Source organism: Mauremys mutica, chromosome 7 (assembly GCF_020497125.1).
Source record: "Mauremys mutica isolate MM-2020 ecotype Southern chromosome 7, ASM2049712v1, whole genome shotgun sequence".
NCBI lineage: Eukaryota > Metazoa > Chordata > Testudines > Geoemydidae > Mauremys > Mauremys mutica.
The window spans coordinates 81,045,262-81,117,350 of record NC_059078.1 but is presented as its reverse complement, the minus strand read 5'-3'; the positions used below and the strand labels follow the sequence as shown (position 1 = coordinate 81,117,350).

Sequence of the window (72,089 nt, the reverse complement as noted above, 5' to 3'; positions counted from 1 at the left end):
ATGTGTGTGTGTGTGTGTGTGATACAGTAGAAGGTGAATAGAGCTGGGAATGAACTAGAGGGTAGTGTTGTATATTGAGGACTGTGTTAGAATTGCAAGTCATTGCTGTAAGAGTGTGTGTGGGGGGGAGGGGGGAATTCCTGATCCTGTTTTCAGGCTAGGGGGCTCTGTAGGGAAGCATGGGATCTGGGCCTCTTGCAAAGAGCCATCTTAGAACACAGTGGAGTGAGTTGTGCTTCTCTGCCTTAGGGAGCAGCCTGCTTTGTGTGTCCCTGTTTTTGGTTCTTGTGTGTTATCATTCTGGATTCTAAGAATAACAGTAGTGTTATCTTGTGACCTTAGCAAAAGAGTCATTTATGTTTTGTTTTTTAAAATCTAACTTCCTTGTTTGTATGCCGTGAACATAAAATCTTACTGCATTATAGGTGAAACCGTGTTATATAGAACTTGCTTTGATCCACCGGAGTGCACAGCCTCCCTTCCCCTCCCCCGCCCCGGAGCACTGCTTTACCAAAATTCATGTTATATCGGGTCACGTTATATCGGGGTAGAGGTGTACTTCAAAATTTCATTTATTAGCTAAAAATGGCCTGGTGATTTAACTTTCTGATCTAATTCTTCACCCTGGCTGATGACCTGTCTTGTATTTATCTGATCTAACTTAGCTGTATTTGCAGGAGTGAAACCAAAGTATAGTGTTTGAAGTCAGTGGAACCATTCACAGTAAGTTAGCACTGTGCTTGTTAGCAAGAACTGGCAATAGGGAACTTTCCATTGACTTCAATGGCCATTGATCTGACTTCTGGTTATAACTTTGGGACAAGGATTGTCTCAGTCTATTATGTTTGTACAGCATTGCACATATTTATGATGCTACACATATTACTTAATTGCAGTAAGCAGTGTAGTTGTAGTTGACCTGAAGAAGAGCTCTGTGTGGCTCAAAAGCTTGTCTCTCTCACCCACAGAAGATGGTCCAATAAAAGATATGACCTCCCCCACCTTGTCTCTTTAATTGCAGTAAGTTATTCACTGTTGTTCTCCCAGATGCTGTGTTGTAATCACTGTTAAGAAGGACCTGGTACTCTTAGTAGTGTAGTATGCTCAGCAACAGTGATTAACCATCATGATATTGAGCATAGGGAGCATTAGAAATTATTGGCAAAGATATATCTTCATATGAAATCTGTTTGGGTGAGGGAACCTCAGGGACACTGATTTTCAACAAAATTCTCTAGAAAGGGGATCTCGATTATAGCAGTGGTATTTTGGCAGTGGGGGACAAGGGAGGCACCTCTGATTGCTAAAACACCCTTCCTTAGTTTTTTCCCTGTGTTATTTAGACCTTTGTCTTTCAGCTATGTAAAATCTTAACTATTCCATGGGGATTTTCATGTGCTATATTTCAGAGTTGTTCCATGTGCAGTGATGACTTCATCTCAGATTAGCCAAGATAAACACTTCTAGCAATTTCATGGCATTTAAAATCACATTTCTTGATAGTTTCCAGATTTTCAGGGGCTGTCCTATATCCCTGTGTGAATCTGGTAATAAGCATTATAGAAAATACTACCTTTCTGCTCTGCTATCATCTCACTGAGTTAGCTGAGAGAGACATTTTTCTAATTTGAACTTTTATTAAGACAATTCAGCTGAAATGGCTTCATCACACAGTGCTTGAAAACCTAAGAATACTTAGGTATTAACAGAATCTAGGGCCTAATCCAATCCTGTTTTAAAGTCAAGGAAAAATTCCCTTCCACTGACTTCAATGAGTAGTGGATCAGGCCCTTAGTTAGCATTCTGTAAGACTGGAATTTTCAAAGAACCTAAACCCCATTGAAATGTAGCCTGCTTTGAAAACTGTAGTCTGAGCATTTATTGCAGTTGTAGATTGACTGCATAGCCACCCCCTCGCCCCACCAAAAAAAAACCCCATATTAAAACACACATTTCAGAATAAAGCAAACACATTTTGTTTCATGGGCACAGTAATAAAAAAGGTGATTGGCTATATTTAGGAATATAGGAATAATAAATGCTAAATATATTGAATAATTTAAAGGGCCAAGATTTTAATAGACTGCTATAATGAAAGGGATTTGCTGGTGCTTAGCACTTTTGAAAATTAAGCCAGATAAACATTTAAATAAGGACTCAGAAGCCTAAACTGTAGGGTCCCATTTTTGACAATTGTGACCAGAATGATATCCTATGCACTGTAAATCTTTTTGTATAATTTTGAGAACAATTGCTACTGAATAAGTAGGATGAAAAATCCATCTGATACTGAGCACATTAGTGTAATTTATGTATTCATAAAATTGATAAGACACTTTCTCTAAAAATCTTTAAAGTAAAGGTAATAATGGAGCCAGTCAGCAATTTGCCACTTACAATTAATCACTCTCCCCATATTCACAATATTCAATTTTGTTCTTACTAGTCAAGAGAGTAATGATTAATTGATAAAAGTTTAGAAAGTGCACTAATAGGTGCTCCTAATTGCAAAGTCTCTGGGATAATTCTGTCTGAACTACTCTATGCTAATTTGTACAGCATTAGTCATAACAATCTGTGATTTTACTTTTAAAGCTACTTTTTCCTACAGTCACCATAATCTAATTAAGAATTTTAACTAGTTACTTGTATGCAGGACAAGTTATTTCTATGCAGTGAATTATAAATTTGTTAGCCTGATTAACATACAAGATTAAAGAGATGATGCTTAAAAACACAGTTGACAATTAAAAGCATTGGTTCTTTATAAAGATCCTGTTAATTGGCTTACAATGGTAGAGCTCCATTTAAAAAAGTTGTTAAATAAAACACATTTCATATACTTCCAAATCCATCTTTAGTTTGGATTCCTTTGTTCCTATTTTCTGAAATGACAATTTCCTTAATATTAAATCAACCAGGTGTCCGGTGGCACCTTAAAGAGTAACAGATTTATTTGGGCATAAGCTTTCTCTTGGTATTGACACCTCTTCATCAATCATTGGGAGCGGACTACATCCACTCTGACTGAATTGGCCTTGTCAACACTGGTTCTCCACTTGTAAGGTAACTCCCTTCTCTTCATGTATAATAATGCCTGCATCCATAATTTTCACTCCATGCATCTGAAGAAGTGGGTTTTTTACCCATGAAAGCTTATGCCCAAATAAATCTGTTAGTCTTTAAGGTGCCACCGGATTCCTTGTTGTTTCTGTGCATACAGACTAACACAGCTACCCCCGGATACTTAGTATTAAATGTTTCCATAGATATTTCTCAATTAGAACTTGATCCAAAGCCCACTGAAGTCAATAGAAAGTCTTCTACTAACTTTAATTGGCCATTGGGTCTGACCATTATTTTATATGAGGATTTTAAATATTTATTCTCCAACAAAGACCCAATCCTGCAGTCCTTGTGCACATAAATGTCCAAATGAATGTTGAAGGTATGTAAGATTTGTCATGTCCACCTGTCAGTAGCCTTTATGCCTTCTCATCTGCAAGTTCCATACCCTGTCCACTTTCAAGTGCCTCCTAAAATCCTACTTCTGCGGAACTGCCTATAGTGAAGCTTGCTGATCTACTCAGAAAATCCCTTTTATAGAACCCTTTCCCTGACCGCTGTCTAGTTGTCAGTTTGTCATAAGCTTCGTGGGGCAGAGACTATTCCTCTTTCCACACAAAGTGCCTAGCACATTACAGGTGCTATCACAAACAACAACAGACTTTTAATTTTATTTTTAAAGGAAGGAAGTAGCCCTAATTACAAAGAACAAATAGTAATAACCACAACAACATCATATCATTACATCTGGAAAAGAGAGAATTTTCTACAAGACAATTAAATGCCTGATCCAATACCCATTGAAATTAATGGAAATTTTTCTATTGACTGCCAGGGGCATTGGATCAGGCCCTATCTTGCTGAAAGATGAGTCTGAACAGTTAGTAAGTCAAAGATGTTTAGATGTTTTCTTTCTGCACTTCCTAATTCCTGGTGTCACTGCTTTTCCTTCATAGACTTTTTGTGGTTGCATGCTGTAGATTGACAGCAAGAAGTGCTGGGGACCTGAGCCCTGTGAAAGTTGTCCATGCAGCTGCCAGCCCCAGAACTGAGGCCTAGCTGGTCAGATAACCCAGAAGTAGAATTAGAACTGAACCAAAGATTAATCTCTCATCTTTAGCTCATAAGGAGTGAGAGACCATCTCAGTTGTGATCAGTGGAGACACCTGAGCTGGAACTCCCTCAGTTTATTGAGAAGCTGCCACCATCAAGGAGTTCTTGGTGAGGGACCTTCAACTTTGCACTTCTCTGCTTCTGTTTCTTCTGGTGCATGGCTTCTAACAGAAGAAACATTAATTATATGTTGGGTAAGTGATCTAGCCACAATCGCAGCATGTTCATCTGGAGACATCAAGCTCATCCATCCCCATCAATGTAATAAAGAAGGCAGTCCATAACCACATGGCATCCTGTTTGTTTTGGAGCTCCCTGGGGACTGGACAGATCACTCAAGAAGCCCGAACAGTTAAGATGTAAATTAAACTGCCTGTAATCACAACCTATCCAGTTGTAACAAAGAAGGATCTTTGTTCATATGATGGTTCTGAGGTGCATGCAAGGGCTGATCTGGGGATAATAGGAGATGCAGTTGTCTATGCTGCCCCACTCCAGCAGAACAGGGGTTAAAAGCAGCCCTGGAGAAGGTTGCAGTGGGGGAAAAGCTAGGCTGATTGGGGAAGCAGCCACAGTTGGGGCCATGCCCAATCAGGCCACAGCTGGCCCTATAAAAGGGCTGTGAGCAAGGAGCTCAAGAGGCATCTCTCTCTAGCTTTGGAGGGAGATGGACCTAGCTGCCTGAAGGAGCAAAGGGTACCATGGACAGAGCAGTGCAGGCTGAGCTGGGGAGCTCAGGCCTGGCGACCTCCCAGGCTGCAGCCTGACAGGAAGGCTAGGGAGGTACTGAGCTGCAGGGAAAGGCAGCAGGTCCAAATCCCCCTTGCCAATGATGAGTGGCCATTACACTGCAGTCTGCCCCAGTGAAGGGAGGCTAGATGATGACTGGCAGTAGCCACTGAGGTGAGGTGGACTTAGAGGGTTGGGCATTCCCCTGGGAGGGAAGACCCAGAGAGTGGGGGTCCTGATGGGTCAGAACCCCAGGGTAAGGGGCACTAGTGTCCGGGAGGGACACGGTGCCTGAGGCAGGTGAGACACCTGCTGGCAAAGGGCACTCCAAAGGCTGGAAAGAGCTAATTCCCGAGATGACCAGCAGGAGGCCCATGCCAGTGAGTCTCACAACACTACATAGTGCGATATACAACAAACTCATCTGAAGCCCAGGTGTGACAGTCACATCTGACTATGTGAACTTATGTATTCCATTTCGATTTTTATGTATTCCATTTCAGTATATTTATACCCTTATGGTCATCCTTCACTGCATCATACCTCTTATGTTAAGAGGAGGAGAACTGGCACAGATATTGACCATCAATCATTGGTGAAACTTGCCTTAGCAGGGCACTGAAGACTCCCTGGAAGGACTAATGATTTGCTAATGACTCTTATCAGCTCCATCCCCGCTCTGAGACAAAGGGGGTTATGCACCTGAATGCAGCATGGCTACTGACTGCTCACAATGGAACTCATAACCAAAAGTATACTTATAAGCAGGAAGGCTTCTGCATGTGGTCAAGCAGAAAGAGACCAGAACCAGAAAACAAGATGAGGCAGGAGAGGAGGGGGTGCAGAAGAATCCTTGACTTCCTGCAAAACAGAAAGACCCAAAGGACTCTCAAGAGGGTGAGGAAACTGAGGCAATATCTTGCATGCATGTGTTTATTTTTTCGATAGATCTGTAGATCTCTTGTGCTTTCACAGAGTAAAGCATGTGAGTGTTTAGAATTTCCTTTACAGAGTCAGTGTGTTACTTATTTACACAGTCCTGTAGCCCTCCCTCACCCCCAAAGGGAAGTACTAAATCCGAGGGTCCACAACTTCCATGGAAATCTGAGAGCCTGCAGCAGCTACCAGGGTGGTTCAGGAGAGCCAGTGCTAGCTTCAGGGCCTAAGCAATTGGACTATGACACCCCTCTTAGCAGTGGGGACTCTCAGACACTGGGTCTGTATGTGGAGTGTGTGCCTAAAGGCTTGGAGCCAGAGAGACCGTGCCTAAACACTGCCCAGCCCCAGCAAGCCAACCATACGTAGGACCCAAAGTTTGGGTCTGGAACAGCAGCCTTGTGAATGTCCAGGGGAGAGGGAGCTCATCAGACTTGTATCACCACAATAAACCTTTACACAGAGACTACAATGTTGAGAACTTTTTTAAAATACTAATTTAAGGTCCAATTGCTCTATTCTATGTAGGTTCTTATGCCACACATATCACTGCAGTATCTGAGCACTGTTCAGTACTACATTATGCAATGTGACTAACATCTGTATTAGTTCTCTGGTTTCAACCTCTCCCCAAAGGGAGAAACACATGCAGTGGAATGTTTTGCTTTGGTAGGGATTTTTTTAAAAAAATGTATATGCTATGATTTGTTTGGTGGAGAAGACCAGGTCAAAAAAGTGTGCCTTACACTTGGAGCAGAAGGTGGTGAGGTTTGGGATGGTCTTTAGTTCTTGGGGGAGTTCTTTCCACAGCTTCAGACTGGCCCACAGACAGCTGTGTCTTCTGCATAGATTAGCTATATCCTTAAGGTAGAAAGCTCCACTGTTCCTCAGATGTTGACCATGATCTTCATCCGAGTGCTTTAAGCAATCTTTTACTTATCCTGGGCCCAGGCCAGTGAGTGCTTAGCAAATAAGGACAAAGACCTTGAGCTTGATTCAGTGTTCTGTGGGAAGACAGCATAAAGAGTAGAAGATAGTTTGATGTGCTCACAGTAGCCCATGTTGCCGAGGAGAGTTGCTGCAACATTCTATTGTAGTTGCAGTTTCCTAAGCAATGAAGGCTGCATGTCTATGTATATTATGTTGCTCTAGTACAGCTGAGAGGTGATGGAGGTGTGAATAACTGAGACCAGGTCACTGTCCGCCAGGACAGATGGAGTTTCCTAGTCAGCCAGAGAGAGGTGGTAGAAATCTTTATTCACAGATTCGTCTATATGAGAGCTTGGCACCAGAGCAAGATCCAGGAGCACTCCTAAATTGTGGCCTGAATAGAGTAATCATGGGTGTGCACGTTCAACCAAAAGAGACTCCATCATGGCTGCAAACTCTTCAAAAAGCTTTTCTCTACCCACCAGCATCACCATTCTTCATCCATGATCTGATTTTGCCTAAACACAGGGCCATGTTGGTGGCAGTAGTATAGTCATATGCGGTGAAGTAGAGCTGTGTCTTATCTGCATATTTCTGGCACTTAAGTCCATGTCATCTGGCCAGTTCACCTGGTAGCTGCATGTAGATGCTAAAAAAGACCAGAGAGGGCACTGATCTTTGCGGGACTCCACAACTGAGGGGTTTAGTGGTGCAGGTGCAATTTCCCATTATTAGTCATTGGGTACATTCCTCCAAAAAGGACTCAAACAATTTTAACACATTATCCTGGACCCCTGCCACCTCTCTAGTGAGACTGCAGGATCTCATGATGAATAGTGTCAAATGCTGCAAAGTTGCAGCAGGAGGAGATTGGATGCCTGTCATCTATCCATTGATAGCAGGAGATCATTTATCAGTGCCACTAAAGCAGTTTCAGTCCCATGTCCCAGCACAATCTGAATTCAGGCCAGGTCTAGAATATTAGCCTCAGTTAGATGGCCACAAGTTAGCTTCTCTATAAGCTTGCTCAGCAATGGGAGGTACAACACTAGGCTCAGGCTGAGTTCTCTGGGACTACTCATGTGAGTGTGGATCATATGATCATGTCAACATAATTATTCATTATGCTGCATTATCATGAGATCTCATTGCTATAAAAAGTCATGTCATAACAGGATATCAATGTCAAAACCAGAAAAGATATCTCTTTTGATATCCAAAAGATAACTGCCTGTGGCACAGTATTGTTCTGGGCTGCTCTAACATCTGTTCTGCTAACAGATGTTAAAGCTGTATCCGGACACTTTTCTGCCATTTTCTGCCATGCTAGACGGATATAAAGGATTTCCTGGCCTACAGCTGTTCATGGTGGTTTGTGAGGTTTGTATGTCAATTTGTGTTTGGCATAAACTTTAGTTTCCTTCCTTGATTGTGCACCAGCTCTGAAACCATGTCATATTAAACATTCATGCCTGTGTTTCAATTTACTGAATATGCTAGGTTTTGTTTTACCAGCATGTCAATATTTGAAATGCCAGAGTTTCAAAACATGGCCTCCATTTGCAGCTTTGCACATACAAATGTTTGAGCATTTTTTAGCACTGTCATCTACACATGCAGATGACTGACTCCATCACTTGTGCAAACAAGTAATAGATTTGGTTGATGTAAAGATTATACCAGTCCAAGCTTTGGATGCTGCTCAAAAAGTCTGCATGCCAGTGTTGCGTTCACTCAGAGCCATGCATGCACAAATGCAAGGTATGTTGAAGATTCACTGAAAATTTGGTCCTTGAAGTCAATGAACAGTAAGTTAGACACCAGTTCTGAAGTCACTATAGGTGTGTCAGCAACACAACCTTTATTAAGAAATGTTCATTTTCTGATACTATTAATTCTTGGCAAAAGAAAAAAACAGACATACAAACTATACTCGGCTTGTCTTTGTAGCTAATAGGTATTTCATATTTTGCTCTTTTCCATATGCACATGAACCCTCTTTTATAGCTGCATCCACTGCATGCAAACTCAATAGTGAAAGAAGTACTAAAATACCTTTAAGCACCTCCATTGAAACATCTTTTCTAACCTCTCTGGCACAACCATATTTATAGCAATAATAGTTGCCAGTTTTCACATCTAATTATTTTGAATTATGATATTAACCATATTCCATAAAGTGTCCCTTACTTAATCTGCTTTACTGGGACTCTTAATAAATATAATAAACATTTATTTTATTTTATATAAATAAATATATATATGCTAAATAGAGCCAAGAGTAGTGCAAGCAGGTATAGAAGAAGATTCCCCACCTAGTTCCACTGGTGAGAGATGGGTGAAGGGAAATGTCATGTGTGGTAGTGAGGAAAAGATCAAAGAAATGCTAGTAATTTAGGGAGAGATGCTTCTTCATGGCAAGGTGGGGTAGTGGGAAAGGGTAGACTTGAGGGATGATGGAAATCTGAGGCATGTCAGACAAGTAAGAAACAGAAAAAGAACCTGCAAACCCTCTCTGCCCACTCTGAACTGTAAGCTTATCACTTCCTATTGACTTCCTTGAGCTGAATGTCTACCAAAAAAAAAAAAAAGAGAGATTTTCTTAAGAGAAACCTCTCTGCTTCTATCTTCTCGACTCTGTCCTATCTGCCTCCATCTGTAACCTATTTAAGGTTCTCTCTACACAGAAGTTTTAAATTGGATCAAATCAAGTTAATGTGGTTTAAAAATTGTTGCATATACATGACACAATCCATCACTGCACACTAATGTCACATTTATCACAAACTCTGGAGAACTCTTGCAAAGTGGACTAGTTTGGCTTCAAATTGAATTAGTTTGTTCTATTATTCATGTGGACACAATTCTGTGTACCAGTTCTTGCATGCTTCCAAGGACTATCCCACAGTGCTTTGCGAGTCAACAATTACTGACCTCTTCTGCTCTGGTGTCAAGTTCCCAGAATGACATCTCTGACCTTTAAAAGATGGCACTGTGCTAGCTTTTACCAATTTGCTCCTAGATCCCAGTTAATTGTTCTTGTCAGACAACTGTGAATAGCACATCAGAAGCCCCACAACATGCCTCGAGTGGCGACTTGGAACCACTAGGACCCTGGATCTTATTGCCGTCTGGGGAGAAGTGTTGGTTCAGGAAGTTCTTGTGACCAGCCACTAGAATAAAGACCTTTTTGTGGATATTGCAAAGCAGATTTCTGCAAGGGGTCACCAAGCAATACCAGATAAAGAGCAAACAGCCTATAGCAGCGTGGCTTGCCCCGAAGGGCTGGAAGGCCTGGGTCCAGCCATCCCTGATTACTGAGGAACCACTCTGGAGAGGAACCAGGTGATTTCCATTATAAGAGCAACAGAAATCTGCAGAGAAGCCAAGAAGCTCAGGTAGCTGTGTCAAAGATGGCAAAGAGTGAGGAAAGGCTCCTGCAGTACATCAAAGTTTCAGAGTAATGGCACTTATATCCACCCTTCTGCAGTCCCTTCATGGCACCCACTTAAAGGTTTCCAGCTCCCAGCTGGCACTCCTCTTGGGCAGAGACCTGCATCCCTTCTCCTCCTGATTGGAGGTTTTAAGGATTCCACACTCCCTGGAATATACTGTGATATCTCCAGCAAGCCAAACTGCCTAAGCAGGCAGCATCTGTACTTTGCTTTGTCTCCAAAAGCTCTGACCCATGTATTGCCCACAGTTCTAAGTTACTATACAGCTTCTTAGAATAAATGTGCGTGCTTAATGCAGAAGCATTACACAGAAAACATAAAAATAAAAGAACTTACTCACATGCTAAAAGCTTACCAAAGGTCACTCATCTGTCTATGGCACCCTAGGAGGTCAAGTCCTTTCAACCCTTCTGGAATGATTGGGGGCCCCCCTTGAAGGTCCTGTCCATTTGGGCCTGACTCAGTTTAAACTCAGGCTATTTATCCAAAAATCCTTTCTTTGTCTATTGGTCTCTGGAGAATCCAGTTTGAAATAGTATGAGACTCTCCAGGTGGTGGTAGTATTTCTCTGGAGGTGTTACAACTTGCCTGAATTTGCCTAATTACCCCACACTGTTCTTAATTCCTGGAGGAATTGTGGTTAGCCCTCCCCCATGGAGGAGAACACAATCCTACATAAACCATTCACTTAAATCAATGTACCCCAACCAGACTGCATGGGGTTGCAATATCTTTCACATCTCCCCACTAGAGAGGTTACCTACAACCACAGACCACAATGGTACATAAATATTGGACTCCAGGAGGGGGATGTTTTTATTACATAGTGGACTGTTGCGGTGTTATTGAGCAACCAAGAAGGGAAACAGAGACAGGGTGCTGCAACTGTTTTGTCTACAGTTTTCAGGACCACACCACGAAGCACATTTTCCTTTCCCACCCCCCTCATCTGTCCTAACCAGTGAACCCTCCCCCACCCACTCTGCTGTCTCAAAATGGCAGCTGTCAGCATGGCACAGCTGCAGGCTCTACCACACCTCCCCTCCCACAGCAGATTCAAAGAACAAAAGCATTCATTTGTGCAAAATTCAGCCCTTTGAGCCAGTGGTTACCAGAAAAGAAGTTTGATTAGTGTTCATGGTTTACATGAGGTATACATGGACACTTGCATGGCTGGTAAAGGTACAAATAGTACTGCTCCCTGCTGGGGTACAAATGCCTTGTATCATGCATTGTAGCTGACAATCATTGCAGGACCCTGTCTATTTTTCTCTGCAAGGGAAATATAGCAGAACTGGAGACTGAGAAATTGCTGTATTTCATTTCACACATTATAGGGAATAGCTGCATATCCATACCCCTCAGCATAGTTTGCAAATCCCTTGCAGTCCAGCAGCATTTCTGGGAGGACCATCCTGGTGAATAACTTCCTTGTGCATCTGACTGGTCTGTCCTTTGCGTTTTTGAATAAGTCCGTTCTCTGCTCCTAGCCACCTGCATCAGCAGAACGTCATCGAAAGTCACGACAGCCTGAACAGGATGTAGAGGGGATTATCCACCAGGTCACTTTAACCCCCACTCCCAACTCCTCTGACACTCTAGAAGCTCCTCCGGTGCACACAAAAAATTGAAAGACCAAAACAGGAACATAATTCCATCTCTACCTGCCCCCGCAACTTTCCTAAGTGCAGACAAATCCCAGTGAACCCAGTACCTCCTGACATGCAGACTGCTTCTCTCTGAGGTTTCCCCAGGACTGGGAAGAACCCGAGGGTGGTAAAAATCACATTCATATTTAAAACAATGCTATCATGGCCTGTCTGGTATATGAACAATAAGTGATTTTGTTTGCCATATTCCCACAGCCATAGCACCTGCAATAGCCAGATTGTCAAGGACAGGGCCTCTATCTCCTGCTGAGAGGCTGGCCAACCTGAGGGCATGAAAAAGTGATAGGCACATGAGTTCCATTAATTGCACGAATATCATTTGGGAACCCATGTATGCAAAGCCGTCGATAGTTTCCTGAGCATTTCCCAGCATTATGACTAGTTAGACAGCACCTTATCAATGGCATAGCAATCTGCATGAGAACTGTCCCAACAATCCTTGCTAAATTGGTTGGCTACAGACCAGCAGCATTCTGGGATGGCCAACTTTCAGATGGCAATGGTAATCTATCCATCCAGAAAGTATGGGACACCTCGTGTTCGTACACTGTGACTTCAGCTCTGGGGTCAGTTCTACACAGGTCTCAAAAGAGGTGGCTCTCCCCATCCTGAAGTTATCTTGCCACTGCTGATCATCCCAGCTTTGCAAAACAATCCCCTCTCACTAATCCACGCTGATTTCCCAGGCCCAGAAATGGCACAAAAAGCTATGTAGCTGATCTAGGAACTGGTTCTCTAGTTCCAACAGCTTGGCATAGTCCTCTTCTTCCTCCTCATCTGCTGCTACCGCTTCAGAGTGTTCTCCTGCTGCCAGAGGAACTGCTGCTGTTGCTCTAGAACGTTCTCCTGCTTCATCTGCTTGGTGGTGCAATGCGTAAATTCCAGTTCTGCATTCGTCCAGCTTTGAGTGCTATAATACAACCCAAGCAACCTCTGTATATTCACACTTATCACCATAATGGTGCGGAGCATTGTTGGGTCAATGCTGGCCAACAGCAATTTGAAAATGGCATGAACCATAGCAAAAAGGAAATATAGGGTGTAGAGGGCAGAAACATGGGATTTTGTTCAAAATTTTTTTAACCTACCTAGCGTCCCACAGTTTAGTGAAAACCCTCCCAGGATGCACACTGCGCAGCAATGAAGCAAAGGACCATGGGATAGTTTCCAAGAACGTTACCCTTCAGTTCGCAGCAAACAGCCAGTGTGCATTCACACAATGTGAATTGAAAACGAACAGGCATTCCCTGTGTGCATGTTATTGATATGACTTGCATACTGCAAGTTACCTGACATGCCTCAAAAAGCTTCAGATTAAACCACCTGTATAGACACACCCTCTGATATTTATATGTCCCCCACTACTATAGTATCTGAGTGCCCCAATCTCTAATGTATTTAATAAATACATTAACCTTGGTGTCGTCCGTGCCTCTGCTCTCTTCTCCTTACAGCTGCTATGTCTGTAAATTGCCTGCCATCATCTCCAACATATATAGTGTTGCTTTAAATCTGCTGCTACTGAACTCCTCATCCCGATTTCCTAAATCCTGGCACCCCAGGCTTCAATATATGCTGAATGCTGCTGTCTGCCCTCTCACAATACAAAGAAACCTGATGAATGACTATCTCAGAAAACTGCACTGATACCTCATTCATTTCTGAGCCCAGTTCCCAATGGCATCCCTCTCCATGCCACCCCTACTTTTAAATACCTCCACAGCGTCTCTACAGCCTCTCTTTGGCCTTGTCTTTACCTAGTCCCCTATCAGTTCATCTAGCACTGGCCTTCTCTTGCAATCTGCCACCATATAATTACCATAGTTGGTGCTTTCTCCTCTTCAATTCCTGCAATCTGCAACAACATTTCCCAATGGATTCACCTTCAACTCAATATCATATTGTAAATCACAGCTAGAGCAGATAGCAATTTCTCTCTCCTGATGATAGTTAACTCTGCAAAATGTGGTGATAAGAGTAAAATGTTTTCTGATACAATGTATATTAATGACAGTGCAAGGTAAAATGGTATCATATTCCGGAGAGGGAGGATAATGCATTAATATGCTACTCTGAAGTTATAGTTCATAAAATTAGAAATATATTCATATACAAAGCATGAGATACATTTATCAGAAGTACCAGTATACTTCTTATAGTGTCAAATATAACAACATAACTAAGAATATAAATAATGAATAATTAGGATAACCACTGCAAAAGCTTACCATCTTTTCACTTTCTAGAAATGTATGGGGTAACTATCCACTTCACTTGTACATGAACATTCACAGACTTGTTGCTAATTATTGCTACCAAACATGCAGAAGACTAAGTTAAGAGGAAAGAAGTCATGAAATAAAGATGAGTGAAAGACCAAACATTAAGTAATATAGAAACTGGAGTGGTCCAAAACTCTGTTGCCATGATGCCATCCAGTAATACTGCAGTATCTCTACCTCAAAATGTGAGTATCCATTGTTTATTTAATAGTCTCTAAAATGTATTATATTTCCTTTGCCATGTCATCTTGCAGTTTATGTAGGAGACATTCATGCACTACTATTTCTCTCATATCTGTAAACCATTCTTTGTCTGAAGTACTGATTTAGATTTCCAGTTCCTTAACAGCATTGGTTTTATATTGAATAATGGAAAGCCATGATTTAAAAATCCTACAGTAGTTGCTTTGGTTATTAGACAAAAGTTACATCTGTGGGCAAATTACACTTAGTTTTACCAATAGTCTCCTGTTTAAAAATGAGAGCTCACTTATTTTGTGGAATCTACAGATCCAAAGAGGAAATTATCCAGCAAAAACTTGGCCTCTTTCCCTTCTCTTACTCCCCTGTCCTTCTACCACTAATTTATCACCTCCGTAAATGGGGAAAATATGGTACATGCCCTGGCAGCATGGTAATTTCTTCATTTGCCAAGTTTTTCAGCCTGTCTCCATTTAGGTCTTTCTCATTTTAAGAGACACTAATATGGCAACTATGTCGAACCTAGTATACAAAGTCTGTGGTACAGTGCGCTGTGCTTTACCTCATATAACAGCCTGTTACACCATGAAAAGGCTACAGAAACAGAACAGACTGTATCAGCGCCAACAGGTAGGCTTTCATCTTGTGGATGCTGCTTGAGTCTGACTTTGGAAACACCTTTCCTGTGAGTTTTGGCAGTTTTTAAATATATATTTTAAAGATAGCTATCTTTTTAGTTTTATTGCTGTAGTCTATATATATGTCTACACTGCACCTGGAAGCGGGCCTTGCAGCCTGAGCAGACAGACTTGTGTCAGTAGGGCTCACACTAGTACGCTAATAATAGTGTGGACATTGCAGCACTGGCTTGGGTTAGCCATCCAAGCTCAAGCCCAAGCCCACCCTACCCCCTGGGTCTGAGCCTAGATGGCTAGTCTGAGACTCCACTGGTGCTGCAATGTCCACACAGCTATCTTTAGAGTCCCACTAGCATGAATCTCACTCCCAGTGGCAGTGTAGACATACCTTCTGTGGCATTTACAGCTCTCTGTACTTGAAGCTGCAATCACTCTCTGAGGTCTTTGCAGAATTGCCAACCACAAACATTAAAAAACATCATTCATGAGTCAGGACACAAAAAAATCCTCAGACTCGCTTAAAAATCATGATTTTTTTTTAAATTTGGGGTTATTTTTATATGCTTTCTGGTTTTCAACCCTTTATGGTATGCTTGGGTTACATTTTCAGTCTTTTCTCTGCAGTCATGAGGGCTAGAAACTTTCTTTAAAAAAAAAAAGCAGATATTCTCACATAAACATTTGTCTCCAGCAGCTGTTGCTCTGGGAAAAACCACCAAATATCGTGGGAGTTGCAATAAAGTTTTGGAAAGTTGGCAATACTGTAGTTGTAGAGTTTGATGTACTGTATTTGTCTGAAGGCCGGGGTTCTGAGCATTTTAGGCTGAAACTCAGCCCTAGGTATCCCTCCATACTATCCATGCTGTCTTTGTACAGCAAACATTTTTTAATGTCATTCAGGTAGTCCTCAATCACTGAGGAAGGTGGTAGTTCTAAGTCAGTGAGCCATTTTATCTGGGAGCTTTGGAACTCTGTCCCCAAAAGGCTGGTGGAGGCAGTAGCTGATGTTGTGGGTCACGTTGGGGGAATGCATCAAAGGCTACTGGGAGTAAAGAGAAGAGGCCTTCCTCACCCTTCCTCTTTCCTCAATTGCTGTTGCTATTGATTTGCTGATGTTATTTTTAGATAGAAGTTTTATTTATATCCTAGGAGCAAAGACCATGCTTTTATCTAGTATAACTGTAATTAAGCTCTGTTTTAATAGTAATTCAATGGGCATTTATCAAAACTTCTGAAAGTGGCACCTACTGTCTTGAAATTAACAATGTTAGGCTTACCAGCAATTGCAGGCTGGTAAGCCTAACTTCAGTGCCAGGCAAACTGGTTGAAATTATAGTAAAGAACAGAATTATCAGACACATAGATGAACATAATTTATTGGGGAAGAGTCAACATGTTTTTTGTAAAGGGAAATCATGCTTCACCAATCTACTAGACTTTTTTGAGGGGGTCAACAAGCATGTGGGTTAGCATATAGTGTACTTAGATTTTCAGAAAGCCTTTGACAAGGTCCCTCACAAAAGGCTCTTAAGCAAAATAAGCTGTCATGGGATAAGAGGGAAGGTCCTCTCATGGGTCAGTAACTGGTTAAAAGATAGAAAACAAAGGGTAGGAATAAATGGTCAGTTTTCAGAATGGAGAGCGGTAAATAGTGGTTTCCCCCAGGAGTCTGTACTAGAACCAATGCTGTTCAACATATTCATAAACCATCTAGAAAAAGGGGTAAACAGCGAGGTGGCAAAATTTGTAGATGATACAAAACTATTCAAGATAGTTACATCAAAAGCAGATTGTGAAGAGTTACAAAGGGATCTCAGAAAACTGAGTGACTGAGCAACAAAATGACAGATGAAATTCAGTGTTCATAAATGCAAAGTAAAGCACATTGGAAAACATAATCCCAACTATACATACAAAATGAGGGGGTCTAAATAGCTGTTACTACTCAAGAAAGAGATTTTAGAATCAGTCTGGATAGTTCTCTGAAAACATCCACTCAATGTGCAGCAGCAGTCAAAAAAGCTAACAGAATGTTGGGAATCAGTAGGAAAGGGATAGATAAGAAGACAGAAAATATCATATTGCCTCTGTATATATCCATAGTATGCCCATATGTTGAATACTACGTGCAGATGTGGTCCTGCCATCTCAAAAAAGAGATACTGGAATTGTAAAAGGTACAGAAAAGGGAAAGAAAAATGATTAGTGGTATGGAACAGCTTCCATTTGAGGAGAGATTAATAAAACTGGGATTTTTCAGTTTAGAAATGAGATAACTAAGGGAGGATATGATAGAGGTCTATAAAATCATGACTGGTGTGGAGAAAATAAATAAGGAAGTGTTATTTACTCCTTCTCATAACACAAGAATTAGGAGTCACTAAGTGAAATTAAAAGGCAGCAGGTTTAAAACAAACAAAAGGAAGTATTTCTTCACAAAACACACAGTCAACCCATGGAACTCTTTGCCAGAGGATGTTATGAAGTCCAAGACTATAACAGAGTTCATAAAAGAACTAGATAAATTCATGGAGCATAGGTCCATCAATGGCTATTAGCCAGGATGGTGTCCCTAGCCTGTTTGCCAGAAGCTGGGAATGGGCAACAGGGGATGGATCACTTGATGATTACCTCTTCTGTTCATTCCCTCTGGGGCATCTGGCATTGGCCACTGTTGGAAGACAGGATACTGGGCTAAATGGGCCATTGGTCTGACCTAGTATGGCCGTTCTTATGTTCTAATGTTCACACAGTCTGCAGCCTAGTACCTTTATTGCAAAGGTTTTTTTTTTCACCTGATGACTTCAAAGTTATTGAACCTTCTAGGAGCCAATGGACAGTTCATCTACCACCTTCCAGAGTACAGCTTTTGACATGTTGTATGTCTCTTTAGCATCTTGAATCATAAATCCCACCCATACATTTTATATTCTACATTTGAAACAGGAAATAACTGTCCTCAAAGATGACATACAAGATTCCCCATCGATGGGTGTATTGGAGGGTGCTAATCATTCAGGATGCTAAAGAAAATGATAAGGCTTTTTGTTCACTGTCCAAAAGTAAACAGAAGCCCTTCCTGAGCAGTCATATGGAACTTGTCAAAAGAAATAGCTTTGTTAATAAAACAAAACAAAAAATTATTTGGTGAGGAGAGATTGTGGTTTTATCCACTCCTAGTCATTTTGCATAATCCTAAAGCCAGTGTCATCCTAAAATTTCTTTCCTAAGTAGTTTAGGGGCAAAGGTGCTAATCTGCCTTCATCATAATGCAATACCATAGCAGCAGAATCTTTTGCCTTCCCCATCGCTCTATTTGTATAGTCTTGACACTGGCATTTATATTACAAATGAAAAAGTCAGCAAGTAATTACACAAGTTCGGGCCATAGAATTCCATTATTTTTTGCTCAAGTGTTGGAGGTTTCCTTTTCCAAATAAGAATTTAGTGTCCAATTCAAATGTTTATTGGACTCAGCAAATTCCATAAGAATTAATAGCCAATTCATTGGGATAATTAGTCCATTTCTTACTGACTTTTCCTTAATGTGACTCTTTCTTCAGAAACACATATCCTTGACATCTGATTTCAAGACGTTTAAAGACCATTAGAAACACACTGTGACATTTTCAAGTCAACCTCTGGAAGGTATTTGTAGGGGCCTATTACACCATACAGTCTCCTTTATTAGTATCTCTTCAGTCATTTTCTACACCAGGAACAGCATAGACAGATGACTCAAATAAAGGACCAGGCAACTGTAGGCAATGAGATAAAGTATTCAAGAGGAGAAACAAATGATTATTAGCCACTCGGAAGGAGTTATCAAACCCAGAATTTGTAACGAGCACTCAGGTTTCGGTATTGCCAGACAGCTGGACAATATTTTATGCAGCAAGATTTAAAAAAATGGTTCTAAATCTCTGTGGATGTTAGTTAGATCAGGTATTAATAACTTGGGCATAGAGCATTCAGAAATTATTTCTGGCTCTCAGCCTCTCTTTTTTCTGGGAAAGAAAATGATATAGCAGATGGTTTGTTGAGAAATTACAGCCTTCGGGAGAAAGCTTCTTTGCAAAATTGCATATATTTTGCAACCAACAAAGATATGGGGATATCTGTTATTGGAAAAGTTTACAACATTATAAGAAGGCAGAATAGAAACTAGTGTGCTTAGATTCAAAGAGGATATGACAAACTATATTCTTTCTTCCATTTATCAGGTCAGTGGCAGCAAAAATTAAATCGGAGAAAGTAATTAAGCACCTTGACAGAGGCCTGGCTTTCAGACAATAATACCATGTTAATATTATATTTCTGCTGCAAATGATGAAGAATATCATTAGCAGACTCACTCTTGGATTTTTAAAATTCTGCATTCATGCAATGAGGGAAAGGACTTAAGATACGCATTTTTAGAAGTACATCTTCCTCTCAAGGGGCCAGATCTTCCATCCTTCTCTGGCCCCTGCGCACCACTCCACCAGACAAAAGGGGCCAGAAAGCCAGTTTAATTCTCCATCTGTGGATGCACTTAGTGTATGGAAATCCCTGAGTGGCATAGAGTGAACACAGGAAGCTGCTATACACTTTCCTCCCTAGCCCCTGATGTACAGATGCACACTAGGGCATAACTGGGAGAAAGAGCAGGGGTGGCCCTAGACTAGCTGCCAGCTACTGGCAGCCTAGGAAAACCATGCAATCGGCACCTTTCCACCCCCAAATTGCAAGGGCAGATCTAGGTTGAGGTTTTTGGTAAACTGGGAAACATTTTGCCCCTTTTTTCCTTTTAATGTTTTTTAAGTGGTTTTTTTTTCCAAACAGAGCCTTAATTATTCAGTTTGTCCGTCCATCTGTCCAACCAATGTTGCTGAGATCAGATAAAATAGAGACATGAATTTTTCAGAATAGATTTGTACACGACAGCTAGATGATATTTCAGTCCAATTTCAAATAAAAATGCATTAAAATTATTAATTTTTATTATTACAAATCCAAAATCATCTGTTACACTATCCTGCTTTAACTGCCATTACCACCATATCCAATATAGAAAGAAATAAGAAAACTCTTCAATGAACTTTAACCTGTATTTACAAAACATTCCGAATAAAAAACACACTGTGCTCTTAAAACATGACTTTTCTTGCTTTAAGTTTTGAAAATTCAGTCACTAGTTCTTTTAGATCCAGTTTTCCAGCTATTTCATGCTCCATTGACATTGTAGCAAGTCCAACAATACTCTCTTGCACCATTGTTGAACGCGGATATGTTTTTATCAATTTTAACTTGGAGAAGCTACGTTCCCCACTAGCTATGGAAACTGGCAAAGTTAGAAGAATGCGTAGAGCTATACAAATGTTTGGGAAACTGTTTGTGAGTTTATTTTCACAAATAAACTTCAGTACTTCTTCAGGAGTGGAATGTTTCTTAAGTCATCTTGAAAAAGCCTGTAGCTCCCTACACAAATCTGTAGCATCGATGTCTTCTGAATTTTCATGAGTCAATGCTGACTCCAGTTTTATAAAAAATGCTCTTATCTGTTTTGCTGTTTTCTTTTGCAAGCTGGAGATATCATATAGAAAGCCAAACACTGACTCTAGCTGCTGCATCTGTTGAAATCTTTTGTCAACTGAGTGAATAGCAGTATCAAGGACTGTGAAGTAGAAATTCACTTTGAACCTTTGTTTTGGGTTCTGAATGGGTGTGACTTGTCCTTCATATGAAAACTACTGTTTCTTTTGCCCAATGCAAACTGGCTCTGGTTCAAATTCTGTCAGAAAGTCTATTTCTTCAGCAAGCTAGAGAGAATCTACCAGTATTCTTTCAAACCCTTCATCACTTCTGAATTCCTCTAAAATATTTTTAGTTTGCTTCAGTTTTTGAATAGCAGAATGTATGTTCAAGTTCTTTTCCTGAAGCTGCTTACTAGTGAGGTTAATCTCGAAAAGGATATTATACCACAAAATGAGTGAAGTGACAAATCTGAACTTGGAAAGGCCATTTGCAAGAGCTTCTGCACTTAATGTGCCATATTGCCAGATGATCCAGTAAAGGTGTATCATCAGAAATTTCAATTAGGACATCATAAATGTTTCCAAGTTCATAGCAAAGAGGCTTCAAAGCATCAGTGTGACTCTCCCATCTTGTTTGACTAAGTGGTTTCACAGTTAGAGAATTCACATGGCGAGTCAGAATCTCCCAACAGCATGTTGAGCTGAGAAAAACACATAAACACGTTGCACCAGGTCAAAGAAACTGCTTGCTTCCAAACAGTATCTAGCAGCATCATTGACAACCAAATTCAAAGAATGTGCACTGCAAGGCATGAAAAAGGCTCTAGGATTGATTTCCATCATTCTCCTTTGCACACCATTGTCTTTACCCTTCATATTAATCTCATTATCATAGCTTTGGCAATATAAGTTTTCAACAGAGGACATTGTTTCAAGCTCTTATAGAATAGTTTCTGTCATAAATGCTCCAGTCGTCCCCTTCAGTGGTACTAAACCCCAAAAATGTTCCTTTATGAGCATTTCAACATTATCTTCATCTGCAGACTTTTCCATATCCACAAAACGAATGATCATCGTCACTTGTTCAACATGACTCACATCTGGTATACAGTATTACTGAAAAGTATTTTGCAGAATGGGCAGCTTCTACAATTTTCTTTTTAATGGCATTTGCTAGGATTTGAATCAGTTCATTCTGCATATTTTTTCCTAAGTAATGAACCCGTGTTTCATGATCAGTTATTTTACGTTGATGCTCCTTCATGTCTGGATCAAACAAAGCTAGGTATTCAACAAATTTTAAAACATTTCCATAACCTGGAGTGTATAATTTTTCATTTCTACTGCGGCTGCGGAATGCTAAATTGCCCACCAAGAACTCTCACTAAAGCAATCAGATGCTCTAATATTTGTTGCCAATATTCTTCTTTTTCCTTGATCACACGTACATTTTCTTCGATAGTTTTTCCTTTTTTCAATCGAATTTTGAAAACATTCCAAATGTTCTGTATTTCTTTCATGTGAAGAGAGAATTGAAGATATGTTTTTTCCAGTCCTTTGAACCATTTTCAGCAAAAGCGAAACACAGAGTCCTTTGACACTGAATATTGTAACCAGTTTCGATTAATTTCTTCCCCATTAATGAGTTTCCTATTGTAATGCTGAGCAGAGAATTTTCTTTTATTTCCATCCTTAGGGAAAGGAAATTCATGAACTTGTTCAGGTCCATGTTCCACGATAATTTGCCGCACATTGTCATCACATCTGGGCCATGAAGCTGGGTCCCCAAACTGTAACTTGTTTGTAACTTCCTCATCCTTTCTTCCTTCTACTTAATTTACTTCAATTTCTGCATGTCTCTCTGAAGGTGAATACATTTTCTCCACTTCCATATCAGTTTGATGCTGTGAGCCGCCTTCCTCTAGAAGTAAGTTTCCAACATCTTGAGTTTCCAAACTGCTTTTTTGTGGATGTGAGCTACTCTGATCTCAAAGTAATATACCTTAATTTTGATGTTCCAAACTGCTTCCATGTGGATGTGAGCTAACCTCCTCTCCAAGTATAATTCCTTCATCTGGATGCTGTGAACTGCTTCCATCTTTATTTGGATTACAGGGATGATTTTTAAGGAAGGTTCCCTGCTGTTTTGCTTGGTCCTTTTCCTCTCAGCCTTTTGTTTATGATATTCCACTCCTGAGGGTTTTCTTTTTCCTCTTTCTGCCATGGGGCATTTGAGTATTGTTATGTACTGTGCTCCTGATTGAAAGCATTATAGCGTTAAGGATGGCTGACACACCACATGGTTGGCGATTTAAACCACATTACAGCCATCCCAACATGTGTTTTCACTGCTTAAAGGTTCAATCATTAGTAACATACACTTGCTTACCTATTAAAACAGTTAATTACAGCATTTACATGGAAACAAAATGACCTTTTTCGATGTTATAACCCGACGCCAGTTGTTTGGAAAGTAATCCCCTTCCTCATGGTTACCTGCTTAGAGTGTGATGTCATCACTTTCGTAGTCTATTAAGCGTTAACGCTGTTACTTTTCTTTTATGGACATTTATTTATTACATGCGAACCAGTTATAACAAAAGAAAAGTTCATAATTACACAGCCCAATAATAACGCTAAGGTTTAATAACGCTTAAAGATACTCACATTTTGGATTTATAATGCTGAAAGACATTATTCTTTATTCTTTGGCACTAAGAAATACAATTTTCTATAGTATTCGCTCGATTCTTAACCATCTACCTGTGACGTGTGTTAAAATGACCGTTTGACATGTATAAACTCGCGATATCGCCGCTCTACGTGAATTTTCGGCTATGTGATCTTGATGTATATTCGAGTTAGGTGCCGCTAGCATTGCAGCTCTTGCCACTGGCGGATGTGTTTAATTGTTGCTGAGTTATTGCTTATCAAAATTGCAGAATGGGTCATCTTGACCCTACATCACAAATTGAAAAAAAAATGGCTAAAATATTATTTATTTTTGCAGCAAATAAAAGATTTGACATATTAATAAATTTTCAGAAATGTAGAGAAATGAATTATAATCCATATTCCCTCCATATGTGCACAGGAATTGAAATAATTACATCGTCATTATTTTATTTGTATTTTTTTTCATCTTTTTCATTTTTTTTATTTGATTTTTTTCCTCAAATTTGCTGCCCCATTTAACTTGGCACCCTAGGCGACCACCTAGTTCGCCTATATGGACAGGCTGCCCCTGAGAAACAGCATCACTGAACTCCAGCAATCCCAGACAGGAACATGGCCTGTTGGGAGCACAGGTTTAGAATAACCCAGAGGATTCTCTAAAACTATATTGGGGGTGGGGATGGCATAGAACCAGCCCCAGTATTAGAAGACAAATGGATCCTTTGGCCTGATCTGCAATCAGTGTATATTGGGCACAGCCATGGACAGAGCCCAGTGTGTGCATGTAACATTAATGGCAGATATTCTTTAGTATTGAGAGAGAATTATATTCGTTAAGGCTTTATTCTCTTTTACACTAAAGCTTCTTTCAACTGCTCTGGTAATGTAAAGGGGCTCTAGTGTAAATGAGAATATTGACCCTTAGTTTTTAGTTTACTAACTTTTTGTGGCTAATTATAATCAATAATTGTCTATATGAATCCAGTGTCTGATATATTAGGAGAGCCAACCTTTGAATCAGAATAGTTGCTACACCTCTCAGGTGCTACACTAACACTTTCAATCCCTATTATTTTATCGCCACACAATACCAAACAAAACTTTGAGTTAGAAGCAATGCAATGTACCAAGCCAAAGGACTTTGAGATTTATAAAATAGGATGAAGAAAGATACATATATCAGTGACCAGATGACCCTTTGATGACTTAGAAAGATGAAATGGCATTCCTAACCAAAGGGAATGTAAAAGATGGCCAGACTGGTATTACCGGGAGTGTACCAAAACCCCATTAAGATGGCGCAACCTCATCTTTAAAGAGCTGTGGAATTAACACTTACTAATGTGTTGTTGTAGCCATAGTTTAGCTTCTACTCAGTCAGTGGTTACAGGAATGCCCAAAAAAGGGGTCAGGGAGTTCAGGAGCAGAGTTATGACCCCAGGCTGCTCCCACCCATGATAGAAACTCTGTTTGCCCCAGGATTATTATTATTATTATTATTATTATTATTATTATTATTATTCAATTTTGTATGATTCTAGCTCTGAAATGAAGTGGGGGAGGGGAGAGAGACTCAAAATCTTGGTAAAATTCTGGGCTCTAGAGGGTTTTCCTGTTACAGATATAAAGCAGAAAGAGGAAGGATGTGTTTCGTCACAGAGGTTTAAACTACCCACATGCTTCTGTCACACTTTCTGGAATGGCTCACAACCATGAGTGCCTACCTCAGGGTAAACTGTCAGAAAACAGGACAGAGAGCCCAAACTGGTGGCATGTTCTATAATTAGATTTCACCAAGCAAGTAAGAAAAGTGAACTCCTGGATCACTATACCAGTCTAACCATGGAGTCACAGACAGTCTTGCCACCCAGCCAAACTGTATTTAGTGATAATGGTCACTGTCGCAGGGCAGAGGTATAAAACCTTTGGGTGCCCTGCTAAAGAGCTGGCTTCCCCGTTTCCCTGTAGGGTGGCCGGGTATATGGGCCAAGATCCTTAGCAGGGAGCCCAGCTGCAGGCCCTAATGAGGGCAGGCTCAGGGTGATCTGCTGAACCGAGTGGAACCAGCTGGGTTGATGACTGGGAAGGCGTATAAACCCAGGGGAAAGCTCAGAGGAGGAGGAGGGAGCCAGACAGGAAGATAGGAGGGTTGAGGCTCTGTCTCTGCTGGCTGACACAAGCCTCAAAGGACAGAAGACCCAGTGAGGGGTCAGAGCGGGGAAAGGGTTTGGGGGAATTGGGACTGTACTGCCACTGTAAATAAAAGAACATGGGTGAAGCACCTGTGAGAGGCGTTTGAGACCGTTTCTTTGACCAGCCCAAGCACAGGGCACAGGGACAAGGAGAAGGAAACTTGTGCCTCCCTGTAACAGTCACTTAAACCAATAATCACACCATATCAGGTTGCTCCTAGTCCCAAGAGACCAATCACTTACCCCAGATCAATTGGTACTCCAGATCTTACACCAAAGACAACACTGCCAATAAATTTTATAGTAAACTAACTATAGGTTTATTAGCTAAGAAAAGGAAATGAGAGTTACTGAGAGGTTAAAGCAGGTAAAATATACTAACAGGCGAGTCACCATTTGTAATTCCAAATAATGGCAGTGATGTAATAAACTTCCAGTCTCCCAAAAGTCTTTTCAAGGAACCCAGATTGTCCCTGGGGATCTTGGCTTTGCATCTAGTACACTTCCCTATAAGAGTCCAAACAGAGATTCAGGATCATTCTGTGATTTTATATATATATATATATATATATATATAGCTTCTTCACACAGAAAGCAAGCTGACAGTGCCTCTCCCGATGTGGGCTTTTCTTTTGATGATGGTGAGTAAGGAATCCACTTAGTTTTTTGACCTCTGACCATCCTACATAATGGCCACTTGCTTTGAAATTAGAATTTTCGGTTAAGGTCCTTAATTCCTTCATTAGCATTTCACAAGATTTCTTTGGTGGGTTATTTAATTACAGGGTATATACAATGTAAATGTTTGCTGTTATAATGTAACAGGAACAGAAGAGAAAACAACAAAAGTAACATTCCACTAGTTTTCATAAAGTCTAAACATCTGAATACACACTTAAACAACACTCACTTTGATCTACACTAATACACAAGTAAGTTGGCCTGGGGCCCTGATCTGACCTTGTTCTGCCAGCATCACAGCTTCCCACCAACTTTCTTCTTCTTCTTCAACGTTTAGCCAAACGGCTGGCCATAGCAATCATTCATCATTTAGTCCATTCCCCTGCAGCTGAAAGGACTTGACAGGCTGAAAGTCCAATGTTGGAACAGACTTGATCCACCCATGTAATTGAGGGTCTGCCTCTGAGCCGCCTCCACCCCTCAGTTGGAAGCAGTATGGAGAAGATGCAGCTTGAATAGATCCTGAACTTGGTTCTCATGCCAAGATTATGTTGATTCCATATTTGTCGTAAATAATCCCTGGGCAGGTGCTGCAATGCCAATCTGGTGAAAAACTCTCACATCAGAGTTGGAGAAACAGATGAGTACAGAACCCAAATAGCAAAAGCTGGAGACTGATTTTACAGTTTCATTATTCAAACAAATGGAGTTGCAGGGGGACCTGATCCTAGATTTTGCAGTTTTGTCTGTCACCACGAACCATGGAGGCCAACCTTACTGACTCCTCCTCCATTTGCTGGAGTGCCTCACGAAACTGTCGGGGCTCTGTACTAGAAGAGCAATGTCATCAGCATAGTCAAGGTCTGAGAATGAGAGATCACCAATCTTAATGTTGATGGACCTGATGGAATGCTGCATTAGGAGATCCATTGCCTGACAAAAGAGTGCAGGGGTGAAGACACAGCCTGCCTAACACCAGATACTGATTTGAAAGGTGTCGACATCCAATTCCCCAGATGTTCACAGGCAGTGGTTCCATTCTGCAGCTCACTAATCAAGCCCAGCAGAGTGGTGGGGACACCTTCACCCTTTAAGGCCTTCCATAGTGCAACTTGGTCAACTGAATCAAACGCAGCCTTAAGATTGACATACATTATGTGCAGGGGTTTCTTGAACTCGCAGTGTATCTCTGACAACCAGCAGAGGGCCAAAATGGCATTTAATGTGGAGATGTTCCTCATAAAGCCTTAATATTGGGGGCAACGCTTCTGATGCAGCAGGGGCTCCAAATGCCCTGGCAGAACATGTGCAAATACCTTCTTAGCATGGACAACAAGGTGATCAGCCTGTAGCTCTTACTTTTGCTGCACAGTCCTTTGCCCTTATAAAGTGAGATCACAATACTGTCCTTCCATGCAGTTGGCAAGGTTCCAGTTCTCCAAACCATGTGAAAAATGTCCAGAAGTGTTTCCAGGGTCAAAAGCGCATTTTTGCAGCTGTGGGGGGATGGTATCAGTATAAGCTGCATGTCCATTTTTCAGTTTCACTCATCCAGTGTTGTTGCATCAGTACAAGTATCTGGGTCTGAAACCACAGTGGCTGCCAAATTACTTTGGGCAAGCAGCAGCTGGAGGCTGTTTCAGGATACTGTGATAATGTCCCACGCAGTGTGAGAGGATGTCGTCATCTGATTTACATGGATGACGCTGTCGTTCAAGATTCCATTCATAGCAACTACCACTTGACTGCTGAGCTTGCAGATCACACGGAATGCCAGTTTTAAGTCTTCCCTGGCTAAGCTGAGTTCAACTTCATCTGCCACTTGGTTACAATATGCCTTGTGATCGTGAAGTACCAGGATGTTGAACTTTTCCTTCAGCTGATTATGAGAGCGCTTATCACTGTGCTGGCAGGCTGTGGCCTTCAATTTAAATGTCTAGAAGGCCTCCTCTGATAGCCATGGTCGACATGCAGGGTGCTTATAGACAATCATCTGCACAGGCAATTGACAGAGGATGGATGTCAACAGAGACCAGGTAACCTCGACACCATATGGAAGGTCGGCTAGAGCTGAGAATCTATTGCGGTCGTTGATACAAAACCTGTTAACAAAATCCAGTGCTCAGAGAAGTGTATTGATGTGAAATTTCATCATCATAGAGGGCTTACTTGCTTGTCAAAACATCAGTGCCATGTGGGCAACCACTACGTGGTGATCCGTGTTTGCGGTGCATTCCGTGCCACAATATACTCAGCAGGAGGTGAAGAGACACTTGTGGTCCAGTTCCTTCTGAGTGATGCCATCATGAGAGATCCAAAGCATCCAGTGTATGTGTTGTCTCTTGAATCATGATCTGAGAATGGAGAAATTCTGAGAGGTGCAGAACATGAGCAAGAGGCAGGAGTTATTGTTGCCTGAAACATAATGGCCAATTTCAGTGAGCCAATAACTGCATTTAGAGCGCCCAAGATCACAAAATTATCCTGTGGAGGAACAGTGCGTACCAGCAGGCCTGCTGACAGGGGAGGCCAAAGGGGGCAATTGCCCAGGGGCCCGAGTGATTTAAAAGGGCCCAGGGGCCCCTTGCTGCTGCCGCCAGCAGAGCACCAGGGCTAAGGCAGGCTTTCAGCCCACCCTTGCTCTGCGCTGCTCCCAGAAGAAGCCGGCATGTCCCTGCAGCCCCTGGGGAAGGGGTCTCTGCGTGCTGCCCCTGCCCTGAGCGCTGACTCTGCAGCTCCCTTTGGCTGGGAACTGCGGCCAATGGGGGCTGTGAGGGCAGTGCCTGTGGGCAGTGGCACACAAAGACCCCCTGGGCCTCCCCGCCCAGGAGCCGCTGCCAGAGGGGTGTGCCTGTTGCTTTCGGGAGCCACCCTAGGTAAGCGCCTACCCCCTGACCTCTTCCTTCACCCCAACCCCCTGCCCCAGCCCAGAGCCCACACCCAAACTCCCTCCTAGAGTCCGAACCCCTGCCTGCACCCAAACTCCCAGATCCTGCATCCCACACACACCCCACTCCAAACTCCCTCCCAGAGCCTGCACCCCTCATCTCCTCCCATACCCAAACTCCCTCCCAGAGCCCGACCTCTCACACCCCCACCCAAACTCCCTCCCAGAGCCTGCACCCCTCACCCCCTCCTGCACCCTAATCTCTTGCCTCAGCCTGGTGAAAGTGAGTGAGGTTGGACGAAAGTGAGCGACCGGGGGGTGTGTGTGGAGTGAGCAGGAGGCGGGGCCTCAGAGAAGGGGATGTGGAAGCTCTGCCCATGTGGGACGAGTGCGCCCAGCAGCACAGTTGGCAGCTCGCTGGGCACCAGCCAGCACCGTCACAGCACCGCCCAAATGTCAGGCAGACCGCGCCCATGTAGGCACGGCTTGTGTGTACGTGGGGGCCCATTGACTGTTCTGCTTTAGGGTCCAGAATTGCTGTCAGCGGACCTGCGTACTAGAGTTTCCAATTGATCGTAGAAATGATCTTTGACTAAATCAGCTGATTCCTCTGTTGGCACATAGTCTACGATGAAGCGAGGTGACCATGCTGTTGTACAAGACGTGTAATAAGTAGTCAAGAAGACATGGTCATCCAAATTATCAAGGAGGACTTGACCTTGCCTTGCAGTAATAATGCTACCCCATATAAAAGTGGTTGCGACCGTCAGTATACAGAAGTAATGAATCTTCCACCTCGTGGTGTCCATGATCTATCAACCTTGCTTCTGTTAGGCCAGCAACTGATATGCCAAGACAATCCATTTAGTGTGAGACAGCAACCTGATGACCACGCCTGTAAAAAGTTGCAACATTCCAGGTTGCAACTTTGATGGTTTGGCAGAGATCCCAGCTACGACTGGATACATTGTCACAGTATACTGCAGATGCGCCTGGCAACATCAGAGGATGCGCGTTCCCAGGGGGCTTTGGCATGAGCCCATCACATTTGCGCCAGGGGAAGACAGCACTGGCAGGGCATCTGCAGCTGAGAGTAGGACAGAGCCTTTAATCATGGTGTGAGCACTAAGTTATCGAACATGTTTCTTCACATGCAACGTTTGAGGGCTGCATGGGCTTTGAAGCCAATGGAACTATGCCAATCTACCTAAGGATCTGGCTGGGTGCCTATAGCTGGCACCGGACCCATGGCCACTAATAACTGAAAACATTCTATGATAAGCAGTTTTACCCTCCAAAGCTGCAAACAATTTTACAGTGTGTTTTAGAGCCAGGGCCAAGACAACCCCACTCCTCTCAGCTTAGTCTGTATTTCAAGAAGCTCTGGCCAGTGGGAGGCAATGGTTTCCTAAAGTCACCCACCATTTTGAGGGGAACAGTGCTGGAAAGTGCAAGTGACAGATACAGACATGAGGGAGAAAAAGGCATAGTGTTGACAGCAAAGGATGACGTGAAACACAGAGACAAAGGTATGGAAAGGGGAGGAGAAGCTGAGGGAAGATATAGGGGAGGGGAGGGTAAAGAAAAAGGGAAGTGAGTGGCAGGAAGGTGAATAGATAAGAATGGTGAATTTGAGAATTGGAGAGGAAAGAACAAGAGAGAAGAAGATCTATGAGAAAGATGGGGAGAATTTCTAATGCTGGTGAAGGAAACGGCCACTTGCTCAGAAATTAAAGGAAGGAAAACAATATATCAGAGGTGCCTCATTGCAGTAACTGTTTACTGCTGCTGAGAATGAAGAATTCCTCTCAAGTGAATTAAGAGTAACAGGTATAGAAAGCTTCTCCCCCCTCCACCTCTAGTCTGTCAAACTGCATTGGTTTTATCAGAAAGCTCCTGTTGAGCCCATCTGGTTGATGAACATTCTTATCAACTAGCAAATATAAATGACTTATGGGGATAATATTTCAATGTATAATGACACGGCTATATCTAGAATTCTTTGAAGATCTGTGTTATTAAATATTAAATATCAAAGCTGTAAATTATTGTAGCAGCTTTATATAACTAAATTAAATTCAAACAAAACCTAATTTCCTTAATCATTGACTATAATCCCCAGGAACATATGCTATTAACTCAGTTACAAATGGCACAGAAATTGTATGACTTCAGTTAAGTTATTTTATATCAAATTCTAATCCAGGGCAGAGTCTTCAGTAAATCTCCTACAGGGATTTTAATGCTTCTGCAATCATATTGGTTCTTTACTGGAGAGCTAATCTTTTTATACTCTGTTTTTTCACTCCTGTAGCCATTTCCCTCACTCTCTTACTATGCAGGTATATTCTACCATATACCGTGTTTATAGAGATTTGGCTTTTTCCACACTCATATTTGATCAGAGAGAGTCAAGATTTTTCTTACTCGAAAACTGGATTGAGTATTGGTTTTTTAACACAAAATTGAATAATTCTGCATTCATCTGAAGATATACTTGAACTATCACATGTTGGGTTTGTTTGGTTTTGATATTTTATTAGGACTGTCATAATTGTTCAGTTTGTAGCTAAATATGTGGTAAACAGGCTGATTTCCTCTTCAAGCATCTCCGTGGGAAAAAAAAATAATCACTGACTTCATGTAAACAGACAGCTTCCAGAATGGCTAAAGAATGTTGGTCAGATCATAAACAGCAATTAATTCAATGATGCAGGAAGGGTCATTAGAATTTCTGGAAGCCTATTGGCTTCTCCAGTACTCTTTATTCCAGATCAGAAGGATCAACACATTTTTAAATCGACTACAGTATATCAAGTGACAGTTGCTGATATTTACATATTGCCCAGGACAGATAATTTACTGGGCAATATGGGGCCAGACAAGAAGCTGTTCACCATTTACCTCATTATGGGGTATTGATGGGGTCCTTTGGCAGAAAGGTGACTGAAAAAGGGAAAGAACAACCTACATTATACATCAGTCTGAAAGTACTGACTTGAGAGAGAGCCTATGTCATGGTGGAGAAAGTGTGCCTTACTGTTATATGGAAGAGTTTTTGAGGTAGCAGTTGACCAAAATCCCTTAGCGTGAATGGGGCTAATACCAAATAACTGTAGTGAAGTATTGCCTTACAGTGATATTCTTTCAGGATATTTCAATACAGTGGCATATGAAATGCTAATATCAATGAGCTTTTGAAAAATAGGCACTGTAATGCTTCAACTTCATGTGATATTTGTATTTGACTGTGTGGGTACCCTGTACACAGCAAAACATTGATTCCAGTTACAGGGGCATGGAGAGAACCAATGTTATTGGTGATATTCTTACCTTGTAAAACAAAATTGCACCACAACTAACAAAAAGCATTTCTCCAAGATCTACCTACCTAGACATTCAGTTAAGCAAAACTTGAAAGTCGATATGGTAACTACTAATAATACTACAGACACTGGACAACATGACCTTTGGGTGCAAGACAAACAAAAGTATAACGATATGTGAGCTTAGCTCTGGAAAGTGTTGTGGGATGTTTGGTTGGCTGCATGGCCTCACCATGGTGAACAGGCATGCAAGTATGGACTGCAACTTTTGGTTGGTATTCAAAGCTAGTGAGGTCAATCTAGAGTTGAAATCTGTCTGATAAAGGAAAAAATGTCATCTAAAAATTAGAATCCTATTATAAACAGGCTTCTTTCCCAGCTCACTCTAAAGCAAAGTCCATATACTGTGTAAAGTCAAAACTTGCCCCTTTCTGGGCTTTTGTTAAGAAAGAAATTGACAATAAGATACAGTTCTAGCTCAAACCTTCTCCTCAGGCCTGGTAGTTTCCAGGGTTCCTATTTCAGGACTGTTCACCCTACACCACAGATCCTCTCCTACCTCCTTTATATCTAGATGAAGTAACATGCTATCTACCTCAGTGGGTCCGCAGAACCCAGTTAAATAATTCTGAGCAGGATCAACACCTGTTAACGGTTTCATGCACACACTGCCAGCCTGTTACATTCATACAGTGTCCTTGTATGGCTTCACCCTGGGCTACTTTAGAGGTTAGGTCTGTTCTTGTTAAACATCAGCTTGAGTGCATGAACTGACACCCTCCAGATTCAAAGTGGGAGTGGGGCTATATGCTAGACCATTACAGTGGTGGGCTCTTGATTGAAATTAATTTCCCTCTCAGGGCTAGTCTACACTTACCGTCCGGGTCGACGTGGTGAGTTCAACTTCTCGGAGTTCGAACTATCGCGTCTGATCTAGACGCGATAGTTCGAACTCCGGAAGCGCCGCGGTCGACTCCGGTACTCCACCACTGCAAACGGCGGTGGTGGAGTCGACGGGGGAGCCGCGGAGTTCGACCCCGCCGCGTCTGGACAGGTGAGTAGTTCGAATTAGGGTACTTCGAATTCAGCTACGCTATTCACGTAGCTGAATTTGCGTACCCTAATTCGAACCCCCTTTTTAGTGTAGACCAGGCCTAAGTCTCAGTTGTTTTTGTTGACCTCAAAGGCACTTTGCAAGGCCCATCTATTTACCCAGACGTTTCCTGAGTGGGTGCTTTAAGTAGTGGAAGTGGCTTCTTTGTTTTTCTTTAGGCAGGAGAATTTTAGTATTATTGATCTTTCCTCTCCCCTCCTCCCCCAATTCTAGATATTTGCTCCTTCTATCTGACATTTTTGTAAGGGCACCTAGCGACTGGGATGGGCACACACTATACAACTATCTAAAATAACAGGATTAACCTTTAAGAGACTTCAAGTAGCTTTTGTAAGCTATAAAGCTGTTTCTAACCAAATTGCATTCTGCCTCTCAAAACCAGATCATCTGGAGAGTCCATAAAAGACTTTTTTCTGCCACAGTAAAATCTAAGAGAAAAAGTATCCTTCAGAGCTACAAATTCCAGGGTCCTTATTTGTTGTCGCCTTCTGATTCATATGGAAAAGATGTGTTTTGGGTGGGGTTTTTTTTTTGGAGGGGGGCTGTAATCAGTGCATGCTCTGATTTCTTACACTGAAAGAATCCAGTGCTCTGAATTAAACACACACACAGACACCCATCACTGCTCTGGTAAGAGTCACAAACTGTTGCAAAAATGTTTGCTTACGTCTAGAGGAACACAGGATATGTAAAATCATTAGATAAGCTAAAGAGTCAGACCATTAGGGAGTCAAAACGTACCACAATAGACCTGAGTCTCTGCTTTGATGCTGCAGTTTTATGCCCACGTGTCTCTGTTGAAATCACTGGCGTCACATGGGTGTAAAACTGGAACACCACAATGTTTCAAGTCTAATGTTTAGCTTTCATTTGGGAAACTTTTCTTGCGTGTTATGCAGTGTAAATAAAATTATTCTCTATAACTGAGAAATTGTACTGTGTACATTAAAGCCACTTCACTTTACATACTGTTTCCATGGAAGTTCAAGGAACATGCAAAAGCAAGGAAATTCAGAGTTAACTGGCACAACATTCAGACTTTTGTGTATTTTTCTATTTCTCCCTAATGGCATGAGGTAAGGCTAGAAAGTCAGCCCAGATTTTCGCTTGAGTTCTGTATATTCTTCCTTTTGCTGCTTGGTCAGACTGAGTGCTGAAATTATTTTGCTAAAGCAACGTTTATCAGGAAAGGGGGGTTGTACAACTCCAACTACAGAAGCTGATTCAACTGGTAACTTTTCTAACATCTTTTGCCCTTTGATATAAATGAAACAACAGCAGCAAATGAAGAAAAGGGATGAAAGCAAAGGGATGAAAAAAACTCATCAGACACAAATCTCCAACTTTTCTAATCACTGACTGGAGGATTGGGGGTGGGGGGGAGGGGAGAAGGAGTCCTTTATGTGCCTGTGACTCAATGAGATCAGCCAGTGCTGTGCGGAGTCATGCATTGGACACCACTATAGTTTAAAAGCCTGGTTTTGATTTTTTTTAAAGAGTTTTCAGGAAGTCTGGGGGAGGGGCAATGCAGTTTTTTTGTTAAACTGGGCCCCTTTGTTGAGATGGAACAAGAGGAAAGGTCTATCTGCTTGTGGTGCATACACACATCAGTTATTCCCAGGGAAACTTCCCATCGCCTGTAAAAGGCACTGGGCCACCGCAGTACTGGGAGAGGGGGTGGGGGGCCAGCTGAGAATGAAGCTGCTAGTGCTGCTCAATGCCCTGGTTACACGGCTGCTCTTTGTTCTACACTCTCTGATCGGGGTTTGGAGAGTGACTGAAGTGAAGAAGGAACCCAAGTACTGGCTGCTGGCATTGCTCAATCTCCTCCTGTGCCTGGAAACTGGGCTCACCCTCAAGTTTAAGAAAGGCAAAGGCTACAAATGGTGAGCATATCCCCTTGGCTCCTTCAGGGTGTCTTTTGGCTCTTTGCATGCACACTTATTGCAGATCTGAGGCTCACGCTAGCTGGATTGCTATATTATTTCAGAGCTGAGACTCACTTTAGCTCTGCTACATAAGCTGCTCTTGCTTTGTCTTTGTCGAGATTTCAGGAATTTTTGCATCAACTGCTACAATAGGTTTGCAGATGGGATTTGGTGGGGGGGCAGTAGAGTTTTGGACAAGCCACTGCAAAATCCAAAAGAACTTTTTAAATGGGTAGTTTTGCATCAGGCTCTTTGGAAATCAAACTTTTGTCAGAGAAAGCATTGGAAACTGTGAGAGTTTCATGCAAGGCATTTTTGTTCTAGTGCTGCTGATCTAGAATGCTGAAATAGCTAGGAAGAAAAACTACATAACTCCTTTTTGCCTTTGCTACAATCTGCACAGACAGAATATCTGGGCTCTTTGAGCAACAGCTTGTCAGGTAGCAACTGTGCCAGGGCAAAAATCCTGGAGAAAGCAGGCTGCTCCATGCCATAATTCCAGCAACCTCCTCCTTCTGCTAGTCTCACTGATATCCACAGTTTTCCTGGAATATTATTCCTCATCAGTGCTGGCTGCAACAATGATTACCCTGAACTGACAATCAACAAATAAAGATGTGTACAAGCCACTGGCATGGTATGATGTAGATTCTGCTCAGTATTTCAGTTTCTAATCGGCCTGAAGTTAAATATGGAAGCTACTAAACTGAAAATGTTTCAATATAAATGAATGTGGGTGAGAGACAAAGATTCCTTAAAAACATACCACAGTTTTCCCTAGCACAAGAATTTTACATGTCTAGAAAGTGCTCATACAAACAGGATGACTTTGCTTCTGTCCACATCCCATGTGATTCATTACTCTAAGAGTGAGCCAAATCAACAGCTCTGTGTAAGCAGAGGTAAATGTTTGCATCTGCCAGTATTATTATGGATCTTCCATTTGTAGAAACTCAAGCCACATGTCCCTGAAAGTAAATAAACAGATAAAAAAAATGAAAGATAGTTTTATGATAATAAATGCTGACACCGTTGTGTGAATGAAATACGTTATAAAAGTCCAAAGTATTATTGTGAAGCAAGCCACACACTTGTCACAGTCTAAACTCAAATACCCTCATAGCACTTCCATTAGTCTTCTACCTGAATCCATACCAGGGATGTACTTTTTAAATAATGCAGTAACTGTTTAGTGATTATAGGAATCAAAATACATGTTTATTATATAGAAGTAGTGTAGGAACATCTCATTTTTGTCAACATCAGCAGTTATGCAAAGGAATATTTCACACACCTGTTTTCAGAAAATTCTAAGAATAGTATTAGCTGTGCAAATAAGTTTGCATTCAACAGAAATCAATGAAAAGTCTTGGGGAAAACAAATTGACTCAGGAGCTAGAGCAACCATGCAGAAATGTTTTTTAAAAACTGGACTCAGTCCTGCACCCTGTGACTTCACTGGGAGTAAGATCAGGCGTGATAACAAGAAAGTGTCTAGACATTTGCGGATAATGGGTAAAATTTGTATGAGCACCTAAGTGAACTCAAAGCCTAAGTCCCACTGATGTTTTTCCCTGTAAGTTCAGTTCCCTTGTGACTTGCAAATGGGCTAAACTCCTATATCACTAAGGCACTTTTGAATTTTTTACCCAACATGTTAGTCTGAAGCATATCTACAGGGAGTTGAACTGCTACTTAAAATAGATTAATGATTCTGCAAGAAGTTTAAGGAGAACATTTTTTAAAAAGTTTACAAGTTTGCTATTGTTAAAATCCCACATGACACAAACTGATACCTTCACTAGCATTTTCAACAGAGAACGGATGGAATAGACACAGAGACTGAACTACTCTCACCACTAGAAGGCATCCTTCCAGATGAAAGTCAAGGCATAATAGAGAGTTTACTGGAGGAAGCTTGCACTGCCACTAGTCATGCCCTATCTGGTCAGCGAATAAAAAAGGGGCGTTTGCCTCCAGTGCTGTCAATCTTTTAGACCTTTCCACAAAGCACTCAATTCAGCATACTTTTTTTTTTTAAATCAACTACCATAGAATATTGGGAACAACTAGCCCACCATGTTTAATGGGTATATACAAAGTATCTGCTCAGTCTTTTTTTAATTCCATATAAATTCTAATATCCTCCTCTGTCTTCTTGGTGGGGTTTCCTCTGGGACGATCACAGAAAGTCTTTGCCAAGAAAGATACCCTTGGCAAAATGTTCATTTTGACTGTGGCTCTTTTTCCCAACCAAAAAATTGTATACTTCCCCCCACACTCCAGACCTCTTCATTTGCTCAAACAAAAAGAGATCTTCAAGATCTCTTTTGAAATTTGAATTCCCAGATATCTTATAAAATGTTGCCCATTTGTACCCAAATGTTTTCTGGAGGCATGACTTTTCAGTCTGGCAAATTTAAAGCAAGCGTTTTTCTCAACTTTCTAGAAAAGCTGTTTTATATAGAATCGTAGAATATTAGGGTTAGAAGAGACCTCAGGAGGTCATCTAGTCCAACCCCTGCTCAAAGCAGGACCAACGCCAACTAAATCATACCAGCCAAGGCTTTGTCAAGCTGGGCCTTAAAAACCTCTAAGGATGGAGATTCCACCACCTCCCTAAGTAACCCGTTCCTGTGCTTCACCACCCTCCTAGTGAAATAGTGTTTCCTAATATCCAACCTAGACCTCCGCCACTGCAACTTGAGACCATTGCTTCTTGTTCTGTCATCTGCCACCAATGAGAACAGCCTAGCTCCATCTTCTATGGAACCCCCTCTTCAGGTAGTTGTAGGCTGCTATCAAATCCCCCCTCACTCTTCTCTTCTGGAGACTAAATAACCCCAGTTCCCTCAGAATGCTCCACTAATAGAAGTGATGGTGTTTGGTCAATTAGGAAACTATATATAACATTTATATCAATCTTTGCAGACATTTTTCCTAACAAAAAGCTGGTTCATATAAGGCATGCTGTGAAAAGCACCTGGATAGACAAATGACCCCAGAGAAATGCGGTTTGATTTGGAAAAGAGGACCAGTAGCTTCAGTCTTTAAGATACTGTTTCAGTGCTACTTGACACCAGTCAGGTTAAAAAATAGAGAGATTGAATGGGACTGAATGTTGGAGAAATGTTTGGTGAAACAGGAGATCTTATGCAATATGGTGGAATGTCCACTCATTAGAAAGTATTGGGATGCAGTCCATAACCATATATCACAAATTGCTGGATATTTATTACCAAGTGATCATTTGGTGATCCTTCCTAGCAGAAATAGTCACACAAAAGGAGCTGAACAATTAATCTCTCTCATCTGCTAGTAGTTGCTCACCTACTGATAGTGTCTCACTGGAAAAAAGAAATATAGTCCAACCATAGAGGGATGGTTCAAAAAAAATATGGGAGGTGATTGTTATTGAAAAAATTAACACACCAATTATATATCCAGCAAAATAGACAGAGGACAAATAGATATTTGGCTACCTTTTATTCAATAGTCAGACAAAGTACATTCACTTCCAAAAACCCCCAGCATTCATGTCCAATAACATTTGATAGACATGCCATGTCTGTTAAATATGTGTAGTCAGAGATTTCAGACAATTTAATACAAGCATTAGAAATGACATGCCATGGGTATTAATGATCACTGTGTAATACGGTAACACTTAAATAGAGAGATCTGGTGGCTATATTCCTCTATAATGTCTCATTAAACAAAAGTTCAGCGTCGTAATGATTGTTTTGAGAAGGAGGCATTAATACTGCCTAAGTAAATAAATTCCACTACACTGGATATTTTCCTTCATAGTATTTCACACAAGCATAAAACTTAGATGAGGAAAAGAATATTTGCTTATTTATTTGGATTTTTAAGAATGTAAAGAAGGATCTACCCCAGCCTCTAGATATCCCCAACATTTCTTTAAAAATCAAAATAAAAAACAGCTGGTGCTAGCTGTACCATAAACTAGCAATAACCAGCTAATATAGTCTAACTCCTGGCCATTGTAGGATCGCTTCCTAACTGGGTTCATGGAATTAGCTTTATTCTGAAAATGGTATAAGAAAAACCCTACTGATGCCTCTCTATTCATATTCTTTATGGATATTTCCATGTCAGCTAGCAGGCAGCTGCTAATCCCAATTGAATAATGGAGTTGAGCAAACAGTTCATGCACAAGTTTAGGTGCTGATCCTACAATGCATTGCACATGGAAAGAACTCTGGGCCCACTGAAATCAGTACAAATTGCAAAGCTTGGGTATGTAAAATCACCACAAACTGCTCCTGAGGTGGAAACCAGATACAAAGAATTTTGAGTTAGTTTAAACAATAAATTCATTCAAGAATTTTGCTATCAAGAACATTCTGCAAACAGGAAAAGGGAAAATTTGATGAATTGGGGCCCAACTCTGCAATACACTGCACACAGGATAACCCCTGTGCCTGCACAGAGCCCTAGTTGTACTGTGCTGAGCAGCTACATAAATGTCACAACATTGTCTGTTCTTGGACTGGATATTCCATCCCAAAAATGAGAGTCCTGCTACATGACTTTATCCTTCTAGATTAATACAACTCAATCAAACCTACAAAAATAGTCTAGAAAAACCAACATTGCCACCCATTATCCTATAGTTATTTCCTATAAGGTAAGGAAAATACCCAACAAGTTCATATATCACCATGATTTAGCAGTTGGTAAACACTCCATTCTTACTGATGCTCACTGATTATTCTGTGTAAGGAGATCGCGAATACCTTGTGACCTTCTGGCAATGGGATAGATTAGTGATCTTCCTGTAAATCTGGGAAAAATGTAAGAGGTATGGTACAATGCTTAATCATTGTTTAGGAGGAGTTCAAGGCTGACTGTTCATATATAAGTAAACTCCAGTTATTCAAGTAAGTCAGGGGACATCCAGAACCTCTTTGGATACTTAGAGTTTTAGATAAATTATATTTGGATTTGAGGGATAGAAATGAATTTCAGATCAATCAGCTTAGATAACTGGGTTTACCTGTAGTCAAAAGTATACAAATAAGATCTAGATATCAGGATTTAAATTTATGTATATACATATATGATCACTGCACATTTGGGCAGAGGTTTGTGTGACTGAACAGTTTGCATCAGTGCTTAATTTGTAATGAAAGAGGTGCCAGGGCTCAAGCAATTTTTTTTTACTTTCATAACTGACACAGCAAGCCCAGAGGTGCTGGGGCTATGAACTGCCAAGCCTAACATGCCTGGCAAGCCCTGGCACAAATTAAGCACTGGTTTGCATCATATCTGTCCACAAATTATGGTTAAACATAGTTGCTTGTTGCACTAGCACAGGCAATTTTAACAGCACACATGGAGATTAAATAATATGAAGGAGCTGGCCAAGGAACGTTTCCTCTAGGTTGCTCCTTCTAAAAAGAAAGGCAAGGTTAAAAACCCTGAGCTCAGCTGGGTAGAGACAGCATCATTAGATCAGCAGCATTAACCTGCCAACTAGAGAAAAATTTCCTGTGCTAAAATCCTACAGGAAAGATATGCAGTGTAGCAGTAGCCACGCTGGTCCCAGGATAGTAGAGAGATGAGGTGGGTGAGGTAACATCTTTTATTGAGCCAACTTCTGTTGATGAGAAAGACAAGCTTTCGAGCCACACAGAGCTCTTCTTCAGGTCTGGGAAAGGTGCTCCGAGAGTCACAGCTAAATGCAAGGTGGAGCAGGTTGTTTAGCATAAATCATTAGCATAAAGCAATCACTCTACATCTGACCTATCAATACTCATCCTCAAAGGAAACCCACACAACAGCTTCAAAAGATGAGTCTGGGAGCTTAAATTTATGAATCTGCTCAACAATAAAAATCATGGACTGAACAAAGACACTGGATTTATGGATTATTACAACAATCTCAAACCCACTAACCATAGACACCAACTTCCTTTCTACCAGGGAGGTGCTTGACTCCCTCCACCCTCCACCCCAGGCCTGCCCCACTCCACCCCTTCCTCCAAGCCCCAACCACCACCTCACCTCTTCCCACCCTGGCCCTGGCCCCATTCCACCCCTTCCCCCAAGACCCCACCCCTGCCCCTTCCCACCCCCACCCTGCCTCTTCCAACCCCCTCCCATGAGCGCGCCTTGTTTTCGCCCCCTCCCAGTGCCTCCTGCACGCTGCGAAACAACTGATTGTGGTGGGCAGGAGGTGCTGGGAGGGATGGGAAAGAGTTGATCAGCGGGGCCGCCAGCAGGCACTGCAGGAGAGGGGACGCTTAGCTGCCGATAGGTGCTAAGCACCCACTAATTTTTTTCCATGGGTGCTCCAGGGTTGGAGCACCCAGGGAGTCGGTGCTTATGCCACTATCACTCTCTTTTTGTCCTATGACTGCAGAGGTGTTAATGGACCACTCTACCTTGAATGGCCCCTTAGAATATCTGCTAACTGCCTATGCTAAACATTCTGCTCCACCTGTGTCACAGGGAGCACCTCTCCCAGATCTGAAGAAGAGCTCTATGTGGCTCGAAAGCTTGTTTCTCTCACCAACAGAAATTTCGTCCAATAAAAGATATCACCTCACCCACCTTGTCTTACAGAAAAGATAGGTAGCCATCATGTTTCTAGCTAAGATTGTCAAACATACTAGTTGTTTTCCATTTCACACCTGCTTCATGTTTCTAGGGTGGAAATTAGAATTACTTCACACTCAAAATATGACTACACTTCGATCAGTCTTCTAGCTGCATCTATACCAGGGATTAGGTTGACCTAATGACAGTGCTTGGGGCACAAAATTTTTCACAGCCCTGAGGGACGTAGCTATGATTGTCTCATTTTTAAGCGTAGACCAGGCCTTATTTTGTTCTCTTCTGAAATGATCTAACGTTAAAAAAAATGGAATCAATGACATCAGAATGGATTTGATTTAAATCATGATTTAAATCACTAGTCAGGAAGACTCCATTTAATCATGGATTTCTACATAAAAGTGCATTCTTGTTGGTTGTTATAACCTTAATACATATTCTTCACAACTCAGAGATAGATGTAGGTTTCATTTTTAGAAGGTACACACTACATTTTTAAAGTGATTTATTTTGAAAACTTTTCAGATTAGTTTTACAGCTATATCAGAAAATGAATGCTTATTTGGTTATTTTATTTACCAAAGGTAATTGAAGCAGATATTTATGAAGTTATTGGGAGGTGAACTATCTCCAGTTCAACAGGTTAATTATTAATATTTGGAGGATTTTCTTGCCAGGCTGTATTAGGAGGAGAACATCACCAGACAGACATTTAAAGGGTTTTATTTAACTAAAACAACAACGTTATGTATTCTGGATTTTTTTCTTCAACAGCAAACATATAGTATTTTAACAAAATATGCATATGATTTTTTTAATTTAGTTAAACTTTCAAGTTTTTTAAAATCAGGTTTGTTTTTGTTAAAATTGTTTTTAACTAAAATAGTTAAATAAAATTTTTTTTAAACCAAAAATTAAATTGACTATGTCAGCCGGGTCAACATGAGAAACTTAAAATATTGGCTTCTGCAGCTAACTCAGTCATCTTCACCTTCATTTTCCTGTTTGTACATAATCTGGAAAAGAAAAACAAGCTTTCCTGCTTTTTCAGGTCCCAAACGATTTCTCAATTTGGAATGAACTAGTCCAAAGGAAGAAAATATTCTTTCTACACTGGCAGAAGAAGCTATTGCTGTTAAAAGTGATAGGTTTTTCCCTTCTAGTGAGAGAATGGTATGGTAGATCTCAAATCAATGAAGGCTACACTCAGAAAGCCCTCAAGACTTCTGGAATATACTGCTCAAACAGTTTCACTTTTCTTTCTACTGCCTGTCCCTCCCTTCTCACATTTATCTCCAAACTTCTTCTCCTTGTCCAGATCTATTCCACCCCCAACAATCTTCTATTCATTGAACTTTTTGAAACTTTGCACTTTTAGAGAGAGGTAAGGGATTGACTCTGTGTACACAAATTTGCAGAGGGACAGTAGGGTTGAGGATGGTTATTTCTCACCTCTCTCTATTATTTATTTATTTTAAACCTTTTTTGCTGTTAAGAAGCATGTTATCTCTGGAGAGACAAGTCCACAGTTTGAGAACTGCAAAACTAAGCATCTCTGATGGTATCTTCTAAACTGAGCACTGAGTCCCATTGGGTAAATAGAAAGATTAACCTAAATAACCTATACAGAAGCCCTTGGAACCCCATAAGATTGGATCCCTAATCCATGAACTATTGGAACTCATTTACAAAACTTTTCTTAAACATTACATGACTATATTGTCTCATACTATAGAATTAGAATTTATAATCCCTGTTGCATGATGAGATATCTTTGAGCTATAATGCATCTTAATTAAAACAATCTTTAGATAGGTTTTTCCCTCAAAAAGCTTATAAAAAAACCCCAATTTAAATTTAAAAAAATCTGATTTTTTTTATTTTTTTTTAAAAAGTCATTGATTTTTATACATGCTGAATGACATTGAAATGAAGTAAAAAATTAAATAAATTTAAAAAACCGAGGAGTAACTGGTTAGTTTTGAGGGGAGTAGCATCAGGAGTTTGATTGAGCCATTTTATGGCAGTTCAGCAAACTGGTACTTTTCTCTGGTAGCAATCATCTCTTGCTCCAGAAAATAAGCTTGATTTTAGCCCCTACCCCAAAATCTTTAGCCTTTATAGCTGCAAAAATAACCCTTCTAACCTTCAAAATGTAAATTAGTGGAGTGATGTCTGCAGAAATCCTGAAACAATAGCTCTGCTCGCCTCAGTCAGTGTTAACTATGAAATCTAACAATGATAATTTAAGTGTGAATGTTGTTAACTATTTCACTGCTGCCCAAAGCAGCAAAGAAAAAATGGAATTGGTCATATTATGAAGATCTGCAGAATCTCATTTTGAGATGAGGGTCACAAGAGGGTAGAGCTCTGACTGTGGGTGGAGCAGCTGGACTGACTGCAAGCCAAAAACTGAGCAGCTGCAGCAAGACCACCTAAATTGCAGAGCAACAGAAGGTCAGAGGCTGTCACCACAAGATCAATTTGAGCGAAAAAGGCTGCTTTAGGGAAATAACAACAAAAGTATAGTAGAGGGGCTAATATTTCCTATTATACCTGTGAACATCTTTAATTTTGCTGTCACACCGTCATGGTGAAAAGTTAGTTAAGGCTGTTTCAAGCTGTTTCATGTGATTTCAGGATTTAGTGATCAGGAGTAATGACAACCAAATAAGTTTCCTCAGGCTTGCTCCTGCACCTGTGAAGTCAAGGGGAATTTTGTCATTGATTTTAATGGGAGTCGGATTAGATTCTTAGGGTTTGAACCAGTGCCCACGGAAGTCAGTGAAAAGACTCCCATCACTTGAAGAGGCTCTGGATCAGGCTCATTCAAAACAAGATATTAGATGGAATACTAACAACATTGGACCTGACTCCTGGTCCAAAAAATGAAGATGAAGAAAGTGTTGACTTGCATTTTATTGGGAAACCTGAGCAACAAACACAAGAACCAAAAAAGGGGGAAATGTGCATAGACGGCATGATAAAATTCCTCAGCGTCCTTGGAAAACAATGGCCAGCTCAAGAAGCTGAATGCCACAGGTGTCAGAAAGTGACACTATGAAGATGATCAAAGCAAGCAGAGGTGACACAAAGTGAAAGGGAAAGCAGAGAGATCCACAACAAACAAGGTTACAGAACTTCCAGTGTAAGTGACATGCATATCTGGCCAGTATCTTTATAAACAGTTTTAGTCCATGTTGAAGGATTCTTTGGGGAGGAAACATTTGTTTTGTTTCAGGATATTTATACCTTTGTACTTACACATGGACTCTGATCTCAAACTCCTTTTACACCTGTGTAACTCAGTGGAGTGATTCCTGATTTACACCAATGTGAGATCAGAAAGAGGGCCTTCAGCAAGAGATATTTATATACCCACTTCCACACAGAATTGAGTGGGCAAAATACATGAATTCAAAGAGAAACCTTCATTTTGTTTTTGAAAAAGGTTTTTAAACAAACCTAATCTTTGAGAAGTTGACTAGTAAACCCGTGTTAAGACATACATGTATTGATTGCATTAGGAATTCAGTGAGAATGGCAGCTGTTAAAGTGTTAGTTGCAGTTACCCCTCTCCCTTATATTCCATATGGCAGAAGTCACAAAACACTTATTAAATACAGTTCACACTGAAAAGTAACATTCTGAATGTTCCACTCAGAAAATGGTAGGATATATGTGGTGCTCATACAGTGTTGAAGCCATCTTTTCTTTTTCTTCACAGGTTTTCTCCAGCAATATTTTTATATCTGATTAGCACAGTACCATCATTATGGCTACTAGAAACTCATCGTGAAACTCAGGTATTTCTGGTGGTATTTGAACGAAATATCTGGAAACTGATTCCATTATTCATAGTCTGTCAGGTCTTATTTTTATTCTTCATTCCATTCTCTGGTGACACTCAGGGCCGGCTCCAGGCACCAGCAAAGGAAGCAGGTGCTTGGGGCAGCCAATGGAAAGGGGTGGCATGTCCAGGTCTTCGGCAGCAATTCGGTGGCGGGTCCCTCAGTCTCGCTCTTTCTCTTTGAGCTGCCGCCGAAGTGCCGCCAAAGAGGAGGAGAGGGAGCGGAGGATCCGCCGTCGAATAGCCACCGAAGAATGAAGCAGCACGATTGAGCTGCCGCCGAAGTGCCACCGATCGGCTTTATCTTTTTTTTTTTCTGCTTCGCTGCTTGGGATGGCAAAAAGGCTGGAGCCAGCCCTGATGACACTACAACTACAGCTCCAATAGTAACATCTTTTGATAATGTTGGATTGGCAGCACTTCATTAAATTTGAGACCAAACTCTTTGGTATTCTGCTGATGTGGGTGGAACTGGAAGTCTCAAGATAAATGATATACAGCCTTGCACTTCTAGGTTACTGGTCTGAACCCAGCTTAGGCTGGCAATGGCATTACCATCAGACAGCTGCTTGGTGGCTTAGGTAAAATACAATACTGGTTCCGGTCCAGTTCTTAGCAGACAGGTACCATGGTCAAGGTCGAGGCATATTTGCCCACTATTGTTAGGAAGATTACACAGACACAGTCACTGCCAACCCTGTACTCCTGATGGATGTAATTTACCCCCTGTCCCACTTTATCCCTATTTTGAGGGTTTAAGTAGAGTTAAGTGATGCATAGGCCTCCTGCTGGCCCTCTGACCAGAGATGAACTGACTTCTATGCTCTCTGATTAAATAATAGAGCCAGTCACCAGAGCTCCTACATGTGTGATGAAGCAAGGACAGGGCCTGCCTGCAACAAAGCTGGATTCTAGTCCTAGCTCTGCTGCTGATTCCCTCTGTGACTTTTGGAAAGCCACTTTTATCTATGCCTTATTTTCTCTTTTTAAAAAAGTATACTTATACTTACTCCTTTTTGGGAAACATTTTGAGATCCCTGGATTAAAGGTGTTCTGTTAAGGCTAAGTCCTCTTGTTATTCATGAGGATTATGACAACTTTCCATTTCAAGAGTGGAATCCTCAGCTGCACCAAGGAAAAGCTTCGGGTAGTTGTGAGTGGGTATGGGAAGCTGCAAATGAGTCAGCTGCAGCTTTCCAATCACTAAGCCAATTCTATGCCAGTTCCAGCCCTAGTCCATATAGTTCAGAGCAGCATTAAGGTTCCTTCCTGTCTTTGATGCACCCCATATGCCAGGTGGTGGGGGACCAGTAGAGCATAGAACAGGGCTAAATATGCCAGCTCTTAATCAGCTAATGATTCCTCAGTGCTGGATGATTGTCATCTCCCCAATTAGGACATCTTTAAGTCCCCTTAGCACTGCCAGAGTGGCACAAAGGGGTTTAGCATGGATCAGGATTTAGCCCCAAGAGTTGCATTAGAACTTCCTCAGAAGAGCCTGAGAGGATCGTTAACGGAAAGCAATAGAAAGAAAATGGATAAGTTTGATTAATCAAACACAGAGCCTCATTTTCTCCTTTGAAACATTGTTAGATCACAGAGAAGCGTTATCAAATATTCAAAATTGCATTTGCACTGAGATTGCCTGAGGCTCTTTCTAAACACAGGAGCAAGAATTTATTGTCTTCATGTTTGGCACATCTTCCTAAACATTTGTGAACAGGTAAAGTGGATATTGAGAACATTTGTAATGATTAACTCTGGGCTAAGAAACAGGCTAATTTTATAGTCAAAGGCAGTAGATTATTTCCCAGAATGATGTTACAACATGGCATACTTTGTATTTTATTGATATACTGCTGCTCTGAATTAAAGCAGTACTATATCAAGTAAATAGTTTAGCTTATTCCTGGAGAGGGATAGAGGATTCTGAAAGTACATATGACCTAATGGATTCGAACCAAGACCTCAGGGAAGGCCATCAGTCCTGTTAATAATTAGGCCAAAATGTAGCACCCAGTCACAAGTGCTACTCTTTATAATAAAATATCTTGTGCCTTTCTTAATAACAGGATCAAGACCAGGCAATTGTGCAACAACTACAGAACATTTATTGAAAACACAATAAAAAGGTTTTGTGGTAACTGAGACAATAAATACTATTAAAGATTTTGCTCTCAGATTGAATCCCTAAAAGTAAACATTAGCCCTCCCACCCCACATAGTAATTATTTAGGTCATAATGTAATGTGTACTCCCCTACCACTGAAGAGCATGGAAGTTTTGCTTCCATAAATATCACAGGAATGGGCACAAGTAATAACATACACACACACATACAATAAAATACAAGGCATTTTCAATATTTCACATTTCTGATATATATATGTGTGTGTGTGTATATATATATATGTGTGTGTGTGTGTATATATATATATATATATATCAGAAATGTGAAATATTGTGAGTGCCTTGTATTATTTAAAGCAGTGATTCTCAAACATTTTTTTTTCACAGACCACTTGAAAATTGCTGATGATCTCGGAAGACACTTAATGATCTTTCCAAATGTTGTTTGTACTGTTAGCTAACTATTGTAAAGCGCTTTGGATAAAAGTGCTATATAAAAAAAACCTTAATAATAATTAACTTTTTTTGTTCTATAAAGAAAAGCCCACAACTCATATTTTAATATCAGTAGTCCTACCTTTCTAATGCGATGGATGTGCCCTCTCTCCCCCACTGTGGCAGCCACAGAGCAGGGGCTGGGAAGGAGAGGGGGTCTCTCACCCACAGCCGCAGCCCTGGAGCTGGTGAAAGTTGCCTCTTTCTCTGGCTGCTGCAGCCCTGCACATCCCAAATTCCCCCCACCCCCTCTTCTCACCCTACTACCCCCTCCCACCTACCCTCTAGTCCCCCCAAGGCCACCACTTCACCGCACATATGCATCTTCCCCAGGGTCCAGCACCTAATTAGTGGAGCCACACCTGCGCGACTCCACTAATTAGGTGGGTGGCCCTTCATTCTCTTGTGTGCAGCCGCCCAGGTGCGCACCATAGAGGGAACTATCCGCGGACCACCTGAATGGAGCTCGTGGACCACAGTTTGAGAACCTCTGATTTAAAGCATGTTGGGATGCACTTTTTTAACAGAGGGTTATGGTATAAAGTCAGATTGAACTGTGTTGAGTAAAAAAAAATTACTGTCAGTAAAATCAGTGAATTAAATAGCAAGGTAGAAAAATGACAAATATTATAATCTGTAAAAACACAGATTTGAGACATTCCTGTTTTCTTCCTAAAGCTTAAGGTCCCAATTGAGCAAGCCACATGAGAATGTGTTTAAGTGTGGTGCTGAATAGAGAATGACTTAAGTATATGCTTAACTTTATGCACATGCTTAAATGCTTTGAATCAGGCTCACAGAGAGCTCACATGTACTCGAGCAACAGCCCAGTTAAAGATAAATTTCCATTCAGTACAAAAGAAATCATAAGTTGTGCCAACCAAATATTTATTTTAAACAACCCTAAACAGCTTAAGAAGAAACCAGAATCCATCCCATAGACAGAACTGGTGCTTTGTACTACATCTGGCAAAGTTTTGTGGATGAATAGTTTGTTTATTGCAAAACACAGCTTTGGGTTGACAAACTGTTTGCAAATTTGGGTAGAATATGGAAAATAGTTTCAGCTGAAAAAAATGAAGAGAGTGTCAAAACATTTTGTTTTAGCCTGTATGATATGAAACATTTTCACTTTTCATTTTGAAGTGATATTTCAGTAGAAGTTTAACTAGATTTATCTTTAAGAAGGGGAAAAAACATCCCAAATCTAAACAAAAGAAAAAAGTAATTCGGGGTTTTTGTTGTTGTGGCAAGAAAAAAAAATTTAAAGTTCCATTTTGAGTTAACTTGAAATGAATTTTTTATTTTGGATTTTTCAGTTTGGCCACCAAACTAAGAAAACCATTGTTTGCTCAGCTTTACTCTGTCCGTTTTAAGTATGATTTTCATGCTAGATCCAACGTAATATATCATCCTACTAATAAATTAATGTTTGTTTTTCGTCACTTGCCCTGACATTTTTGCTAGAGACAAAAGACTATATTTAAACAGGTGTCCTCTCCTTATGTCATGGGTAGGGCCCTATCAAATTCACGGCCATGAAAAATGCATCATGGACCATGAAATCTGGTCTTTTGTGTACTTTTACCCTGTACTATACGATTTCACAGGGGCAGGGGAGACCAGGATTTCTCAAATTGGGGTCCTGACCCAAAAGGGTTTGCAGGGCAGGAGGAGAGGGGGAGTTGCATGATTATTGCAGGGCGGTCATGGTATTGCCATCCTTACTTCTGCACTAGTGCACTGCCTTCACCGCTGGGCGGCCGGAGAGTGGCGGCTGCTGGCCAGGCACCCAACTCTGAAGGCAGCACAGAAGTAATGGTGGCAATACCACGACCCCCCCCCAACACACACACAATAACCTTGTGACCCCCCCCACCACCACAACCCTCTTTTGGGTCAGGACCCCTACAGTTACAACATCGTGAAATTTCAGATTTAAATATCTGAAATCATGAAATTTATGATTTTCAAAATCCTATGACCATGAAATTGACCAAAATGTACCATGAGTTTGGTAGGGTCCTAGTCATGGATCAGCTTCTCTTCACATTTAATCCTGCAGGAAAGTCATAGTGCAGAATTGGCAGCATAACATGCATTTCCATAGCAGCAGACTACGAAGGTCTCCAGCATCAACTTCATTCTTTGCAGTACAGCACCATAGGTGTGCCTGTTGCTTCAGAGGGCACAATACTGCGAGGTGCTGAGCACTCCCATGGAGTTTTCAAAACTCTCAACTCCCACAGAAGTCAATGGCAATTGAGGGTGCTTTGCCCCTTGTAGCAGTGGGTCCAGAATAGAGTTGGTCGCTCTTTGTGAAAAGTTTATTAATTGGTCCTTAAATTCCATTTGAAAACTGTTTGCAATCCCAAATGGAATTTTCTGAATTAGTCTATAGGGTTTTCACAAGCTGTAGCAATTGCTCTTTGCAGTATCAGAATCTAGAATTTGGCCTATAACTGATCATGATATGGTTTCTGTTCCTTGATTGGATCACTTAATGTTTATAAATACAGTAGAATCTCAGAGTTATGAACACCAGAGTTACGAACTGACCAGTCAACCACAGACCTCATTTGGAACTGGAAATACACAATTGGGCAGCAGCAGAGACCAAAAAAAGAAGCAGCAGCAAATATAGTACACTACTGTGTTAAATGTAAACTACTAAAATAATAAAGAGAAAGCAGCATTTTTCTTCTGCATAGTAAAGTTTCAAAGCTGTATTAATTCAATGTTCACTTGTAAACTTTTGAAAGAACTACCATAATGTTTTGTTCAGAGTTACGAACAACCTCCTTTCCCGAGGTGTTCGTAACTCTGAGGTTCGACTGTAGGAACAACATGTGAAGAAATCATAGGGATGTTGAATCTCATTTTAGGAAGAAAAAAAGTAGGAAATAAGGTAGCCCAGGAAGTTTGAGGATTTTTAAAATGTCTTCCTATCCTTTTTTGCACAATAAAGAGAATTACATGTAGCTACATATATAGACCCAATATTTAAAAATAATTTGAGTTCCTTCCTGACAGAGAAAGAAAGATGTAAGCTAGATTTATTCATTGCCTGCCAGGCTTTACATTCAATTTTCTTTTGTTATATTCCCACTAAATAACTGCATGTATATAGTGGATAGATGGGCTGGGCAAATAGCTCTGGCGCCAATGCTCCCATTTCTGCTCGTACGTACTTTGTAAAATGAACAGCTCTTCCCCAAACTTTCATGTGAACAAACACCAGTTTCATAAATATTCACAGAGAACTGAACCAGAACAAGACATGAATGTAATGGGATCAAATCAGGACTCAGACTAAATGAACATGTTAACAAATATAGTTGTCCACTATTTGCTCACATCTAGTCCAGAATAAGATATAGTCCCCACCCTAAGGAGCGCAAGTGAGGGCAGAATTCTTCAGAAGGAGAAGCCTAGCACTGAGGGAGAAAAGCTCACATTAAAACACAAATAGCTTTAGAAGCAGAAAGAGGAACTCAGATACTGACAGAGTAAGTTGCTTTTGCATGTATGTTGTCTGTTTCCGGACCCCTACCCCAATATGACAGTCCTCACCTTGCTCACCAGGCTGCAGCTTTGATGGTGCCAGGAGCAGCTGAGATACTTTCTTGAGTGGGGGGAGGGGGAGGAGCTCTCTCAAGTGGGAACAGCTGAGGCAGTGTTCCACATATTCCCTCTCCTTTTCCTCCCCACTTTCCTTCACTGTGTTGGGCTGCTGCTGCTGCTTATCCTCCTGTCACTTCCTTACTCTTTCTGCATCTGAGCCTGGGTTCTGGGCCTGTCCCACCTACTGCGCTGCATGGCATGTACATAGCAGGTTGCTGGGCTGCTACTAGCAGCCCAGGCTCCTGTACCAGATATGAACTGAGCTTCCTTCTCAGAGCTACACACCAGATGCGTTCAGCACAAAAGCAAGCTATTCCGCTGGGTAGGAAAGACAGAAAATGTGGCAAAAGACCAGCTTGGCTTAACCATGAGATCTTGCATGATCTAAAAAATAAAAAGGAGTCATATAAAAAATGGAAACTAGGACAGATTACAAAGGATGAATATAGGCAAACAACACAGGAATGCAGGGGCAAGATTAGAAGGGCAAAGGCGCAAAATGAGTTCAAACTAGCTACGGGAATAAAGGGAAACAAGAAGACTTTTTATCAATACATTAGAAGCAAGAGGAAGACCAAGGACAGGGTAGGCCCACTGCTCAGTGAGGAGGGAGAAACAGTAACAGGAAACTTGGAAATGGCAGAGATGCTTAATGACTTTGTTTCGGTCTTCACCGAGAAGTCTGAAGGAATGCCTAACATACTGAATGCTAATGGGAAGGGGGTAGGTTTAGAAGAGAAAATAAAAAAAGAACAAGTTAAAAATCACTTAGAAAAGTTAGATGCCTGCAAGTCACCTGGGCCTGATGAAATGCATCCTAGAATACGCAAGGAGCTAATAGTGGAGATATCTGAGCCTCTAGCTATTATCTTTGGAAAATCATGGGAGACGGGAGAGATTCCAGAAGACTGGAAAAGGGCAAATATAGTGCCCATCTATAAAAAGGGAAATAAAAACAACCCAGGAAACTACAGACCAGTTAGTTTAACTTCTGTGCCAGGGAAGATAATGGAGCAAGTAATTAAGGAAATCATCTGCAAACACTTGGAAGGTGGTAAGGTGATAGGGAATAGCCAGCATGGATTTGTAAAGAACAAATCGTGTCAAACCAATCTGATAGCTTTCTTTGGTAGGATAACGAGTTTTATGGATAAGGGAGAAGCGGTGGATGTGGTATACCTAGACTTTAGTAAGGCATTTGATACAGTCTCACATGATATTCTTATCGATATACTAGGCAAATACAATTTAGATGGGGCTACTATAAGGTAATATAGTTAGGTATACTATAAGGTATAAGGTGAATAACTGGCTGGATAACCGTACTCAGAGAGTAGTTATTAATGGTTCCAATCCTGCTGGACAGGTATAACAAATGGGGTTCCGCAGGGGTCTGTTTTGGAACCAGCTCTGTTCAATATCTTCATCAACAGCTTAGATATTGGCATAGAAAGTACGCTTATTAAGTTTGCAGATGATACCAAACTGGGAGGGATTGCAACTGCTTTGGAGGACAGGATCATAATTCAAAATTATCTGGACAAATTGGAGAAATGGTCTGAGGTAAACAGGATGAAGTTTAACAAAGACAAATGCAAAGTGCTCCACTTAGGAAGGAAAAATAAGTTTCACACATACAGAATGGGAAGAGACTGTCTAGGAAGGAGTACGGCAGAAAGGGTTCTAGGGGTTATAGTGGACCACAAGCTAAATATGAGTCAACAGTGTGATGCTGTTGCAAAAAAAGCAAACGTGATTTTGGGATGCATTAACAGGTGTGTTATGAGCAAGACACGAGAAGTCATTCTTCCGCTCTACTCTGCGCTGGTTAGGCCTCAACTGGAGTATTGTGTCCAGTTCTGAGCATCGCATTTCAAGAAAGATGTGGAGACATTGGAGAGGGTCCAGAGAAGAGCAACAAGAATGATTAAAGGTCTTGAGAACATGACTATGAAGGAAAGGTGAAAGAATTGGGTTTGTTTAGTTTGGAAAAGAGAAGACTGAGAGGGGACATGATAGCAGTTTTCAGGTATCTAAAAGGGTGTCATCAGGAGGGGGGAGAAAACTTGTTCACCTTAGTCTCTAAGGATAGAACAAGAAGCAATGGGCTTAAACTGCAGCAAGGGAGGTTTAGGTTGGACATTAGGAAAAAGTTCCTAACTGTCAGGGTGGTTAAACACTGGAATAAATTGCCTAGGGAGGTTGTGGAATCTCCATCTCTGGAGATATTTAAGAGTAGGTTAGATAAATGTCTATCAGGGATGGTCTAGACAGTATTTGGTCCTGCCATGAGGGCAGGGGACTGGATTCGATGACCTCTCGAGGTCCCTTCCAGTCCTAGAATCTATGAATAAGGTCCTTTAATGTTCTGCCAGGTATGGCTGAGGTTAGCTTAAAGAAGATATGTTACACACTGTGCCACCTAGCGGCTGAACAGTGTACTATAGTTCAGTATTCCACTACAATTCAGGGTGGTGCTATGGCTCTGTGATTGGCTCCCATTTGGTGACGATGCAGGGTGAAGGGATTGATGCAGCTTTCTGTCCAGATGGGGCAGCCATTGTGGGCTCCCTGTTTCAGCCCTGCCCTTAATCTACGTGCTGGATCTCTGGTGATGCTGGGGGATGATTATCAGTTTTGGAGCCTGGCAAGGATTTTTCCCACATGGCAAAATTGGCAAAGTGCTGGGTGGGTTTTTCACCCTCCACCTGGCATCCAAGAGGTCTAGGCTGGGGGGTTACATTACACTTGGTACAACTTTGGCAGTTCTAGTGCCATAGATAAATTAAAAATAGTCTAATTTGAGCTCCCTGTCATGCAGTGGGTTGCCTGGGCATTGGCCCTGAGCACAGTCATGCATAGTAGGGTTTGCCTCTATCTCTTGCATAGTTTATGGCTCCTACCCCGAGTGGGAGGGAGGAAGTGTGTTGTGACTCTGGTTTCTAGTCAGTGTTCCTTGGTAAGCTTGAGGGTGTAGAGAGGGCATAGCCTTCACACTCATCCTCAGGTTTATAGTCCCACCCGGGCCAGTGGTGCCTATTGAGATGTGTACTGAAACAACCCTCCCGGGTATTTTGGGGTCATTAACCCAATTAGACAATAGCTTTAAATAAAATGGCAGTCTCCTCATTTAACCTCATGTCTCATTGTTTTCATGTCCACAGTAATACCTCTGTCTACCTTCCTTCTCATAAGATACAAAACCTCCATGGTTCTTTTCCATCTCTCCCTGTGAAAAAAAACCTCCCCCACCCCAACCCCCACACAAATAACCCAAACAGCTAACCTAAGAGCTTTTTGCTAAATTTCCAGGTTATTGGGGAAGGGGCTCTGTTTACAGCATTTGTCCACAATTACTGCACAATGGTACCTGAGGTGCTTCACTTATGCTCCATTCTAAGTAAAGGGGAAAAGTAGAATCTCAAATACAGGTATTTGTTGGAAGCTGTTGCCTTTCTACTAGCATATAGCTCCCTAGCACTCCCTGGAAAACAGTCTGGTGCAGAAAAAGTTAGGGTGGGATTCTTACTTAGGCACCTAACTTCCATTAAAATCAATTGGAGTTAGGTGCCTACTGTTCATACCTTTGTGAATCCCACTCTTAACTCCTACACTGATGCAATGAGCATGCTAGAAAATAATCATCCAGGCCTGTCTGGCAGAAATAGGATGGGATGAAAGTCTTCAATAACTGAGGAGTTTGATTTTCTAATTAGCTTTGTTTTTGAGTAGAATGAAATGAGATGCTTAGGGATTGTTAGGAAGACAGATTTTTAAATCATATCCAATCTGCAAGAGTCACTGAATATCTGCTCCCTGCACCATAGTAGTTTCTTTAGTCACCACAGCTCCATGCAAAGAGGATTTGTTTACTGAAGTTCAGTAACTTCATGGTTTTTTGTCTTCATTACATTCTCTCAGAGCTGTATGTACTCAAAAAGTGCAAATAGGTGCTTTCTTGCTCTAAGGGGATACACAGCAGCACATGCCTTTCTTTCTTAATTAATCCTGACATTTCAGCAATCACACCAGGAGTTTCCTTGAAAGATAGAAATAAATAGCCTCTTGCCAGAAAAAATGGTCTATCTTTTCTTCCTCTGAGAGATCTAATGGAAGGAGAAATGCAACAACCAGAATAATTACAGACAGGTCCTCTGGATAAGAGAAAGTTGCCTTGAAAATAGTCCCCTCCCCCCTAAAAAGCATAGGCCACACCTGTCTTCAGATTAGAATGCAGCTGTCAGCCTTTACCCTGATTTACCTTTTAATCAAAGGGAGCCTGATGGGATATTTTTGGAACGATTGGTGGCATATTAGAGAGAGCTGCAGCATATTGTATTTATGAAGTGAAATCAAAACTCTACAAAAGTTTCCCTACCATATCAGCCATTGGTGTTGAGTCCAGTTCCAGAGTGAAATTGACCCCAGCACTAGACCCATGCACCACTTAAGTCTTCAAAATGGGGAATGCTGTGTTAGCCCCCTGAACAATGGGAGAATTTCACCATTAGTGAACAGATATTTTTCTACATACTCAATGATTTTGGGGTAAATAAAAAATTCCTAATTCAGTAAAAAGTCTTTTTTCTACCCACTGCAGACACCAGAAATCGTCTATCCCTCTAAGATAATGCTAGGTTTTGTACCCATGCATGGAAGGTGGCCATATGTTGTATCGAACTAGGTTGTAAGGTGTCATTTTCGCAGTATTTGAATGCTCTTCTGCACAATGAAACTATGGAGAATGGGGCCAAATTCTGTTTACACTGATGTAAATCTGGAGTAACACCACTGACATCAATTACATTACTACAGATGTAAAGTGGTGCAAATGAGCAGAACTGGACCAATAACCTTAAGCACACAAACCCACTAAGATCATACAAATCCTATATCAGACATATTTGATTTTGCTAAAATATACTGGCAGTTACTAGAAAATTCAACCACACACACAATATAGAAAATCTACAATATTCTGTTTTACAAAACTGGGTAGTAATTTAGGGGCTCCCTAACCGGTCCCTGCAAACTTATGTGAATTATGAAATAAATGAACTAATAGGATGTCACTATTGATAATCACAGAGAAAGCCACAGAATTCATAACCCTAAAGGGAAAATGACAGTTGTACTGAAACCCCTTCCCTTTCTAAATGATATTGCATTGGAGTTTTCTGATGCAGAAAGAGAAAATGGTCAGGCAAGGGGTGGGGGAAAGCTATCAGTGGTTGTGGCGGTAAATGGTTACCTGTCATTTTTCTCTTATTTCTAATATGTGCTTATTAAAATATGTCAATAAAAAGGCAGTTGAATAGATTCTGAACGAAAAATGTTTATTGTACAACTAGAACTCTGCTGCAGTGTCTGGATCCTACACTCATACTGCATTTACTAATCCAGCAAGTCAGAGTCAAACTTCAGAAGTAAAACTAAGTGCAGTACAATGTTGGCATTACATAGTATTTTAATACATGAATAGGTAGAACCACAGGCTCTCTCAGAGCTAGTGGGCTTGGAATTCACAGCACACCCTCACAGGAGGTTGGGCTTCAGGAGTGACATCCATTGTGGACATCCACAACATACACATGAGGCTCAAGTTCTACAAACGGGGTGAGCAAGTGGCATATTACAGTTTGCTCCCAGAGCATAATGCAAGTACGGCTAAGGCAACGGGAATGGGAAATTGGAGGATTAAATGTTGGAAGGGAAGGAAGGAGATGTCTGTCTAAGGGTATGTCCATACTACCCGCCCAGGTCGGCGGGTAGCGATCGACTTCTCGGAGTTTGATATATCGCGTCTCATCTAGACGCGATATATCGAACTCCGAACGCACTCCCGTCGACTTCGGAACTCCACCACCGCGAACGGCGGTGGCGGAGTCGACGGGGGAGCTGCGGACTTCGATCCCGCGCCGTGAGGACGGGTAAGTACTTCGAACTAAGGTACTTCGAGTTCAGCTACGCTATTCGCGTAGCTGAACTTGCGTACCTTAGTTCGAACCCCCCCCCCCCCCCCCCCGCCAGTGTAGACCAGGCCTAGGATGAAGTAGTTGGGTGAAAATTCAAGAATTCTTCTCCAGCTCCATGATGTTTTCTGAGTGTATGATGTTTTTGTTTATTGTAGTTTTGCAGTAATGAAACTGAACAAACATGGGAGAATATCAGCAACAGAGAAGACTTCAATCAATTAAAAGAGAGCACTCCCAAAAATGAGGGAGCAGATCATCACATAATTGAGTCGGTGGGATACCTTTCTCTACTCAGTGCATAGACCTTATGATAAATAGGGGCACAGAGATAAGACATCACTATTTGGGTCTATGTGGTGAACCTCCCTTGCACAGGACAGTTTTGCAAAGCGGTGTGATGGAAATCATCATTTATAAAAAGCCATTGGTGTAGATGGTGCTTGTGCTCTAAATATTGTTTCTAGGATTGGTCTGAGTCTGAAGGGATTTCTTTCCTCCCCCAAGAATGACAAAATTCAGTTCAACAATTTTGGAGTTACAGTGGAGCAAAGTATAACAGTAAGTGAACAATGAGAGAAGGGGAGAAAAAGAGATAAATCAAGAGATAAATCAACTTGGTCTGGCAGTCCATTTAGTGAGTCACACCAGCAGCATGAGATGGTTTGTTTTAATTCTGCTTGAAGAAAGAACTAGCATGATCAGTTGAATTGAAGGTGCATTCAGTGGAGATAAGTTTTTATAGCTAGACCATCTCATTTTCCTATAGTTACAGTATTTTTCTTGTTGTTTTGGTCTTTGCAATAGGCTAGAGTTTTTGTCTCCCAGCTCTCCACAGTGTGCGAGACTGTATGGACACTAGGACTCCACCAGACTTTTCTGCTGCTACTAATAATAGGGAGATGGCTTCTTCCCATTGGTGGTGAAATCACCCGTGATCAGTTGTCACAGCTGCTACTTATGTTTGTGGGAACTGCAGCAGACATACTTGAATTCACTAGCGAGACCTTGGAAGTAGAAAATGTAAGGTAAGTAATATTTCCTGAAGTACATCATTTGTATCCAAGGTTATACTGAAGACTTTCTTGTTCCATTTCAAGTTTTGTAATCTGTGTGAATTTGGGGTTGCTGCAACTGTATTATTCAGAGATATCAAGAGATGGCTACTGTCTAGGTCTTCTTTTTATCCTCTTCTGCGCCTCCATGGAGGTCACAAGTAGCCCCCATCCTCTTCATAGGAGGTTATTCATAATGAAACATGTCACATTCATCAAAAGGAAAGGACTCAAAGAACCAGGAAAATGGAGTAACTAACACACGGTGTTTAAAATATAGACAATTACAGCTACTCCAACTATTTATTACAAAGAGAGCCTCTCCTTTGGTTAGTGATTTGTTCACAAGCTAATCTTGATTGTCTTGTACATCAGATGCTTTTCAGACTGTGTGTTGTTTGCAAACAGTTTACTGTGGCTTTTCATTATCCAAGTTGCATGTTCAGTTACCTGATATGGTTTCTGCTCCCTGAGTGGGTGACTAGGTTTTAAAATAAGAGAGGAGAGAGTAATCTGCTTCCAATGTGAATTTTCAGATTAATAGTCATTAGCGTGATTTAGAAACGTCTTCAGAAATACTCAGTTATCCAATTGTCATAAAGAATGTGACTTCACAAATAATGGGAAACTGAACTTGATACTTTTGTCCCTGAAAATGTCCATACATTATTATTTTTTCACTATTCAACTAAGCTGTACCTGTAACAGAACTTATTTAACAGCAGGGAAGGCTCTCCCTACATAACAAAGATGGTTCAAGCTCAACAAAGGTGTGAAATCAGGGTAGGGTAGGGCATCTTCTCCTCGTTAAACCTCAGAACTTATTTTCATACTCTGATCACTCTTGAGTATTAACTCTGAGGTTTGGTTTAAATCACACAGCTCAAGCAGGTGGAAAATGCAGACCAACTGTAGGGATTCCCACCAGGTGCTGCCCCAGATTTCTCCAAAATTCTGCTGGAATGACACATGAGCCCACTAGATGTACTGTTGGGCTTCACATCCTTTTAAAAGTGACAGTGTTCTAAATAGTTTGGGGTTCATTTCATTAGTTACTCACTTTTTGTTTGTTTTTAGGCATAACCATGCTCTTGTTTATGCAATTCTTTGTGTATGGACTTGGAGTATGTTGCAGTTTCCACTTGATCTTGCAGGTTAGTATCAGCAAAACACGTTTTTCAGAGATGAGCATGTCTCAGGGGCTGTGCACACTTACAGCACTATGTGAATGAAAATAAATACCACCACCAAAGACTATGCTGAGGGCTTTTGGACAGCAATTCACATCACAGAGACAATGATGTGTTATTCAAAGGAAGCTCAGCATCAGCATAGAAGAATAAGCATGCTTTCTTTTGAAGGAAGATTTATTTCAAGCTGAACTGTGATCTCTTTAATATACAGTTTGTTTCTAGGCAAACTGGAATTACTGCTGACGTGTCAAATAGGAGTACATGCTGTGATTGTGTCATTATAATGGAAAAATTGACAGACCCTTAACTATAAACCATGGGGCTAGAGCCACTCCTGGAAGTAGGCTGGCTCCCACTGGGGTAGACGATGGCAAAGAGCCCCTGAGTTGGGATGTCTCTCCTTAACATGAGGCCAGCCTAGCCCATAAAGTGGATATGGCTGGCTGAGAAAAGGGTGTAGCCAGATGCTCCCCCACTCAGTAGCTCTGGTCCATAGAGCTTCTCTGGAGACCGTAAAATTATTAAGCTGTTCATCCTTGGCTTGAACCCCAAGGAACAAAGGTTGGGGGGAGGGATAGCTCAGTGGTTTGAGCATTGGCCTGCTAAACCCAGGGTTATGAATTCAATCCTTGTGGGGGCCATTTGGGGATTAGTCCTGCCTTGAGCAGAGGGTTAGACTAGATAATCTCATGAGGTCCCTTCCAACCCTAATAATCTATGATTCTAGTAGAAACATCTACCTCAAGGTGATTTTATCCTCTTGCAGAGAGGGCTTTTCTGGTATAGGGAGGCATAATGAACATCTCCCTATATCACCATCTATTATTCTGACCCCTCTTTTCTGGGAGTGTACAGTTCAGCTGCATCTCATGTATACAATCAGCTCAAGCAAGAATTATTTTCAACAAGTTTTCATATAAAATTAATAAAATGGCTCAATCAGTTTTTTCTTCTGGGACTTTTTCTTGAGGCATTTTCTTACAAAGGATATCAGGCTTATTTAAATATTAAGGTTGAGGAAATATTTCCATGTTTTAATGTTTAATTTTAACAGCTCAATGCTACAAATTGATGCAGGAGCTTTTAAGATGTGTCACATTAAGATTTGCAGATATATGGACTGCTAACAATGTATTATTTCAAAAATACATACCACTCTAGTTCAAGAAAACATTCAAATACCCTTAAAGGATCATAGCATTAATTTAAATGAAGCAAGGTGTATGCCACGTTTTTCCTTGTCATTGCTATTCTATTTTTTTCCCCTACATTTCACAGTTGAAAATTAAAGGAAAGAGTATATGTATGATCTTTAAAATATTTACCATATGTGACAATTCTAGTTAAGATAAATTTGTAACCATCACACCTCTGTGCAGCTGTTTGCGTGAGACACAAAAATTTTACTTTTACTGATGCACCACTGTGCTTTGTAACAAAGGGCTGTCAGTGCTGCACATGACATTCAGCTGCATCAAGGCAGGGTATTTCAAGATGATGCACAAGTGCATAGAAAATTCAGCAACAGCATGCAGAAACTTTTGTTTCTCTAATGAATTCAAATGAAATGCTCCACTGTTCTAAGAAGTTTGCTTTCCATTCTTGACCGAATTATTTAAATCCAAAGAGATAAACAATACAGTTCTTCTACTGAATGTGTCACGATTTGTGATAAAAAAAACAACTTGTGATTATATCCAAGTATCTACATCTTCTTTTTACCAATTAAATCTAAAAATTATGAATTCTAAACAAAGTAACCTCATTTCTGTTGTAAATTATTTATGTTAGACTACCATATTTATCATGAATGAACCCTAGATATTACCTTGCAGGTGCAATATCACTGTAAGCATTTTAAGTTAGCTAGTGGGACATTTTCATCAGGTTAAGGGAGACTCATGCATACAAGTTATATTTCCACATGATTTAGTATCCATAAAACCGGAAATAGATAGCAATGACTAGAATCATTCATACTGTTTCTAAGCACTGTACATACCTCCCATCCAGTATATCCCAACCTTAACCTGCAAGGCCTGCTGTATGAGCCATGTACCATCACTGAAAGAAGGCTACTGGTCATACCAAATTTGTATGGTGGGTGTGTGATGTCCAACAAGTACGGAATGAGACCAAACTGTTTTCAGGCCCTATTCAGCAAGGCACATAAGTATATACTTAACTGTAAGCACATTCTTAAGAGTGAAGTCCATGCTTTGCTGAATCAAGCACTGGACATACTTAATTCTGAACCTTGACCTGCAGTGTTGATAGTTTAATGCACTAATAATCCACTCTACCTCAGAGCTGCCCTTTCAGACTTTTATGTCTAGGTTTCAGAGTGCTACATTAACACAGAATGTCTTTTATTTACAGTGCAACATATTGGTTGTAAACTATCTGTGTCATCTACGAGAGTCCCCACTTTACTGCTGTACAGACACAGCGCAGACCTGTGGAACATTGGAATCAGCCTTTTCATACAAGATGGCCCTTTCCTTGTTTTACGTTTGATACTGATGAGCTATTTTAAAGTAATCAATCAGATGCTGGTGTTTTTCACAGCGAAGAATATCTTAGTTGTGATGTTACAACTGTACCGTTTAATAGTGCTATCGTTAGACTTCCGTGCTTCCCTGCAGTATCTACCAAGCAGCCGGATAGGAGGAGTCAGCTGCTGCCCATGTGAGCCTAATGATACCACTCTCCCACCCAGCAACTGGGATACTGATATGAGAGAATGCACTGCTATTCCTCTGGAGGATTCGCCAGTCCCATCAGAATATCAGTGAACTCAGCTGTTTATTCACTACAACACGGTCTGTTTCCTGTGGCCTTTTGGAAGGGTTTGGCCTTTTTATATTATCATGGTACTTACTCATCTCCCTTCCACCACAAAATGAAATTTTGTTCTAAAAACCAGGAGAAGATTTTGAAGCGATGTCACAGAAAAGAGAACTTTTTGATCCTATTGACTTTTTTTGGGGGGGGGGGGGTGTTCCTACTACATCCATATTATATTTATCCAATGGGATTAGGTAGGTGTAGTTTATAGAACTACAGGGTTTGAAATTGTATGTGATGCATTAACATACTTGGTTACTGTCTTTGGAGGCATTATGTTAAGAATGTGCTCAGATGTATTTGTGCAGAAGGACAGACATATCAGGACAGTTACCTGAAATTGGGGAGCCTGTAACTTTGCTTCAGTTGACAGGCTGTAAAAACAGTGTGGTGAATGATACATTTGCCTATCACAGAATTACTTCAGCAATGGCAATTGCATAGGAGTGTAAGTGAATGGAGATAATGTGTTTCTGCTGTCACTAAGACATCAAAACACAGTCCTTTCAGTGAATGCAAGAACAACTGTTTTAGAAGTTACCTCACTATTGACTTAATTCAGTGAAAGCACCAATGACATGGAGTAGCACACAGAACCATGAAAGTCCTTTTTCAGTGTTTTTTGGGGGCTTGCCTGTTACCACATCTAAAACATTTTTAATCTGGCCTTACAGTTCACTGTAGTGAAGCATACTTCTGCCATGAGCCATATTCTACAGAGGTGCTTATCTTTCTATTACAATTAGAGATGGTAAAAATAATGAAAAAATGTCACAAAATACTTTGAAGTTTTTTTCCATTTCAGTGTTTGAAAGTGAGCTAATTCATGAAATGTCTTTTTTTAATTGCAATTTTTTAATTACTCAAGCATGTAGTCCCATTGAAAGCAATGGGATTGTTTGTATAAAACAAGCAAAAGGACTTTGGCTATCAGTTTGCATTTTATAAAGTACATTCTGATGTATCCAATTCAGAGGCTGTCTGGTCTATTGAGTAACTGAGCATTGTTTAAAAAAAGTCTTGAAAAAAAAATATGTTCACCAGTGCAGGGGCTTCTGCAGAAGTTCGATGGTGAATAACATGAGGTCACTTCTCACCTAAACATATATTACACGAATATAACTCCACTGATTTGATTGGATTTATTCCTGATTTACACAGGGGTAATGTGATTTGAGAATTAGAGCAGTGATTCCAAAAACCTGGCTAAATAACTATATTTGCACACAAATTGCAGGTGCTTTTACAACTTTCCATATTTTGAAAAGTTAATTAAATTTAAAAATATTAACAAAACCTATGAAATTTAACATGACCCAACAGATGTAGTTTTTTCAACTAAAAATTCCCAGTTAAATTTTCTCATTTAATCTTTTGTGGTCTGAAAGATTAATCTGTTTATAGAAGTTAGGAATACATGAACATTTTAGGGAAAAAAAACAAAATTTTCCCCTTCATAGCAGGCATACACTAGCTTATTATTATAGGGTCGCTTATGAGTGCTGACATTATTTTAATTCTTTTTAAAGGAAAAAAAGATTTGAATAATTTGTTTGTTTTAAAAAAACGCAAAACATATCTTTGTTTATATTTGTGAGGTTTGTAGTGCTCATGGACAATGAGGACCTGATGTTACAATGATATTTGCTCAGTGCTGGATCAGGACTTTAGGTTATCAAAGAAGAGCGTGCCCAGGCATACTGCAAGCAGGAATTTTTCCATTCAGGACAGTGCACTTCAGTAATAACCTGCAGCACCTCATGCTCTTTTAATCTTGGGCCTCTTTTCAATAGAAAGTGCCAATCATTGATTGCAATGTTGTCATGATGTTGACATATGGAGACTAGGCTGCAGCTTGCTCTGGGATTTTAATTCAGGTTTAATGGTAAAATGCTAGAGCTTTGCTGCTAACCAGCTGTTCTCTCTAAAATCTTCAGCACTGAGGTGAATTTAGAATCAGTTGCTTAGACTGTATTTTGCCCTTTTGACTTGAGACTTGACTGTGCACATTCCTTTTGAATTTTTTTCCAGTTCATTGTTATACACAGGAATTAAAATATCAATGTTAAATGCATTTGTTAATTAATCTGTAATGTACAAATTTTACAATGGCATCATCCCAGATTCATTAGTGCAATGACAAACAGCATGACTTGTGTTTTTAACTCATGATCTACTTAAAGGCTCAGTTAGCAACAAATTATCTACTGGGCTACTGGCCTGTAGCAGATCCAAGGGCCTCCAGGTGTCATCAGACACAGAGCCTAGTTAATATCAGGATTATTCTATGGCAGTATTAATCTTTCTGCTCATCAGTTGTCTCCTTTCAAGTCCTGGCAAAACTCACATTGACTTAAAAAGGCTTTGGGCCTTTCGAGCTACTCTCTTATGGTCTGATCCCAACCCTGTTGACTTTACCTGACTCACAGGTCCATTTCTCACACTGGCTTCGGGCTATAGTAGAGATGTGTCCTCTAATGCTGCCTCTCCTCTCAGCAAGGCAAAAAAAAAGTCTAAAAAGACAAACAAGGCACTTAAAAGATGAACTGTCTATCTCCCCATTTGCGGTTGAATATGGTTAGCAGCAGAATAGTTACATTGGCTTGTACAATTCAATAAGGGACCAAGGAGAGAGAGAGAGAGAGATTTAAAATTTATATTAGTCTGAGTATTTGGCCATGGCAATAGATCTCATTTGCAAGAATCCTCTATTTCCCTCTGCAGATTTCTTATTAGACAAATGAGAGGTTTTTCCAGCAGTCTTTATGAGTCAGCTGATCTCTCTCTGCATCTGCCAGCTGGGTGGGGAGAAATACTGCATCGTACTGCAGCCTTGCACAGATTTTTGCATCATGGAAGCGGTAGACTATATTTTCTTGAAGATAAGCCAGTCTCTGTGGCATATCTGAAGAACAGTAGGTGTAATGTTTTCTATTCAGGAAAAGCTACAGATATCCTTTCATACTTGGAAAATGAGCCTTTTAAAATGGCAAGGGTTCAGAAAATTCTCCCTAGCTACTGTTCTTTCCTGAGTCAGCAGCATTTTATTACATTGCCTCTTAGAATATGTATCTAACCATTTACAATTATTTATCTAGTTGTTGCCAGTGCTGTCCTTTGTTAGTTATTCTACATACTAATCTTTACTGCTACTTCTTCCTTTGCTGAAATGTATTCTTCTTTCTTTTGACACTGGCTCAAATAAGCTTGTAGCTCCTGAGCCTTTAAAAAGTCATGATTGTAGAGTGTATTGAAACCTGGTTCTACTTGTTTCTATTGGTATTTGTAAAGTACTGTTCTCTGGAAATCGGTGGAAATGGAATAAAATGTGTAATTACTTTAAAGAAAATTCCCAAGTGTACTTTGCAAATAAAATGCAGTTACCTCAGTGAGAGCTGCCAGTTTATTATGTGAGAGCCAATGACATATGTATTTCCATTAATTATATCTTCCCTGTGCTGCTTTTCTTTTCCACTCATGCTAAATTAATTATTTAGGCCAGATTCTGATCTCAATCACATCCGTGTAAATCATGTGCAATAATAGTGAATTCTGTTCTGTGTAGGTTCTTATACCACCCTCATCATTGTAGGATCTGAGCACCTAAGTGAAGTCACTGACGTTATTCCAGGTTTACACCAGTGTATCTGAAGAGAATTTGGCCTTTAATATTTATTAAGCAAGATATCTGTGTAAGCAAATGTGTGTACATGTGTGCATGCACACACAGTAATGTATTAAAGATACGACTTTTATTCCATTTTACTATGACATATGAACTTGCTGTTGAAAACTCCAGATCTCTCCAGAACAGTTACAGAAAAGCCTAGAGGTCACAGATATGTTAAGATGAGAACCTTAAACACTATGCAAACTGTATGCAAATCTACTCTATGTAGTAACTCCCCCTAAACAATTAAATGCTCAAATGTTTGGTAAATTCTCTGGAATTCATCACTTCCGTGTGGATTTGCTTAGTTTAACAAGACCTCCTCTTAATCAGCTTTTTCCCCGAAAACAAAACAAACTCCCCCTGAATTGTTTCTCTGCCCTTTTGAAATAACTAATTACTAAGATTATTGCATCTCTGGTGTCTTTGTCTTTACTTTAAATTTACAAAAGTTTGGTCAGTTAACATTATGAAAAAAGAATTGCTCTGTTTACCTTCCAGAAGGCAGCTCTCCCTTTGCACGTACAAAGTAAGTTGATTGGGGGACAGATTTTTTCCCACACACAGGACTGTATTTGGAGTTTTGTGCCATCATTTACACATTTATTTTTATCTCACCTGAACATTTACATAGCACTGTTTGCATAACAGTACGACATAAAAAAAAAGCGATCCTTTCAGCACCATGAATGACTTGACCAGAGGCTAGCAGATAAAAGGTGTTTTGCCAAATCTGACCGACGGACTTCTAATATGGCAATAGAGATAAGCAGGCTTGTTGGGAATTATCCAGACTGGATGGCTTCTTCACCAGCCCATTTTATCTGAACAAATCCTGAGGCTCACATTAATTCAGCTGAGAAAGCCATTTAAAAGCCTTCCTTCCTGTCTCTCAGCTTTCCTTTCCAGCTGTGTAAATCAGGCCCTAGTTCCTCCAGGAAGGTCCCTACCTCCCTACCACCAGCTGCTCCAGTTCATGATTCCATTTTATTCAGATATGATTCTGCAAACTGCAATCTTGATGTTGCATTTTCTAACGTCTCCCTCCAGCGAGTAACACGTTCTGGGGCATGTTGGAGCAGTGGCTGCACTATGCATACACAGTGCTGGAGTCCAGGCAGACATAAAAGCAGAGGAGAACTAGAGAAACTGGTCCTGGAGGATGCAGGAGTGTTTTCAGTGACAGAGGTTAGGGGAGGATCTAAAAAAAATCTAAATGTCACCTGAGATGGGAAAGGAGAGAAATATCAGGATCAGTTTCTCTTTTCATGAAGAGCTGATGCCATGAAAGGAGAAAGATGCCAGCTACTGATATTAATGCAAAAGGACTAGGCATTTATATGGATGAGACCATTCACGGTTACATTACCTGGCATCAATAAATGTAAACGAGATTTAAACCTTGTGCCTCAGTGCATGAACCAACTTCTTGCTGACGGGTTAGGAAGAAAACTTCCCCTGTGGGTAGGTTACTTCATAAATGTCCACTAAGGGGTTTCTTGCACCTTCCTTGGAAGCAGCTGGTACTGGCCACTCTCAGAGACAGTATATTGAATGGAACGGCTCACTAGTGTGGTCCAGCATGACAATTCCGGGAACCTGTCACAAGCTTTGATAGAACATTCTCCACATGTGGGTAGGAAATGCACCATCATTTACCCTCGACAGACTCAGATTTCAATATATGCATAAATTACAAATTAAAGGTGGCTACAAAAAGGAACCTCTCTCTTGCCAGAGAGCTTTTTTCTTTTTTGGATTGAAGTTCATGATGCAACCTTGTAAAATCTGAAGCAGGCTGATAGTGGGCTCCTGTGGCCCCAGCCTGTTCACATGTGCTGTTGAATCCATTGGGTGATGCTAAGTGAATCTTCCTAACTCACAGTTACAGAAGTGTAATTTAATGAGTGGCATATTAAACTCCACCATGAATATAAGGGAGGTGGGAGTGGTCCTCTGGCAGAAGGGATCTAGAATGCAAGACAGAGGGGAGTGCAGATATGGACTAAGAAATCCTGCTGTAGGACCCCTAGGAGAAGCCAAGCCTGGGGAGAAAGTTTAGACTGAACTTTATAATTACTGTCATAAAGCCAAAAGCCGGAAGGGAATGAGTGTAGGCTCTAGACAGTATGCAGACTGCTTTTCACCAGGGTGGGAAAGGCTCCTGCTTACAGCCTCGAGACGGTATTTGTAACAGCACTAGGATAACTAACTTCCATGAAATTTAACACTTTGGAAATCTCCTGCTTTGGGAAAAAAATCACAAGTGGCCTTTTTCTTGAACACAACTTGCAAGAAAGCACCTTGTGTTCTTATACACTGCATGATGTCTCTCTTAGGGCTATTTTATAAGCCACTGCTGCATGCTTTTAAGGCAACTTTTAATGGAAAGTACAGGAATCAATAATGCTTTTATTTCTGCCTCACTTAGAACTTTGTTGATGGCGACGTACATACAAAAGCTATGGGTTAGACAGAGATTTTCTTTTCTGGTTCTACCATTTTCTCCCATTTTTGCAGGCTTGTATGTCCTGTGACTGTTGTCCAATTTCATAATAACTTACATTTATAGTGTCCTTCATGCGGACGGATCCCAAAGTACCTTACAGATATCAAAACAACAGCACAACATCATCTTAACGCTGTACTAGGTAATTCCTTCAGAGGGAAAAAGATGGCCTTGTTTGGAGAATCTGGGGAAAGACACTCCTTGACTTAATTTTCCCTCCTCCTAGACCTGTGCAACATTCAGCCACCCAAGAATAATTTAGTGCAAGCAAATGAGATCAAAAAAGTTTACTATCTGGTGAGGAAGAACCAACTTACACGCATAATAAGTAAAGATCATAAAAAAGCAGCCATGACAGGGAGCTGTAGTGTAAAAAAAGACACAAAACTTGTCAGTGTAACGGTGATAGATAAAACAGATACAGACACCTATCTAAAGGAGTGGGGGATTAATGACTAAGGGTACGTCTACACTACGGGATTATTCCGATTTTACAAAAACCGGTTTAGCAAAACAGATTGTATAAAATTGAGTGCGCGCGGCCACACTAAACACATTAATTCGGTGGTGTGCGTCCACGGTCCGAGGCTAGCATCGATTACTGGAGCATTGCACTGTGGGTAGCTATTCCGTAGCTATCCCATAGTTCCCACAGCCTCCCCCGCCCCTTGGAATTTCCGGGTTGAGATCCCAGTGCCTGATGGGGCAAAAATCATTGTCTCGGGTGGTTCTGGGTACAGCCTCACTGCTCCCTCCCTGAAAGCAGCAGACAACCGTTTTGCGCCTTTTTTGCTTGGTGAACTGTGCAGACGCCATAGCACAGCAAGCATGGACCCTGCTCAGCTCAATACCGCAATCGTGGATGTTTTAAACACCTCGCGCACTCTCGTGCAGTATATGGTGAACCAGGACCTTCAAACCGAGGCGAGTAAGAGGCGGATACGGCAGCGCGGCGATGACAGTGATGAGGACGTGGACACAGAATTATCTCAAACTGCGGGCCCCTGAGCTTTGGAGATCCTGATGGTAATGGGGCAGATTCTATCCATTGAACGCCGATTTTGGGCCCGGGAAACAAGCACTGACTGGTGGGACCGCATTGTGTTGCAGGTGTGGGACGATTCCCAGTGGCTGCGAAACTTTCGCATGCGTAAGGGCACTTTCATGGAACTTTGTGACTTGCTTGCCCCTGCCCTGAAACGCCATAATACCAAGATGAGAGCAGCCCTCACAGTAGAGAAGCAAGTGGCGATAGCCCTGTGGAAGCTTGCAACGCCAGACAGCTACCGGTCAGTCGGGAATCAATTTGGAGTTGGAAAATCTACTGTGGGGGCTGCTGTGATGCAAGTAGCCAAAGCAATCACTAAGCTGCTGCTACGAAAGGTTGTGACTCTGGGAAACGTGCAGGCCATAGTGGATGGCTTTGCTGCACTGGGATTCCCTAACTGTGGGGGGGCGATAGATGGAACCCATATCCCTATCTTGGCACCGGAGCGCCAGGGCACCCAGTACGTAAACCGGAAGGGGTACTTTTCAATGGTGCTGCAAGCACTGGTGGATCACAAGGGACGTTTCACAAACATCCACGTGGGATGGCCAGGGAGGGTTCATGACGCTCGCGTTTTCAGAAGCACTACTCTGTTTAAACGGCTGCAGCAAGGGAATTACTTCCCAGACCAGAAATTAACAGTTGGGGATGTTGAAATGCCTGTCGTTATCCTGGGGGACCCAGCCTACCCCTTGATGCCATGGCTCATGAAGCCATACACAGGCAGCCTGGACAGTGGTCAGGATCTGTTCAATTACAGGCTGAGCAAGTGCAGAATGGTGGTGGAATGTGCATTTGGCCGTTTAAAGGCGCGCTGGCGGACATTACTGACTCGCTCAGACCTCAGCCAAACCAATGTCCCCTATGTTATTGCTGCTTGCTGTATTCTCCACAATCTCTGTGAGAGTAAGGGGGAGACCTTTATGGCGGGGTGGGAGGCTGAGGCAAATCATCTGGCCGCTGATTACGCGCAGCCAGACACCAGGGAGATTAGAAGAGCACACCAGGAAGCGGTGCGCATCAGAGAAGCTTTGAAAACGAGCTTCATCAATGGCCAGGGTACAGTGTAACTGCTGTGTTTGTTGATGAACACCCAACCCCCTTGATTGACTCATTCCCTGTAATCAACTCACCCTCCCCCTTCGAGTACAGCTTACTTATTCAAATAAAGTCACTCTCGTTTAAAAATCATGATTTCTTTATTAATTCATTATAAAAACAGGGAGAGAAGTAAGGGTGTGGTTTGGGAGGAGGATAGGAAGGATGGAGAAGGCCATTAAAAAAATTTCACAGTAACGACAGCCTTCTGGTTGGGCTGTCCACGGGGGTGGAGTTGGCGGGTGCACGGAGCCTCCCCTCACGCGTTCTTACACGTCTGGGTGAGGGGGATATGGAACATGGTGAGGGTAGAGGGTGGTTATACAGGGGCTGCAGCGGCACTCTGTGATCCTGCTGCCGTTCCTGAAGCTCCACCAGACGCCGGAGCATGTCAGTTTGATCACGCAGCAGCCCCAGAGTTGCATCCCGCCACCGCTGATCTTCCTGCCGCCACCTCTGATTTTCCTGCCGGTCTTCCTGCCGCCACCTCTCATCTCGGGTGTCTCTCCTGTCCTCACGTTCACTGGCATCTTTCCTGTAATTTGATACCACGTCCTTCCACTCATTCAGATGAGCTCTTTCATTGCGTGTAACTTCCATAATATCCGAGAACATTTCATCTCTCGTCTTCTTTTTCCTCCGCCTTATCTGTGCTAGCCTTTGGGATGGAGGA

The 72,089-nt window shown here is 41.2% G+C and overlaps 1 protein-coding gene across 1 annotated transcript; it reads left to right on the top strand.

Moving 5' to 3' along the window:
• Nucleotides 1–35,034: 35,034 nt before the first annotated feature.
• TMEM26 (transmembrane protein 26) lies at nt 35,035–63,224 on the top strand. The gene is made up of 6 exons (XM_045025765.1): nt 35,035–35,298; nt 45,653–45,731; nt 58,155–58,271; nt 58,804–59,024; nt 60,129–60,205; nt 62,624–63,224. The coding sequence occupies exons 1-6, from the start codon at nt 35,108–35,110 to the stop codon at nt 63,037–63,039; spliced, it is 1,101 nt and encodes a 366-aa protein (XP_044881700.1). The 5' UTR covers nt 35,035–35,107; the 3' UTR covers nt 63,040–63,224.
• The last annotated feature ends 8,865 nt before the right edge of the window (nt 63,225–72,089 follow it).

Excerpts from the sequence above, each read along its gene's own strand:
- TMEM26 (XM_045025765.1), top strand. The coding sequence starts at position 35,108 with ATGAAGCTGCTAGTGCTGCTCAATGCCCTGGTTACACGGCTGCTCTTT. Across the intron at positions 45,732-58,154 it reads AAACTCATCGTGAAACTCAG|TTTTGCAGTAATGAAACTGA; the intron begins GTATTTCTGGTG and ends TGTTTATTGTAG. Across the intron at positions 59,025-60,128 it reads TTGGAAGTAGAAAATGTAAG|GCATAACCATGCTCTTGTTT; the intron begins GTAAGTAATATT and ends GTTTGTTTTTAG.